A 72,089-nucleotide genomic window follows, 5' to 3' on the forward strand; every position below is an offset into this window, starting at 1 on the left:
CCATAATATTCAACCCATAATCCCCATGTAGAAAATAATTATACCCATATTCTTAGGAGAAACTAGTCAAATATGGTCCTTAGCATGTGTATCTGCACTCATCGACTCATAATCCCCATGTAGAAAAATAACTGTTTTAATATTTTTTACAGAAACTGGTCAAATGTGTTTATAGGCATGTTTAACCATGATATTTCACCCCATGCAGAAAAATATTTATGCCCATAACCTTTTCAGAAATAGGTCAAATATGGTTCTTGCCATGTGTATCCACAATAATACACCCATAATCCCCATGTAGAAAAAAAAAAGCTGTTTTCATATTTTTATTAGAAAGGGGTCCCCACAAATAGAGCTTTCTTTCAGTGGCATTTAATTGTCTGTGTGGTTTTTATTTGTTGCGCTATAAACAAAAAAAGACCAACAATTCTGAAAAAAAAAAAAACATTTTTGACTTTTTGCTGTTAAACATGTCCAGTAAAAAAATCTAATTTCGTCATAAATTTAGGCCAAGATGTATTCTTCTACATTTCTTTGGTGAAAATAACCCAAATCTGTATTTATTATTTAGTTTGTAGGAAAGCTATAGAGTTCACAAACTATGGGATATATCTGAAAATCGATCAGTCCTGAAGAACTGACAGCCAATTTAATTTCTTTAGGCCCAAAAATGTCAGAACAGTACAGATATCCCCCAAATGACCCCTTTTTGCAAAGTAGACAGTCTGACGTATTGCACAAGAGGCATGGTGAGTTTTTAGAAGTTGTAATTTTTTTGTCATAATTTTTTGGAAAATGAAGAAATTAAAAAAAATATTTTCACAATTTTTTTACACACTGTCATCAGTGCAGTAGAACATCATCATATAACTGGTGTTGCGGTGATCAGAGATACTGACTGGTGACAGTACAAAAAAAAAAAGATTTTTTCGTTTTTTTTTAATTACATCTTTTTCTCTTTTTTTAAGATTTTGTTTTCATATTACACTATGACCAAAGTAGTATTATGTTACCATAGTAACATTGTACTACTTTGGGGAAGTGATCAGTATTTTTATTTATTCATTTATTTATTTTTACACAATTTGATTGCTTATAGCAAAGAATTTCTTTGCTAGAAGCAAGTGTAGCGCTCACCCCCGAAGGAGACGCTGGAATTAACAGGCACTTCTGTCCTTACTTCAGTGATGAACCATATATATTGGATCCACAGCACACCAGTACACCTTGTGTGAAGTTTTAGAACAGGTTTAATAAGACAGGAAAAACTCTGCAAATAGACTGCAAATTAACTTGGAAAATAGCAGTTAAATGCATTGAATACACAAACCTTCTAGAATTGCCACAATAACATCAATAAACACAATATTCATGTATATACCGGTACAGCTATAGATCAGAATTAACCCCCTGCAACTATAGCAGCAATATGTCCCCAGCTAAACTGACATCTCTTTAGGCTCAGTCCTAAATTCACTTGTATGCTGTAGGATTGTAACACTGTGTGAGTCTATGAGTTGCACAGGCCTGTGTTAGTGAATCGGTGGAGCGCTCTTAAGGACTGACATGTCACTGGTTAGCAGTTGCTCACCACATCCAAGAAGAACAGTCTCCAGGGGTTAACTCCTTGAAGGGATGATGAATGGGGCTCTGTCTCTCTGCTAGTTTTTTCCTGTTGTCAATCGTCGGTGCTGCAAAATCTCTGAGGTACCTCACCTGGGATGGTCACACGCCTACTCTGCAATTTCCAACACTCTGACCTCTCTCTGCAGTGGGAGATGTCGTTGCTTTCGGTAACTGTCAATATGGCAGTCATATGAAACATGACACTACCCATTCACAAAAATAAAAGTGCAGTGTGAAAAAAGACAGGAGACAGTCTGTGACAAGTCCTTTATTAAAAGAAGAAAAATAAAAGAATGTCCCCAGAAGTAGATCCAACATCAATCACTATGCCAGCCACCACCGCTACCCACAAAAAGAAAAAAAAAAGGCTCTGCTCCTGACGCTGGCTCCCGGCTGTCTGATTGTTCCACTGGACTGAGAGTTCTTAAATATGTAAGGGGCAGGGCCACCCAGGGACATCATGTGTATGACACTGCCCCTTGTGTCATCATCAGCTGGGGCATGCTTGGTCAATGATGTCACAAGGAGGTGGGGCCACCCCTTACATATTTAAGAACTGTCAAGCCAGCGGAGCAGTCAGACGGTCAGGAGCCAGTGTTGGGAGCGAAGCCTTCCTTTTCCTTCCTTCAACGGGAAGCGGCGGCAGCAGGCATCGTGATTGATGTTGGATCTACTTCTAGGGACATTCTTTTATTTTTCTTCTTGTAATAAAGAACTTGTCAAAGACTGTCTCCTGTCTTTTTTCACTCTACACTTTTTTTTTGTACCCCATACTAATTCACATGGGGGGGCCAGGTTCTGGGGGCCCCCTTGCTAAAGGGGTTTGCAGAGTCTAATAAGCCCCCTGCCTACAGACCCCACAACCACAGGCCAGGGTTGAGGGAAGAGGCCCTTATCCCCATCAACATAGGGACAAGGTGCTTTGGTAGGGGGACCCGCACAAAGCACCCCCCCATGTTGAGTGCATGTGCCCTGGTATGGTTCAGGGGGGGCGCTTGCTCATCCCCCCCCTTTCCTGACCTTCCGGGCTATATGTTGTATGCTGATTCGATGTGGGTGTCCTTATACCACTTTTCCTTAAACTTATTCTTGAGAATAGAACTCTGTTCAATATAGTCTTGTTTAAGAGTGCATGTGCATTTTAATGTGCAAAACTGTCTGTAGGGAACGCTTTTTAACCACTGTGGATGATGGTTACTGTTCACATGTAGAGAGGAATTCCCAGCGGTGGGTTTGAAATTAGTTTTTGAGCAAATCATGCCCTCAATATTGGACCTTAAAGCGGAGCTCCACCCAAAAGGGGAAGTTTTAAGGACTGCTGCCCCGCTCCCAATTAAGGATTGGCACCTTTGGGGGGGTGGGGGGGAGCGAATTTGACAGGTACCCACTCCCACTTCCAGTCCGATTGCCTAGGCAATCGAAAGCGGAAGGTGTCCTCCCTCCCTCCCTTCCTGTAGACTTTTGGGACACATGACAGGTCCCAGAAGACTACAGGACCATTCGTGAAGCACAGCACTACTCACGCATGCGCAGTGGGTACCCGTCTGTGAAACCACAAGCAGTCACAGCCGGGTGCCCACACTGAAGATGGCAGCCTCTAGAGTACAGGACGGCCGGTGAAACGGACTGCGGGTGACACACCGCAGGACCCAGGGACAGGTAAGTGGCTGCTTTTTAAAAGTCAGCAGCTACAGTTTTTGTAGCTGCTGACTTTTATTTTTTGATAGGGTGAGTGAAACTCTGCTTTAATTCCAGGTCTAAAAAGACCAGATAGTTCCCATCTATTACATGGGTAAAGGAAATTCCATATGGATTTTTGCAACAATCTGATGTAAGTGTCTGAGTTTGGCGAGTGCCAGGAGAACAGTACTTGCCTGACTGCATTGTACCAAGAGTAAAGTTTAGTGGAGAAAAGATTATGGTGTGGGGTTGTTTTTCAGGGGTTGGACTTGGCCCCTTAGTTTCAGTGAAGGGAACACTTAAGGCTTCAGCATACCAAGACATTTTGGACAACTTCATGCTCCCAACTTTGTGGGAACAGTTTGGGGACGGCCCCTTCCTGTTTCCACATGACTGCTCACCAGTGCACAAAGCAAGGTCCATAAAGACATGGATGAGGGAGTTTTGGGTGGAGGAACTTGATTGGCCTGAACAGAGTCCTGACGTCAACCCAATAGAACACCTTTGCATAGAGCAGATACTGTGAGCCAGGCCTTCTCGTCCAACATCAGTGCCTGCCCTCACAAATGCACTTCTGGAAGAATGGTCAAACATTCCCATAGACACACTCCTAAACCTTGTGGACAGCCTTCCCAGAAGAGTTGAAGCTATTATAGCTGCAAAGGGTGGGCCAACTCAATATTGAACCCTACGGACTAAGACTGGGATGCCATTAAAGTTCATGTGCGTGTAAAGATAGGCGTCCCAATACTTTTGGCAATATAGTGTTGGCATATGTGTTGCAACATACCAGTCCTCAGATGAGGTGGCTGTATTCGTTTCTTTTTTCAGATTTTTTCACCCAGCAATCCTGCAGATAACATGTTTCCTGTCCATTTGTGGTTATAATAGTTTCTTCACAGTATCTCTGGTGGTGGTTGTCACACAGGCTGGACTTCAAACATCCACCTTTGTTCAGTTCCAGTACATAGGGGATTGATGAGACTAGTAGTTTACACAAGAAATATAAAGATGTTTGTGCTGTCCTTTCAGCTCACAGAAAGTTACACACTACGAGATCAACAAGTATCTGCTGTACTTGCTGAATATGTTCTCAGAAAAAAAACTAATGAAGCCAGCATCACTGGTAAGCTGCAATATAGTACTTTTTTTGGTTTAAATATGACTGCTTATGTTATTGCAGTCAGATCAATAGGAAAAAGCGATTCTATAGGTTCATTTTTTGGGGGGTGGAAATAACAAACATGTTATACTTACCTACTGTGTGCAGTGGTTTTGCACAGAGCAGCCCAGATCCTCCTCTTCTCGGATCCCCTGCAGGCTTTCCTGGTGGCCCCTCCCTCCTGTTGGGTGCCCCCACAGCAAGCAGCTTGCTATTGGGGCACCCGCTGCTCCGTGTGTCCATTCCCAAACAGAACCTTGGCTTGGCTCTATCTCTCCTCATTGACTGACTGGCTGTGATTGACAGCAGTGTGACCTGGGGGTAAGGTAGTTCTCTCCTTGACGTGTGAACAGTGACACTAGGTCTGATCAGTAACATTCCTATGTTATAAATTGTATGCCTTGTACATTCCTATGAACTGACGACTGTTGTAAAATTTACACCTGACTGACATGAAGTGGGTACCAAACAAGTTAAAAATATAAGTCAGTCCTGGCCAATTAGAACAGTCCTGGAGTTTTTGCATCATATTACTGTTTGCAATTGCTGATCATTTGGCCTACTTTGTCATTTGCTCCCACCCCCTCATCTATAAAGCCAGCTGTAAGTAAATATTTCTGCATTTTTGGGTTTTGGTCTGATAAGGTATTCATCTCATATTCAGGAGCACACCCAATACTTGCACAAATGAAGATGTACTTTATCATTGGGTTGGCTGTTCTTATCGAGTATGCAGGTAAGTCGCTGCAAATTGCAATTAATAAGTCAATACTAAACAATTCCTACACTAGTACTGTATTTTGAATATTACAGCTTGACTTTCTGTATCTGTACAGATAATTTAGTTTCAGTATATTCCTCACCCATACAGAATCATTTTAATATTCAATACAAACTTGTGTATTTCCAGCTTTGCTGAACCTGTGCAGAATGTATTGAATTTCACCCTATTAAAGCACCACTACAGCTATAGAATCTAGAACTAATTGGCACTCTTTTGTTCCCATGATCCAATTCAGTAGTTACAGCAGTGGGTCTCTTCTTTATGTAAATTGGGTGCAAGAGGTGGATGCAATGGGCACACTAGGCCTGTGCTATAGGTGGCAAAGTAAAGAGGGGCCTTTCCCTGTATAATTATCAAGCAGAATGTTTCCATTATCAGAGGAAAATGCATCCTCTACCTAAAGGTAATTTTACATGGATTTATACTATTACACATTGTCACAATATTCTAAAATAGGGATCAGTCATTTGCTAAAAAATATTGTGTGTAAAAGAGGTGATATTAGCAGAGGGATGTTGGTTTGGACACGTAAGGTTGTGTGCCTACAGACTGTAATGTAATGGTTATGTAGTGATGCAAATGACCAGCGATACTCTCACTCATTATTTGTATTGCCAACATTTCCTCAGTTCCTTTATGTTCGAATTCCAGCCGATGGGATGTTTTATTAAAAGAGCACCTGGCAAAGTAAATGTTCCCTTATCATAGCGAATAAATGGAAACTGCATTCCAGGGGCGGACTGACCATTTGGAAACTCGGGCGCTGCCCGAGGGCCCGGGGTCAGTAGGGGGCCCCATGAGATGCCCCTGGTACCTTTTTCATAGGCTTTTTTGAGTTTGGGCAAGGACACAGGGGCCCCATGATCCCCTATTGCCCAGGGGCCCCATGAGTTGTCATTCCGCCCCTGCTGCATTCATGCCAACCATCCTACTCTGTGTAAGGAAAACCTGGTATTTTCCTTCCTTTACACATGATTGGGTATTCAGTTTGCTTTATTCACTAAGCTACATGAACATCACTTCTCTAAGTAGACATTCTCTATACCTTAATAAATGACCACAAAAGAACTATTTTTGGAATAAGGGGGGTGGGGGGTTAGTCCTCCAGTGGGCAAGCACTAGTCTGCATCTTTCAGGTTTATTAAGGTTTTCTTCTTATTCTGTTAATTTTTGCCTTTCAGAATAAGGCCAGCACTGAAAATGTTAGGCATTTTTGAGCTCTATTAATTAACTCATGAAGAAATGCTTAAAGTGGAAGTTCAATCAAAAGCTATCTATACTTAAGTCTACTCCCACCCCTATTGTAAGCCTATTCTATCCAAAGGAAAGATGTGCATTTATTTATTTATTTATTACAGGTACTTATACAGTGCTGTCAATGTATACAACATTTTACATATCTATTATACATTCACATTGGTCCCTGCCCTCAAGGAGCTTACAATCTAAGGTCCCTAACTCACATTCATATACATGCTAGGGGCAATTTTAGACAAGAGTCAGTTAACTTACCAGTATGTTTTTGGCATGTGGCAGGAAACTGGAATACCCAGAGGAAACCCACGCAGGCACGAGGAGAACATGCAAACTCCAGGCAGGTACTTACCTACTTACCTGAGGGCACTCCAGTCCAGTCACATGATTGGGTCCTAGCGCAGCCAACAACAAATGCCTCATAGTAAGCCTATGGTTGACATTAACACCCAGGCTCTGCAGCTGTTGTGTGCGATCTCTCTTCTTCACTGAGGTCGACACTGAGACTCGATCATGTGAGGGGCCCGGAACAACTTCAGCATAAGTAGTATACAGATCTATCCTTTACAGGGTACATAGAATAGGCTTAGAATGAGAGTGGAAGTAGATTTAAGTATAGCTAGTGTGTGACTGAGCTTCCACTTTAAGCTGGCCATACACTGATTTCAGCTGTTCCTGATGAAGCATCAAAATTCAATCAGTGGATGGCCCTTTCAGCCACCTCCTGCCTGACATCCCTCGATTGGAAAATTGAAGGAACTGGGCAGAAAATTGACAGCGGAACAGCAGCTGCATCCACCCAGATGCAGCTGCTGCCCAGATATTTTGACAGCTGGTGGAACGGGCAGTCAAAGTACTATAATGACAGCAGGAGCTTCATCCATGTGTGGATGGAGACATCTGTCAGATGCTTTTTGTTCAGCCTGCAGGTCGGCTTTAAAGTATGGAAGAAAGTGTGGGAGATATTTTTTTCATGCAAAAGGCCTGAAAGGCAGATTGAATACAAAATAGAACACACCAGGATTCCTAAAGCTCAGGGTCAGAAATTACCAAATAAAGATAGTGACCCAATTATAAATAATGCTGACTCACATAGATATATGTATGTGGTGTCCTCGGGACCCTAATCATAAATGAGAAAATAAAGAGAAGCCAAAAGGGGGTCCAAATGAGGACAGACTGCAGCCTTGAAAACCAAATGATAGACAAAAATAATTTAATTTGCAGTAAAAAAAGTACAAATATCACAAAGACATGTATGGCATGGTACGCCAAAATATACAAAAATTACACAGGAAAGTACCTCACCACCACCCAGGGGGAAGGAAGTCAAGAGCAGAATGGCAAGATCAACCTGGACAGCACTAGGCATGCAAAAAGTCCCATAAAGAAGTGATGAATAGTAGACCTGTGATGAATAGAATAGTCTCAAAACTTGAACAAGACAGTGAAGATGACAAGCAGGTGGTGATATAGATGGCTCAAGAAGGTATGGTGAGTACCAAGGACAGGATTCATGTATAAATCACATAAGCATGTAAACATACACGAAAAGTGCATAGTAATAAATCTAGATAAACATTATCCTTGATGCAACCATCAAAAATAATTGGTATAATCCCTAGTATCAGGGTAAAAAGCTGAAAGTCATTCTTCAGATATCAAGTGATGTTTGAAAGTATGACAGATCTCTCATCAAAAATAAATTAAATTATTTTTGTCTATCATTTGGTTTTCAAGGCTGCAGTCTGTCCTCATTTGGATCCCCTTTTGGCCTCTGGGTCCTTTACCCCCTGGTCTTTTCTCTTTATTTATTTACAAATATACAAAGTGTGTGTGTCAGTGTATATATGTACTTATATATGTATAGTTTATTGTATACATCACTTTACAATACAGCCTTTGACTCTTCCTTCTTTTTTTCCCTTTTCTAGGTGCTCAGTGCATAGATCTTGCAGACCGTAAGTGCACTACATGTTTTACAAAGACAGGAGAACTGCATGATAAGCCTTAACATTAAATGAATCAATATTACATACAGTATTACACAGATTTATAGATGATGAAATCTGACTGCTGTTCATAGCCAGACTGTGAAGAATCAGCATCATCACTTATTCATCAACTCAGTCACTTAAGGGTTAAAGTACAAATACTCAACACAAACACAATAATATTTCTGCTGAAAAATCACACCTCCTCCACTCTGGAGATCACTAGATTGCTACACCTTCTCTCCAGATGTCTCAAATATACATATGAAAAAAACAGCATTTTCACATCAGCATTCATTGTTTATCACAATTCCAATTTCAGTTCCAAAGATTAGCGATCCTGAAGGTCTAAGGCCTGGCTCACACCTATGCTTTTTGCAGGAACACACTACAGTCCATTTAACATGGTTTCCTATGGGACACGTTCACATCTATGCGTTTTCAGCTACTGCATTTTTGGAAAGGGTCCGGTTCAATAGACTTCAATGGAGACACTGCAGAAAAGTATTTAGTGCATTTCTGATGCATTTTTGATTTGTTTTGTGTTCTTTAATCTGCCCAACAACAAATTGGCAAAAAAAGCACAAAAAATGCATGAAAAACGCATGAAAACACGTGTGCAAAAATGCAAAATACATCTCAAAAGTACCGCGGAAACGGATGAAATGCAAACTGCATAGGGTGTGAACCAAGCCTTACACAACCACATCAAACAGTGTCATAACCCAGAAAAGGAACAACCATAAATCAATGCTAAAGCCTAAGTCACCGGTCACACCTCTGCGATTTAAAATTGCATGATTTGTGTGTAATTTCAGTGTGATTTGAGGTGTGATTTCTGAAGACTTTATTGCTACTTGTGAAGATTTTCAACGATTTCTTGCAATTTGCAGTGCAATTTCCATTATATTATATGTATGTGAAATCGCAACAAAACTGCAGAAAAAGCAATGTAAAAACTACTTTAGAAATCAAGCTGCAGAAAATCGCACGTTAAGACATTGACATTCATAAGATGCAATTTCAGGTGTGATTTCAATTCTCAAATCGCACCAGTGTGACCGGCACTGAAGCTAGCCCTACACTGATCAAAATTTGGCCTGTTCAGTATTGATCAGTGTGCGTCTGTCTCTACTCAACAAAATTCCAAGGAACATGTTGGAAAATTTTTTATTGATCAGCAGCTACAGCCAATCAGCTGCAGATCTGTGTATTCTGACAGTGGCGGGTGCTGCTGTCACAGCACAATGTCCCAGCAGGGAGAATTGCTCCATCCATCCATTTGTGTACATGGAGGAATATGTTTTGTTTTTTTTTCATTCAGTCCATTAGCTCACCGAAAAAAAAAAAGTAAGGCCAGCTTTTAAAACATTTGACACAAAGTCTCCTTTGCATTACAGATATGTCCACATAAATCTCTTTTGCTTCTTTTTGCCCGAAGGGATACAGTGTATAATTTCTTTAACATATGCACCAATCCTGCATGTCACAAGTACACTGTCTATAAGAGTACATTCAGACAGCTGAAGAGCAGTGGTCAGGGTCAGCCGCCAGCAAGAATCAGTAGATTTTCCAGTGGTTGTAAACACTGCCCTCACACTGGATGCGAACAGCTGCAGCTGTCAGATTTTGACTGTACAAATCAATGGCTGGTGTCTCTGCTGTTCACATGTTACCACTAATCTGAGGGGGCGGGAAGGGGTTAAAGCAATAATAGGATTAGGATCAGTGGCCAGGGGCTTAAAGTGATGCTGTCAGAACATGATCCCAGGTAAAGAATTAGATGCCTGTAATAAAATTGGCTCTGCCTTTCTGACAGCCCAATTTTTAAAGACAGAATTAAAACGTCCGTAAGTTCATTTTAGGGGATAGGTTATGTATTAAGTTGAGGGTGAGGGTCAGGTTAAGTGTGAATCCAAGTGTTAGTGATATGTGAAAGGGGATATCAGTGAAATGAAAGTGTATGTACACCTAAAGGTAAAAAAAAAAAAGTTGTCTATGTAAAATAGACAGTGTTATAGATTTAGAGGTTCTACAGTCTGAAAAAAATGAAAAGTAAGCAGTTACACACCCCAGTGTGTGTGTGCAAATCGTGCTGTGCTTTGTGAATGGTCCAGCAGTTTCCTTGGACCTGTGATGTGTCCCAGGAGGTCGCAGACAGTGGGGGGAGGTGAATTTCTGTTGGGATTGCCTAGGCAATTCCAACAGAAGTGGGAGCGCGTACCTTACAAAACTTTGTACCGCTCCTGAAAAAAAAACAAAACTCTGACAGAGGAGGATATAAAGTTGAACTTCCCTTTATAGGTCAAGTTCAGCTTTAGGATTCATTCTCAGCTCTGTGATCTACACACCAAAGTGTCTGCACAAAGTGTTGGGTGCCTAAAAGTGGTGGAATATATATATATATATATATATATATATATATATACACATAGACACCCAGACCAAGTCTGGCAGCATTGGTGTGCGTCAGTTTCCTGGACAATAACGCTAGGACTCATTTTTCTAAGTGACAGCGGATCTGACAGCCAGGAACACACACAATTGCGCATTCCTAGTTCTCAGTTGGGAGCGTTCTCATGGTAAAGGGACATTTTACATTAGGACTTATAAAGTCATTGCAGTCACCAAAGGAATTAATACGATTGTTGAACAAAAGATTTTTCTACTGATTGCAAAAGTTTATGGTCAGTTTTATAAATACTGTTGCCGGTTGTAGTGATATTGCAGATGTTTTTGTGCCATGTGATCTGATCTGAAAATTGTCTAATTACAAAAGCTCCTGGTTTCTAACATCTTTTTGTTCTCTTCTCAGCCAACTACCAGAATATGACTTATTGTGACTCTGTCCCATGTTATGGGGACTGTTATTCTGAAAATGGATGTGCATGTACTGATTATACGCTCTGTATTCCAAATGTAAATACAACATGCCCTAATCCTCTCCTCTGCTGTCCAGGGAAGCTATACTACAGCACTAATCTATCCTGTTGCACACGTAAGTATTTTCATATCAGTTTAAAGTGTACTTTCTGAGTCTGATCATTGTAGGATGTCATTTTAAACAGATATTTTCCTGCTGTGTCTTCTCAGCTACTCCTCTCTGTGAGTTAGGATGTGCCACAGATGAAGAATGCACGCCATCAGGAGAGTGTCAATGTAATAACACCGCATACCCTGATCTGAGTAAGACTTCGTTCATTTTCTTTCCTTTGCAATGTCATCCCAGTCATTTCCCCATACAGAGAATGCACAGTATGTGTTTGGTGGGCATATTAGGAGTTTGTTCTTGCAGTGTATACATTGGGAGTCACATTCCCTAAGACATTGACAATATTACATGCTTTGCTCTGTCATGTGTTCAGTAGTGTATTTAGATTTTGTGCTGCCCTAGGCAACACAAAAATGTTGCGCCCCCCCCCCCTCCCCAATGAGAGAGCGAGAGAGTTCAATAAGTGTGTGTATGTATATATGATTCTCTCTCTCCCTTTCTTTCTGTTCTCTCTCTCTTCCCCCCTCTTCCCTTTCTCTTTCTCCCCTCCTCTCTCCCTCCCCCCTCTCCGTCCCTCTATCTGTTTCTTTCTCTCTTCCTCCCTCTCTCTCCCTCCCCCTCTCTCTCTCCCCCCTCTCTTTCTCTCTCTCTCCCTTCCCCCCGCCCTCTTCCTCCCTCTCTCTCCCCCTTCCCCCCTCTCTCTTTCTCTCCCCCCCCTCTCTTTCTTCCCTCTCTCTCTGTATCCCCCCTCTCTCTTTATCCCCCTCTTCCCTCCCCTCTCTTCCCTCTCCTTCCCTCTCTCATTCTCTCTCTCTTCCTCCCTCTCTCTCCCTTCCTCCCTCTATTTCTTCCCCCACTCTCTTTATTCCCCCCTCTCTCTCTCTTTATCCCCCTCTTCCCTCCCTCCCTCTCTCTTTCCTCCCTCTCTCTCCCCCGTTCCCTCCTTCTCTCTCTCCCCTCTTCCCTCCCTCTCTTCCTTCCCTCTCCTTCTCCCTCTCTCTCTCTTTATCCCCCTCTTCCCTCCCTCTCTCTCCCCTCCCTCTCTTCCTTCCTTCCCTCCCTCTCTCTTTCCTCCCTCTCTTCCTTCCTTCTCTCTCTCTTTCTTCCCTCTCCTTCTCTTCCCCCTCTCTCTTTATCCCCCTCTTCCCTCCCTCTCTCTCTTTCCTCCCTCTCTCTCACCTCCCTTTTTCCTCCCTCTCTTCCTTCTCTCTCTCTCTTCCCTCTCCTTCTCTCTCTCTCTTCCCTCTTTCTTCTCTCTCTCCTTCTCCCTCTCTTCCCTCTCTCCTCCCTCTCTCTCTTCCCTTTCTTTCTCTTCCCCCCTCTTCCTCAGATCGTATGGGACCACACACACACACCCCCACCCCTCTCCAAGGGCTGTTGATCTCCGTGCAGCAGGAAGGGAGGGGAGGTGTGTGCAGTCCCATATGATCTGTCAGTGATCAGCATTAGTGTAATCTTCTAGATGGATGGCAGGAGGGAGAGCCCACAGAAGACAACACAGCTCACTCCATGCTCTTCTCTTCCTGCTCCAGGCATTTCCCTGGTCCTGGCTCATCAGCTGCTGCAGGGAGAGGTGCACAATCATTGCTCTGCAACTGCCCTCCCCCACATCGATCTCCCTGCTGTCCGCCGCTGCTCAAAAGGTCCCTTCTTGGGGGGGGCGGTGCCAACCCCCTAAAAGTTGCCGCCCTAGGCAAACGCCTTCTTTGCCTCACGGTAGATACGCCCCTGCATGTGTTTGTTATTTTATTATATATGGAAAACGTGTAGATTAGTCATTAGATGGAGCACTTAGTGGCTTCGTACTATTATGGGATTGTAGCCGGCATGTCTGAAATGAATGAAATCAACACAAACAGCACTGGAGGTTAATTGGCCGCGGCCTCTTTATTACTGCTATAAAATATATGATACCTTACATCACTTTATTAACCACTTGCCCTCCTGAGGATTTACCCCCCTTAATGACCAGGCCTCTTTTTGCTACTCGGCGCTGCACTAATTCAACTGATAATTGCGTGGTCATGCAACACTGCACCCAAACAAAATTTATGTCCTTTTTTTCACACAAATAGAGCTTTCTTTCGGTGGTATTTGATCACCTGTGCGCTTTTTATTTTTCACGCAATAAACAAAAAAAGACCAAAAATTTTGAAGAAAAACTATATTTTTTACTTTCAGCTATAAAAAGTATATAGTAAACTCAAAGTTAGTTATAAATTTAGGCCAAAATGTATTCTGCTACATGTTTTTGGTGAAAAAAATCCCAATAAGTGTATATTGATTGCTTTTTGTGAACGTTATAGCGTCTACAAACTATGGTATAGATACTGTAATTTACGCCATTTTTTTCTATACAGCGCTGTGCTAGTTTAACGGACAATTGCGCGGTCATGCAATACGGTACATAAATAAAATTTATGTCCTTTTTTTCACACAAATAGAGCTTTCTTTTGGTGGTATTTGATCGCCTGTGCATTTTTTATTTTTTGCACTGACAATTTTGAGAAAAAAAAAACAATATTTTGTACTTTTTGCTATAAAACATGTCCAGCCAAAATGCATTCTGCGACACGTCTTTGCTAAAACAAAACCCAATACGTGTAAATTAATTGGTTTACGTGAAAGTTATAGCGTCTACAAATGGCGGGAAAGATACTCGGATTTTTAATTTTTTTTTATACTAATAATGGCGGTGTTCAGCGACTTATGGCGGCGATCAGTGACTTATGACGGCGATCAGCGACTTATGGCAGGACTGCGGCGGACATTCTGACACTGGGGGGGAACTGACTTGGGGTCACTGACATCCCCAGTGACACCAATACAGTGATCAGTGCAAAAAAAAAACACTGACACTGTACTAATGGCACTGAGGAGGAAGGGATTAACTTTTTTTTTGCACTGAAAGGGTTAACTGAGTGATGGGAGTGTTTTACTAGGGGGCGGGGGGGGGGGTGTACTGCATGGAGACAGCCTGATTGGGACAGAGAAACTCTTTTCTCTTTGTCAGCTTGTCAGGTACTGTCAGGGAACTGACAGAAAGCAGAGCTACTGCAGCTGTGCTCTCTGTCACTGATTGCCGCTAATCGCCGGGACACTGCTGATAATAACCGGCTGTGACCCGGCAACTGACACCCGCGGCTGAGATCGGCGGTGAAGGTAGGGCGGCGGCGCGCCTCGAGCGCACCCCCTACCTGTTTTGAAACAGCACGTTTTAAAACGTGCTTTTGCCCAGCCATGGGCAGTTAGTGGTTAATAACCATTTATACTTACTATCAATAACATCAACCATTGACAACAACCCAGACACTACGACTCGGGGTGAAAATATATCCAAAGACAATGAAATCAACTGCCCCACTTTGTAGAAAGGTGACCAAACCACGTAATAATATGGCCGTGACAAGGGAGGGGGGAGGCTAACTGTCACACAGGGGTCTAAGGACTGGCTCAGAGCCCCTCACGGAGCCCCTTTTTATAGAGATTTAAGCCCCTTCTGAAGGTTCCAAAAGATCAGATGACCCTAGGTTAAAAGTCATGTGACCTTCCAGAATGATCCCCAGGGTCAGCTGACCTCTCCTATCTCCGGGCAGATCGCACCTGTGCCACCTGACAGGGAATGTTGCCGGGCAGATTTCCCACAGCTGGACCAGGTGTGATCGGACCCCCCAGGTGCCTGAGGAGAAATAAGGGGAAGGGGGGCCTTGAAACTGCCCCACCTCAGCTGTCACAATCCCATGAGTGTGGGGGGGGGCCTTAAAACAGGCTCCCCATTACTTCCAGTAGCTGCTTAACTGCCTATCGCCCGCCATATAGTAATATGACAGGCGCAAGGCAGTTTTCTCTTTCTGCAAGGACGTCATATGACGTCGTCCCATTCTAACCGCGCATGCGTGGCTCCGGGAGCGTGCAGCTCGGTGATCGGCACTGCGCTGTGTCCCTAGGACACAGCAGATCATCGATCAATGGAAAGAGTCGAAGATGTCACCTCGGTAATGTGATCAGCTGTGTCCAATCACAGCTGATCGCATGTAAATAGGGAAATACCGGTTATCTGCATTTCTCTCCTCATGAGCTGTCACGCTGACAGCTCGAGAAGAGAGGAGAGCCGGTAATCGGCATTCCTCAGAGGGGACATGTACACTGATCATCAGGGCACTGATGATCAGTTTGCCCTGATGATCAGTGTATCCCCAGCAGTGCCACCTGTCAGTGTTCATCAGTGCCAGCTGTCAGTGCTCATCCATGCCACCTGCCAGTGCCCATCAGTGCCACATCAATGCCACATTTCAGTGCCTACCAGTGCACATCAATGCCACATATCAGTGCCCATCTGAGCTGCCTTTCAGTGTCACCCACCAGTGCCAGTCAGTGCCACCTATCAATGAAAGTCAGTGCCACCTATCAGTGCCTGTCAGTGCTGCCTAGCAGTGCCGCCTAACAGTGTCAGTCAGGGCCGTCTATCAGTGCCATATATGAGTGCTGCCTTTCAGTGCCCATCAGTGATGCCTGTCAATGCCCATCAGTGCCACCTACCAGTGCATTCTCATCAGTGCCACCTATCAATGTCCATCAGTGCAGCCTATCAGTGCCCATCACTGCAGCCTCATTAGCTCACATCAGTGAAAAAGAAAAACCACTTATTTACAAAATTTTATATCAAAAACTAAGAAAAAACTTTTTTTTTTCCAAATTTTCAGTGGTTTTTGGTTTGTTTAAGAAAAAATAAAAAACCTAGAGGTGATTAAATAACACCAAAATAAAGCTCTATCTGTCACAAAAAAATTATACAAATTTCATATGGGTACAGTGTTGCATGACCGCGCAATTGTCATTCAAAGTGTGACAGTGCTGAAAGCTGGAAATTGGCCTGGGCAGGAAGGGGGTATAAGTGCCCTGTAGGCAAGTGGTTAAAGTACACTTTCCATGACAATAAGTGCCCTGTATGGAAGTGTTGAAAGTACACATTCCATGACAATATTATGGGGACTGACATTAGTGACCACTTTCACAATGCTAGTTTCTGAATCACTGACCTGGAACAAGAATGCAGCAAATTACAATTGGAGAAAAGTCGGAGATCCTGATACCTATACAGTATTGGTTCCTGGTTGGTGACTGAAGACAAAGCATCAGTGTGACAGCCAAAAACCAGGAACACCAAATTTTATGGTAATGAAAACGGAAGATATGAGAGTATTAAAAATTACTTTTGAAATCACATGGCATTTTAGTAGTTGAGTTTGTATCCAATTTAAAGCCAAACTCCATGCAGATGTAAAATACACAAATTAACAAGCCATTTGTGTTCGGGACCGGCATGTTTCACCCTCTTTATTACCAGATAATTTTTCCGCATTGAGCACTGTGATACTTTGACTGACAATTATTAACCACTCCCAGTCTGGCCCTTGTACATAAACGGCTGGACGGGAGCAGTGCAGGAGCAGGTTGCCGTTCATAAATGGCGTCTGCTTTTTCTGGCTCTGGAAGCGTGCGGCACCGTGATCCGTTGTCCACTGTGTCCAAAGGACACAGCAGAACACCATTCGCTGTACGGGACCTCTGTGTGAGGTCCCGATCATGTGATCACTGATTGGCCAATCAGTGATCACATGAATTGCTTACTACGTGTGAAATCTGTGAATGCTCACAGAGGTCACATGGTACAAGGCTATTCACAACAGCCTTGTACCATGTGACAAGCTGTGACCAATCACAGCTCCCACAGTATTTCTCAATGGCTGCAACAATGCAGCCAGAGTGAAGGAGACATGATAATTTTTACAGCCTTTATGGGTGTAAAAGCAATCAGTGTAAAAAAAAAACATAAACAATAATATAAAAAAATCAAATAAAAATGTAAAAACATTTTTTAAAACTTATAATTTTTGGTTATAAACTAATTTGCATTATTTTTTTTACTAAAAAGATAACCGAAAACAGTTTGGCCAAGATTTATGAAGAAAGATTATTTTCAAAATTTATAAGAAAAACACTTTTTTTTCAAAATGTTTGGACTTTTTCATTTATATAGCAAAAAAAAATAAAAATCCCAGTGGTGAATAAATACCACCAAAAAAAGTTTTATATGTCTAAAAAAAATACCAAAAAAATTCATATGCGTACAGTGTTGCATGACCGCGCAATTGTCATTCAAAGTGTGTTAGCACTGAAAGCTGAAAATTGGCCTGGACAGGAAGGGGGTAAAAGTGTCCGGACTTGAAGTAGTTAAGTCATGCAGCACTGTGTCCAAATGAATTTTATATGATATTTGTGAGACAGATATCGGGGAATTCAAAATAACTCTAATGACACATTTCTGGCTGTAGTTCCCTTTAGAATTCAGATTATATTCGGATAATACATTGCTTGTTTAATCATTTTTTTTATACTGGAAAAAAAGCTAAAAGATCTCCGTATTTATTACTGTTTATACAGCTTGACTGAATTACAGTAATAAATAACGAGGGTTCAGCTCTCAATATCTCTCTTCCAGACTCACCATGAACTCTTTAAAGTGTTACTAAACCCACAACAGTAAACTTAATGTATATATGCGGTAAGGCATGCTTGTTATACTCCCTGTGGAACCTATGGGGTTAATCCCCTGCATTGTGTAAAAAGGTTGTCTGATCCTGTCTTCCCCGATCCTCTCCTTCTTCTATTGTCCCCAATCTGCTCATAATACAGAGCTCTAGGAGACACTCTGCACATGCTCAGTTTGGTGTGTATTTCTGGAGAGTTTTTTTTCTTGGGAGAGTGCATGTGATCAATACAGGGCCAATCAGCACTGTCCAGACAGAGGGTCAGGGGTCGTGCACCCTTATAGGACAGTCAGAGGAGAATGGAAACTCCTCCTACAGCTTTAACCAGTGCTCTGCTGAACACTGATAGAAGTCGCATGACTGCTATATACTGCTGATGAGAAAAGGTATTTAGCAGTTTATATTTACTAAACTAATTGCATTTCCATGTTGTATGTACTGTGGGAGACCAGATATAGTGAATGCAGGGTCCTGGGTTTAGTAACACTTTAAAATGTTGAGCTTTAGGAATTCTTTCTGTTTGTTATTTGTTAGGGAACTGGGCCATATGGGTAAAAGTGTCTGTAAGCAGTAACAAATAGTAAGATGAGTGGATCTATGTACATGTGCAAAAGAACAGTTCTTGTATGCATTGCCCACTGATTGATTTATATGTACTCTTTTGTTGAATTTTCCCAGCACGTAATGATTTTCACCCTACGGTTGTCTGTGAAAACAGTGCAATGACAGTCTCAATGAAGCAATGTGAGCTAGAAGCACTTGGTTACGACCCTTCCACAATTCATGTGAGGGATCCATCAGTGGGCTGCAATTACATTTATGTTAATGACATGGTCAATGGCTTCAGAGTGACATATTTTATGGTCCAAGCAACATCCACTTGGTGTGGAAACACATTGACGGTAACACACTATTCATTTATTCATTCATTTATTTTAGCAGCTCTTTCGGCTTGTATGTATTGTTTACAACAGGAAATATATGGAAAACGTCACTCTTAGCATTTTGCTTCAGATTTTCCTGGAAAGATTGCCTAAAGCCCAACTCCAGCCAAAAAGTTTCATTTCATTTAGGGCCAGTTCACACCTGATTCACACAGGGCCTCAGTCTGTGTTCCTGTGCCATTCCTCTGTGACTCAGTGCGGTGTGATTTTCAGCCCATTCATTTGAATGGACTGAACTTACACTGGATCGCACCAACAGTAATGCATGTATCACTTTTCCCAAATGCACTGCACTGGATCGCATAACACTGCAATACCATCTGATCTGGTGCAGGTAAACGCACTGTGTTTGGAATCTGCATTTGGGATGCCATTAGGATTATATGGACACTCACAGCAGAGTGTATTTTGAATGCAGTGTGGGAAACGCACATTAAAGGGTTTCTCATTTTGGTGTGAATGTGCCCTTAGGCCTGCGTTTTTCAGAGCATTTTCAATTCTGCAGAAATGCACAACAGTCCACTTAACATGGTTTCCTATGGGTTACATTCACATCTGTGCATTTTGTAAAAGTGTGTTTTTTGGAAAGGATCAGGGACATTTTTTTCCCACAGCAGTTTTGTTTTTGGTTCCATAGACTTCAATGGAAATGCAGCAAAAAATGCATCAAAAACACAGTGCTTGCATTTTGTATGCGTTTTGGTTTCTCCTGAAAGACAACAGACATCTCCCAAAAACACTGAATGCAAAACCCATCAAAAACGCATTTAAAACACGTCAAGAACACGTGTGAAAAAAATCTGCATAGGTGTGAACCGGGTCTCAAGATAGAACAGGGAAGAGTTAGGGACCATGTCAGTATATTTTTTTTTTGCTACCTATGTCCTTGTTGGAGAGATTTCTTTTGTAGGCATCACAGTGCTAAGAAGTGCAAGAAGATCTTTCAATGGAGTCACTGAGAGAAATCTTACCTCTTCCTCATTCTATAAAGGAAATTGGGCTAGTGGTAAACTTTAACGGATATCTGTACTTTTAGTACATTTATCCTTATAATACAGATCCCCTCTACCCTAGAAAGCTCCTTGAGGCCTGGTTCACACCAATGCGTTTTTAGTGCTTTTTGCAGAAATGCACTACAGTCACATCTATGCTTTTTTCAGCCGCTGTATTTTTGGAAACGGTCAGGGACTTTTTTAAATGCAAAATGTTGCATTTTTGGTTCAATAGATTTCAGTGGAGATGCTGCAGAAAATGTATGTAGTGTGTATTTTGACGCGTTTTGCATTTTTAATCTGCCCAGTAACAATTTGGCCCCCTCAAAAATGCAAAACGCATCAAAACCATTGCAAAAGCACTGTAAAATGGGCAAAACGCAAACTACATTGGTGTGAACCAGGTCTAATTTTTTCACTTACCAATCTATGATTCATGAAGATCTTATCTTTGGGGCCACTGGATGCTACATAGTCTCTTCACAAACCTCCTCTCCCCCTCCCCCCCAGCAGGTCCATGCAAGGCAGAAGACTTTCCATTTTTTTGCTAGGGGAAGCCTGTTGATTGTTGGGCTCAACGATTGACAGGCTTCATTTCCATTAGGCAGAGTGAAGTGGCCCCTCTATATTTCAAAGCTGTTTTTTCATTGCTAATTACTTGACAGTGACAGAACAAATGTATGAAGTAAAAGGTCTAACTTGTTTCTGTTTGCTTACAACACATTGATGGTATTCCCTTCTTTCCACAGTACGATCAATCCTATGTCAATATATCCAACACCGTGTACATTGGAGTCCTGGATACAGAAATCATCAGATTCAATAATGTCAGCTTTAACTTTAGCTGTGTGTATAAACGGGATATGATAACAAGTCTGAAACTGCCTGGAAATATAACCTATCAGTAAGAAATAATATCACACTAACTATATAAGCGTTTTGCTTATGTAAAGACACTAACATAATGTTTCGTTCTCCTTCATTAACCTCTCATTTCCATTAATGGGTTTATGATATTTATAACATTATAACATGAATACTATTTATACTGTATATGGCTTAGATTTTTGTGGATCCAGGAGCATGATATTGTGTACTATATGGTGTTAGTACAGGCCTAGCCTTAGATTTTTTTTTTATCATGTTCAAGTGCATGCTAAGTAATCAGTAAATGCATAGCTCCCAACTGTCCTTGATTTTAAGGGACTGTCTCTGATTTGGAACAAAGTCAATGTTTTGCCTCTCCTTCCTCCTCATTTGTCCCTCATTTTGGCCTGATCTCCTGATCTATATAGTTGTATATAAAATTCCCTATTTATCTATCAAAGAGTGTTTTACAGTGTAAAACCTTTCATCCAATTTCTAAGTTGCTGAATTTGTATATTTCAAAAGCCAATATAATGAGTAGTAGTGGTAAAAAAAAAAGCACTTGTGGGTTTAACCAATCATTCTCCTTTAATGGGGGCATGGCTGGGGGTGTATCCTATGTCTACATACTTTTGCTAATAGGTGTCCCTCATTCCCATCTCAGAACGTTGGGAAGTATGGTAAATATAATACACTAAGGGATTTACACTCACCGACCACTTTATTAGGTACACCTGTTCAATTGCTTGGTAACATAAATTGCTAATCAGCCAATCACATGGCAGCAATGCATTTAGGTATCTAGATGTGGTGAATATGACTTGCTGAAGTTCAAACCAAGCTTTAGAATGGGGAAGAAAGGGGATTTAAGTGACTTTGAACATGGCATGGTTGTTGGTGCCAGATGGGCTAGTCTGAGTATTTCAAAAACTGCTGATCTACTGGGATTTTCATGCACAACCATCTTTAGGGTTTAAAGAGAATGGTCCGAAAAAGAGAAAATATCCAGTGAGCGGCAGTTGTGTGGATGAAAATGCCATGCTGGTGTCAGAGGTCAGAGGAGATTGGGCAGACTGGTTGCTGTGACATTCAGATGGTAGGGTCAGAATTTGGCATAAACAACATGAATGCATGGATCCATCCTGCCTTGTATCAACAGTTCAGGCTGGTGGTGGTGGTGTAATGGTGTGGGGGGAGATTTTCTTGGCACTAGCAAGGTGTACCTAATAAAGTGGCTGGTGAGTGTATTATCCATCACAGGGATCACAGTTCTCTCTCTGACAATGCTTTCATCTGCTTTTCTCTCCAGAATGGCATCTTTGTTCAGTCATCACCCAGGGTCTGCACTTACTCCCTGGCTTGGGATAATACAATCAGAAAATGATGTGTCATAATCAGCAGAAGACTGTTGGCTGGGTTAGGGGGCTTGGACACTCATAGTGTAGGATCAAAGGAAAGCATAGACATGACCATAACTGAAAGCCAAAAGATAATCAAAGCAGATGCTGAAAGTCAAACACCCAGCCCAGTGCAGCATTCCTGGGATTTGAAAAATGTGCCACTCCTCTTTTTTCCCTAGAGATGCTGGAATGGATCAGAGCAGTTTTGATTGGTCAGCACTGTCATGTGACTGCATTGGCCATTCAGGACCCCTCTGATGCATCCCTAGGTAAAGAAGATGAAGAACAGCACATTTTTCGAACCCCCAGATTGTTGCACCAGGCTGCATTGATGGTGAAACTGAATCACCCACAGAGGTCAGTGCAGCGGGGACCAGGGAAGGGGGAGGGTTTAGGGTGTTAGTTCACCTTTTCATTTTTTCTGTAAAGGTGAACTTACATTTTAAGGGCACTGTCAACATTTGTATTGCTCTCTGTGACCCCAGTGATGAGATTTCCCTATACGTCCTGTCCTGGTGACAGGGTGTCCCAGGAACAAAATGCAGAACAAAAACATTCTGGGGAAGGTTAGAATCTGTGTCAGATTTTATTGCTGTATGTGTCTTCCTGTCTCAATGACACCTTTACTTCTTGTCTCAGTAGCAGAGTGATAGAAAGTGAGGGGAAATCTCTCAATAAGTTATGCTCACTGCATTTTGTTTATTTTGGTGTTTTTTTGGAGGACACACATCTGGTTATGGGCACAAATAACTGTTTTTACCTCTTAAACTCGATATATACTGTATAATACATATACTACACCTGGTATATATGCAATATATTTACAGTACACAGTATACGGTATATACACGGTCTATATACATATATATATATATATATACACAAGCACAAAACACGCTACATACTTTCAAACCAGATCATTTACTGCCATGCCAGCTTCACACTTCTGCACTGTGGTTTGGCCACAGAGCAGTGTACCCTAGATTTTCGTGTTATTAACAGTGCGGATTGGCCACAGAAACCAGCTTAAGCTTTTTCTTGCTTTGTGTTACTAAACCCACAACAGTAAAATCAGTCTGTATATACATTAAAGCATGATTGTTATACTCACTGTGGAATCTAAGGGGATTAATCCTCCACGTTGTGTAAAAAGGCTGTTTGATCCTGTCTTCTCTGATCCTCCTCTTCTTCTACTGTCCCCAATCCATCTGCTGATAGTACAGAGCTCTAGGAGACACTTTACACATGCTCAGTTTGGTGTGTATTGCTAGAGAGTTTTTTCTTTGCATGTGCATGTGATCAGCACAGGGCCAGTCAGCACTGTACAAACAGAGGGTCAGGGGTCATGCAGCCTCATAGGACAGAGCACAACGAAAATTCCTCATCAAGATTTAACTAGCGGTGTGCTGAACACTGATAGAAGTCACAAGACTGCTCTAACTGCTGATGAGAAAAGGTATTTAGTGGTTTCTATTTACTAAAATAATTGCATTTCCATGTTCTGTGTTCTGTGGGAGACCAAATATAGTGAATGCAGGGTCCTGGGTTTAGTTACACTTTAATGCATTAAAATGTAATGATTTTTGTAGGCAGACATGGTTTTGAAGGCTATTGCTACTTCTCAGGAAATAAATTGTGATTTAACTTGTTACTGTGTACCTAGATTGTGAGCTCGAAAGAGCAGGGCCCTTGACCCCCTCGTGTTTTGTTACTGTATTGTCTCATGTTCTGTCCCCCACTATAATGTACAGCGCTGAGCAAACCTTTTAGCGCTATATAAATACTGTATAATAATAATAATACTGGTTTTGTTACCTAAAAATGTGTTTTGTTTTCTCAGAACAGTATACCTGTCTGGAGCCAATGGAACTGGAATGTATCCTGTTACCATGGCTGCTTATAAAGATTCAACATTTACAATAGCATATCAAAATGAAGAAGAAGTGACTATTGGAACAATGATCTATGTGGGAATATTTGTGACAGGAGCTGATGGAAAGATATATGTTCTCCGGATAGAGACATGTGTTGCAAGTCCAACAGATAATCGTAATGATGTAAATAGTGTTTATCTTATAAAAAATGGGTAAGTCTACATTTCTTATACAGCCTTAGAGATGAAAGAAAATGTAAAGACCTAGAACTTCACATAGCACAGAGTGCGAAATACAACAGAAGCACAGTTAAAACTTAGGAATGAAATAACCTTGCAAACATCTTCCTGATTTAGCTGCAACGAAAAATGTCTACGAAAAATGGCCGTTTTTTGTGGATTTTCCAGCATGACCAATAAAAAGAAACAAAAAGATCCACGAAAAGCAGTAATATATGTACCCCCGACGTGGCACCATCCCAGCATATGTGTAGAACAGAAAGCAGAAAACTGGAATGTACAGTTGTATCCGGTCAAACTGGGTGGTCCTGTTCTATCTCCAATGAAAATGGGACTTTGTGTGCGTCAGCCACCAGAAGGATAAATCTGTAATATTGCGAGCAACAGTATTATAAAATATATATATTTTTATTGGTTCATCATTAAAAAACAAAGTCACACTTCACATTTTAAAACCAAATGATCTTTGAAGATGATATCAGCATGTGGTTACATTCACATAGCAGTAAGATGCACAATAAGTGTATAGGATCAATGCGTTTCACTGCATTTGCTTCCTCAGGATCCACTCTTTAGATGAACCACTATAACAATAAAATTGTTATATATCATCTTCAAAGATCATTTGGTTTAAAAATGTGAAGTGTGACTTTGTTTTTTAATGATAAACCAATTAAAGTACATACATTTTTTAGTACTGTTGTTCTATGTGATATTACAGATTTATCCTCCGGGTGGCTGACACATACAAAGTCCCATTTACACTGGAGATAGAACAGGACCACCCAGTTTGACCGGATACAACTGTACACTCCAGTTTTCTGTTTTCTGTTCTAGACATATGCTGGGATGGTGCCACGCCGGGGGTACATATATTAAATTCCAGACCCATCTTCCATCTTATAGATACAATAATTTTTGACCTTCACTGCAGAACCGTTTTAGCATGTCCCATTATTGTGTTGTGGTGTCATCCATTCTAAATGAATTCTGCACTTGCAGAAGCAATTGCATTTCAGCATACTGCATGCACAGTAACACATCGGTGCATTGTGTTGCCAGAAAAAAGACCAGGTCCTATTTTATGTGCTGGTGCATTGTGTTGCCAAAACAAAGGCCAGAGGTGCACTGGCAGCCCATTGGAAATAAATGGACTTTCTTAACGCAACATGTGCTAATATGCCGGTAGTAACGTCGGGACAAAGTCTTCCAGGATGAATATGGCGAACTGTGACCAATCCCCTCCTGATGTGCGCACTTCATCATTTTCTTCAGCTAGGAACCCACTCTTAGCTGCTACAGCGCCTATCTTACCATCCATTTGCAGTTCCCCAGTCTGCTAATGAGATTTCACGTGGGCCTGGAAGTGCGCTGTCATGATGTGGGACCTGTTGTGTGTTTTCCCTTGGTCTCCTTATGCTTGGTCTTGTGAATAGTGTCAGACCAGCTGGAGGCAAAACACAAGCCAAGGCACCAAGGGCATTGCTATGATTGTGAAAGACTTGAGGTACTGGACAGTTCAGCTAGAGGCAAGGTGTGGTGCACCTATGCAAGGAACTGACGGTGGGACCACCTTGTACTAACAGAGGGAAGGGTTTAAAGGGGTATAGTTAAATAGGACCTCCGCCTGTATGCTATATTATATATATAGTACCCTAATAAAGTGCCCCATGTTTGTATATTTCCTTTAAGTCAAATGTGGCAAACTCTATCAAAGGCAAAGAAATTAAATGGTTCAATAAAATCATTGCTGACTTTCTTGAGGTGATTGTAGCTGTATTAGTTCACTTGTGACAGAAACAATTGAGTATTGTCCGTGATACTTTTTTATTTCACTAACAAACAATTTTCAGGACAAGCTGCTTGGACCCTGAAGTAGGGGACATACCCCGAAAGGTTGTCCTGAAAGTTGTATGTTAGTGCAAATAAAAAAAGTATCACGGACAGTACTCAATTGTATCATTGCTGATTTACAATCAAGGCAAAAATCAAAGCCTAATTATGAAAAGTAATATTTCATTTTCCTAAGTCATGCTAAAACCTGCCAGTTTGGTCAGCAGTGTAACCAAAAAATTCTTGTATGTTTTTTCTTCTTTACAGCTGCCCCCAGGGACCTGTTTCCACAACTGTGTTACAAAATAGAAATGCATTAGAAGCAGCTTTCAGCATAAGCTCATTTCAGTTTCAAAATCAGGCCAATGTATACCTTTTCTGTGATGTACGTTTGTGTGACAACACCACTGAAACATGTTCTGGGGTAAGTGATAAATACCTTTTCTCTGAAAAGAGGCTGGGAGTGTTTGGCAGCAATGAAGCATTTCTCAAGGTGTCCATAGGCATTACATGACAGTTTAGATTGTCTACTGGCTAGGAGCAACATGCCATACACTGTGGTTGATTTGCCTTCCCATTGAGGTACCATTCATGTTAAGAAATCCAGCAGTTGCCACCTATGACTGTGGGTTGTCAGATCTTCACTAGCTGTGAAGATGCCTATTACTGTCCATGGCCACCTGAAAGTGATTTTTTTCATGACAGAAGTACAGGGTTGCCATTGCTGGCCTCCTTCTGTAGCTGCCTGGCTATATCTGATTAAAGCAGTATTGAAATGTAATATATTGCAGCTTACCAATGCTTAGATATGTTGGCTGCATTAATTTTCTTTTTTTAGGGTTTCTCCCCCTCTGTTTTCACCTGGTGATCTGGTCAGTAACACACCTCCTGTATTAGAGTGCCCCCACTCTGGATGAAGGAGCACAATGGGCAACTTTGGACAACAGCATTCTCGGTCTCGGGGAAGGGGAGTGTTAGATTTACTAGCAGTTTTAAATACACTAACAAATTGAAGCCTGCCAGGGTTCCGGATATGACCAGAGGTGTGTGGACCGACACAGGGAAACACAGACTTCAGGTATAGCGTGTAAAACAATATAATTTATTAAGGGCAACACAAACATAAACGCAGTGCAACAAACCAAACCCAAAACTAACACAAATACATACAACAAGGTGCAACAAACCCAAACCTTAACTGATATATATATATATATATATATAAATATGGAGCACAACGTAGTCAGGCGGGCCGGGTCGGTAGCTAAGGGGCAGACAAGGTACAAGGAGTAGGCAGAAGATTGGTCAGGAATAGCCGAGGTCGGTGCAGGCAGAGTTCAAGCAGAGTCAGGATCAGGCAGGAAGCAGACAGGATGTAAGTACAGGGGCTCATGGGAACAATACACCAAGGCCCTGACTGCAGGCCTGGCCATTCCTTAAATACACCTCCTGCAATCAGCCTCAGGTGATGGCTTGATTGCAGGAGGGGGTTCTGGCTGCAGAGAGCACCCACTGGCCAGCCCTGGTACTGCAGCCCACAAGGCAGGTGAGTCCCACCACCATTGGCGAGTCCATTCCTGACAAGGAGCCCCCCTCAACGAGCAGCCGCAGGACGCTCCAAACAGTCCCTAATGGCACATCGGGCATGTGCAGCAGGCAGAGGCACATCGGGCTGGGCAGCAGGCAGAAGCACATCAGGCTGGGCACCGGGACATCAGGCGGAGCAGCAGGCACCGGGCCATCAGGCGAGGCAGCAGGCACCGGGCCATCAGGCGAGGCAGCGGGCACCGAGGCATCAAGCTCGACAGCGGGCACCGAGTCATCTGACACGACAGCGGACACCGAGTCAGCTGGCACGACAGTGGGCACCGAGTCATCTGGCACGTCAGCGGACACCGAGTCATCAAACTCGACAGTGGGCACCGGGTCACCTGGCAGGACAGCGGGCACCGGGTCACCTGGCAGGACAGCGGGCAGCAGGTCACCTAGCAGGACATCGGGCACCGAGTCATCAGATAGGACAGACAAGACAGCGGGCACCGGGGCGTCAGGCTGGACCACGGGCTCCGGGGCGCCAGGCTGGATCGGGTCATCTGGCTGGATCGGGTCATCAGGCTGGTTCAGGTCATCTGGTTGGATGGGGTCATCCGCCTGGATCGGGTCATCCGGCTGGATCAGGTCATCAGGCCGGGTAGGAACATCAGGCTGGGTAGCGTACACTGGGTCATCAGGCATCTGGGCATCAGGCTGAACAGCGGGCACCAGGCTGGACAACGGAAGGCGGGTTCTCAGACCGCAGGCTGACCGGTTTGGATACTGGCAGGATGGTACTGGTTGGAAAGAATTTTTGCTTCTTCTTGGTTTTAGTTACTGGAGCACTGTAAATAAACGCAGGTCTGTAAAAGGAGGGAGCAGCTTCTACAGATGATTTCTTTACAGGGTTAAAGGCAGGATAGGTGCAGTGAGTGGGAACAGGGTACTGACATGTGGTAGATAGCAGGGTATACTGGGCTGTCACTGGGGGTGCTGTGGGAAATGGAGGAAGAGAGCTTTGAGCAGAAGAATGATTAGAAGCAGGACTGGGTTGTTGCAAGCTGACTGCGGCTGGGTGTAACTAATCTGACCATGTCTGTAGTACTGGTTGAAAGATAGCTCAGCTTACACAAAGCCTGTCTGACCAAAGACTGCACTGCGTTTATACAATCCATTAGCACCTGTGGTGAACATGCTGAATAATGCTCCAAGAAGTAATCCAATAACCATACCAGTGACTCTACTTGGTCTGTACTAAATGGCGGTAAAAAGTCATCCTTGTTTTCAGGGGTACTACATGAAGCCAACTCAGCACAAGCCTGAATCAATAGTTGCACCTCAGAGAACTCCGTGCCCTGATCTACTAGGAAATGAGCGATCCATATGCATTCTAGCAGCTGATCCCTGGTATACTCCTTCTGATAGGCATAATCTCTGTCATCTAAGACTAGCAGAGACAAATACACAACCTCCTCAGGATGCATCCTTCCCACAACAACAAGCCAAGATGGCTTCCCTGTGCAGCCACTTCTGGTCAGGACTGGCCTTGGTGTAATGTCAGGGCTCCGGGTATGACCAGAGGTGTGTGGACCAACACAGGGAAACACAGACTTCAGGTATAGCGTGTACAACAATATAATTTATTAAGGGCAACACAAACATAAACGCAGTGCAACAAACCAAACCCAAAACTAACACAAATACGTACAACAAGGTGCAACAATCCCAAACCTTACCTGATATATATATATAAATATGGAGAACAACGTAGTCAGGCGGGCCGGGTCGGTAGCTAACGGGCAGACAAGGTACAAGGAGTAGGCAGAAGATTGGTCAGGAGTAGCCGAGGTCGGTGCAGGCAGGCAGAGTTCAGTATCAAGCAGAGTCAGGATCAGGCAGGAAGCAGCCAGGATGCAGGTACTCATGGGAACAATACACCAAGGCCCTGACTGCAGGCCTGGCCATTCCTTAAATACACCTCCTGCAATCAGCCTCAGGTGATGGCTTGATTGCAGGAGTGAGCTTCTGGCTGCTGAGAGCACCCGCTGGCCAGGCCTGGTACTGCAGCCCACAAGGCAGGTGAGTCCCACCACCATTGGCGATTCCAGTCCTGACAAGGCGATACTCTGGCTAATACTTGATCAGCAGTTACAGCAAACAGTTTTGTTACTTTTGGGATAAAGGCTTTACATGAATAAATGAAAGCTGATCATTGTAATCACCCTTGCCAGTGGAAGATGCTTTGTCTCATCCCTGTAACTGATACTTCTGCGGGAGCACATGTTCTTTTGAAAAACAACAGACTTATTGGCCAGCTCACCGGACGAAAATAAAAGAAAGCCTAAAAAAGAAAACAAATCACATCTAAGAATTGATAAGCTGCAATATAATAAATGTTTGCTTTTGGGTTTATTACTGCTTTAAGTAATTTTAAATAAACATACATGCTGTAAATGAGTGTCAGAAAAGTGTCAAAACTTGTTGCAGGTTAGCGACTCAGGGAGCATTGCAGCCAAAGCATCAGGATGACAGCCAGGGAACTAGCATTCTCAGAGAGTTTTGCAATGGCATCCTCCATAATCTCACATGAAAGATTTTCTTTAAAGAACAGTATTCTTGTATAACTTAAAACCCCACTCTGGACTGCTGTTACATTTCCCATGTAGTGGGGTCCCCCATGCAGTGAAAGATGGACATGGGTTAAATGCTCATTTGACTAGGGGGGCAGGAATAGGTCATACTTACCTTATTTTTCACTCCCACAGGCTTCTTTCTCCTCATTCAATGCTGCTTCACTTCACTGCCCGGCCAGTTGCAGCTCTATGACCTGATCATGCAGCGAGAATGGAATATTTGTATTTTCCCCCCTAGCTAAACAAGCATTTATCCATGTAGTGCATGGGGGACCCTGCATGGGTACATTTAACAGCAGCCTGGAGTTGGGCTTTAACTCTGAAAGCCCCTTTCTTTCCCTTTATGCTACTAGACATCCTTTACATACCTCAGATTAGCAGATCACCTGGACTTGGAGTCATGGTCTATGTTGTCCTCCTTCAAGCCGGTTAGGAAATGTACAGCTGTATCTTCATAGGCTGCTTTAGTTGTCAAGCATTTTCATGCAGATGACAGCCAGAGTTTCATTTCATTTTGTTCATGAGACAGGAATCTTATTCTTCATGTCCTAGTTTGTAAATCCATACAGTATTATATGAGGGTTCTTCAAAAATGTTTCCGCACTTTTTAAACTCTATTACATATACAAAAGTGCGGAAACCTTTTGAAGACCTCTCTTATAATGACCTATATAATGACCTATGGAGTGCGTAAATATACATGAATGGAAGCCCTGAAACAATATACAGAATGTGGATCCTGTAATTGCAAAAAGGGAAAGGGACCTATCTGGGTTCAATAAGCAGGGGTCTGCTTCTAGTCAGCAAACTTTAACTTTAACTTATAGAGTCTATATAGTAAGCCAACAAAACACTGCTTTTAAAGTCTCTTGCACACAGTAATTAAAGAATATGAAAACCCAATATTTCATATTCCTGATATGTGCCTGCTGTACCATGTACTTGTATGAAAAAGTATCCAGTCCCTCTGCTTTCCTATTAAAAACTGACCAAATTAGGCATGAGAGCAAAGCGCGGTCAGTTCGTTAGCTGTGTTGAGAGCTCAGCCTTCTCTCGTCCAATGATCAGACTTATCCTGACAAACTGTCTCCTGCACAGCCACTCACTGGGAAGATCAGTGTACTGCTTTTTCTCTTCCCCCAGATCTTATGCAGCTGAGAACAGAGGGAATGTGATCACTTATTTTAGAAAAAGGGGGAAAAGATATTTATAATGTTTGTTTTTTATCTATACACAAATGTTTTGCCTTTCATTTCTATTTTAAAGAATATGTTCACCTTTGGGAACATGTTACATGTTCCTACTGCTGCAGCTTCTCCTCTATTCTAGTGACTGCAAACCAGGGATCTTCTCCCTGAACTTGCTGTCACATGTTTTAAAAAAAACACGCCCTTGTGTGGATCTGTTCTGTGAGCGGGGTGATGGAATTCTATGAATGGGAGAAGTACTGACAGTCTTCATGGCTGTCGGCTTGTAGTTCTCAATGAAGTACCAGGGTGCTGTTGAGTGAATTAGGAAGTTCATTGTTTCATCCTGTCATTGTGTAAATGCCTGTATGTATGAAGTAAGAGCAGACAGCTTACACTGACAGCCTACAGCAGTCCTGCATTGCATCCGTGATCTACTGAGTGCTGGTGAAATGCTTTGCAGGCTCCTAGTAAAAACACAATAAATGCAGTTTTTTTTCTGCAAAAAGATGTGCATGTTTTTGTTTTTTTTACAAAGGTGATCTTATCCTTTAAACTGAATGGGTTGTTTTACAAGGTGAGGGTTTACAATCACTTTACGTACATCATATGGGCATACAGTGTAAATACATCTTTTGTTGTGGTGCTCAAGAGCCACAGCTACAGCGTATTTTTGCCTACAGGAATGCATTACAAAACCTGCCATGTGCGTAGCTGCCGGCACAAGCATGTACTCACGCACACGTATGGATGTATTTTTTATCCAATCTTAAAATGTAAAGTTTTGAAAATCATGCCTATATGCATGTGTGAATAGATGCTGGTGCTAGCAGTTACTTGTGCCATGCTATTTTTATATAATAAAAATCTAGAATCTCTATGTGATTTCCTATGATCAGACATGTCAGCCAATCTAACAGCTTATGTTTTTTTTGCTTTCCACAGTGCGATGGTTCTAAATCCTACAACACAGCTACAAATGAAGTCAAGATAGGCCTAAACTTGGCAGGTATGGCACAATAATTATCATATACATATGTACAGAAATGTTTCCTATTTGTTTAGATATTATCACATGACATAGTCTTTTAGTACACACCGGAGCAATTTCAAGTGTGATTTGCAAATTGAAATCAAACGTGAAATCACATCTAATGAATGTGAATGTCAGTGTCTTAACCTGTGCGTTTTGCTGCAGTGCGATTTCTAAAGTAGTTCTTGCATTACTTTTTCTGCAGTTTTGTCGTGATTTCACATACATAGAATATAATAGAAATTGCACTGCAAACTGCAAATTGCTGAAATTGTTGAAAATCTTCACAAGTAGCAATAAAGTCTTCAGAAATTGCACTAAAATTGCACACAAATTTTACGATTTTAAATGTGTGTGACCGGTGACTTAATTTATTAATCCTATTTTTATATTCTCTGCACATAATTGGGTGGTTGTCAGCAAGAGTGAAAATAACATCTGTAGTAAATTGACCCCACAGTGTCTTCACCAATGTCCATCTTTCAGCACTCAATAGGTGTTAGGTATCAATGAGTTCTTATTAAGAATTTTAGTTACGTTGCTTCAGCAACCTATCACAATCAGACTTGCTCTACAGGTTTGAATCAGTTTGGGGCTGTAGGAAAATAATTCCACTTCTTATGTTATATTCACACATCTGTGTGCTTGATGCGGTATGTTTTAAGCACAATTTACTTGCGCTTTGATGCGTTTGATATGTGTTACCATTCATTCCAATGGAAGGTGCTTATTTCTCAGGAAACCACAACATGCAGCAAAAAGGACTTTACTTTGCACTCCCTACCCACACAGTAGTAAAAAGCATAGGCACGAATGTGTCCCTTATAAGAAGACATTGATACGTAAAGCCCAGAGAATTTTCCACTGTTCATGCTTGTATAAGCTAACACATTGATCTTAGTATTTGGCGTTCTTCATCTTTGTCTTTCTTTATGTGTGATTCATCACCATTGTCTGTCTCATTTCTCCATGTGGTGGACATATTACACATCCTGACTACGGGCTCATTTACACTGGAACGCAGTACGGGAAACCCACGTTCCTGGCACACATTGTGGGTGTGTGATCTGCTGCGGGTGTCAATATAACCCTAATGACATCCCAAATGTGGAATGTTTGCCTACAACAGATTGCATGGTACTGCAGTACCATATGATTTGGTACAGTGTGTTTCTGAAAAGTAGTGTATGCACTACTTTTGGTTTGATCCAGTGCGATCACAACAGGCTAAGTCTCACAAGAATCACACAGGAATGAGGACTGTGGTCCTGTGCGATTCAGGTGTGAACCGGCCCTAAATAAGACATTTTTGCTCTTGATGGTATGAACCTATGTTTTGTTCAAACACCCAATTATGCTGCAAGGGTGGTATCCAGGACTTTTCCACAGTGTTGTAGGCCAATTGCAAAAGTATTCACACCCTAAATAGAGTAATACATCTTCCCTGTTTATGAGAATAATACAGTTGTTGTTCTGTTGCCCTTAAAGTGGTTCTAAAGGCTAATAGTTTTGACCTTAATGCATTCCCTGCTTTAAAAAACACCCCACTACCTGCCCCCCTCCCTTTCCATTCCTGAACACTTACCTGCCTCCTCTCACGATCCAGTACTGTTCTGTCTGCATATCTTCTCCCTTCACTTTCGCTTCTCACAGGAGACTCAGGCAGCAGAGGGAGCTATTGGCTCCTGCTGTTGCCACCCAAATCATGGGAGGAGGGAGTGTATGGGGGGGGGGGGGGGGGGGTGGCCGAGCCATGCTGTGTGAGTCTATTTAACTCCATTGACTTTGCCTGAATTAGTATACCACTTATTGGTTTTGACATTGAAAAACATTAATAATTTCTTTGTCATTCCATTAATTACTGCTTTGTATTTGATGCAGGTAATTTTGACTATGTGGGAAGTGCTGGAAAACATACAGGTAAGATTTATAGATGATGAATATATATACTATAATATACTGTAGAAGAATTAGCTAATAGTTTAGAAGTCTGGTAAAGCTGTCCCTGCAGCTCATCTTCAGCAAAGAATCCTTTAGTAAATATGTTGATGTTGCCCAATTTAGTTAAGTATCATCTAAATTCTCAGATAAAATGATAGAAGAGGCAGTGGATCTACTTTTATTCCATGAATCCTTTTTCAGTCCTTACATTTTGGTTATCATTTTAATATGAAATATCTTGCTATTCCATGTATACAAAACCAACTTAAAGATCAATAGTTGCTATCATGCATTTGCTAGGTCATGGCTTCTAAACTAGGGTTCCCCAGGAGATTGCTAGGGGTTCCTTGAGCAATGAGCAATTTCTGTCTCCCAGATAAGTTCCCACTGACATCATTGATCTTTTTAGCTATCTGTAAGGGGTAATTCATCCCAGTGACCACAAGTGTAAGGAGCATTCTTCTCACTGACCATCACACTAATGTATCAGGAGTTATAGATATAGTAATTTCTAGCTGAGGTTCCCTGAGACCGGAAAAGCTTTTTAAGGTTTCCTCTGCGTTGAACAGGTTGAGAAAGGGGGGGGGGATAAGGGGAGAGAAAAGGGTAGTGGGATAAAAACGCTCTATAGGAATAAGAAAGAGGAAGGAAAGGAGGATGAAGGAGACGGTAGGAAAAGAGTAAGATGGAAGAAATCCAATATATAACCTACAATGTAAAAGGGTTAAGCTGTCCAGGAAAGAGATTCAGGTTATTTAAAGAACTGCAACATAGAAAATCCTCAGTGGTATTTTTGCAGGAAACACACTTAGAGATAGAGTCGAAGGTTAGACTGAGGACTAGATATTTTCCAACATGGTTCTATGCGGATTCACCAACTAAAAGAGCAAAAAGAGTTGCTATAGGATTTGCAAAGAATATAAGGTTCGAACTGGAGGAGAGATTAACGGATCTGGAGGGAAGGTTTTTATTTTTGAGAGGTAAACTACAGGGAATTGAGTGTACAATAGCAAACATATACAGTCCAAATAAGAGGCCGGAGAGGTTTATGAAAGAAGTGTTGAAGAGATTGATGGATTTTAAAAGTGGGTGTATGATAGTAGCGAGAGACTTAAACATCTGTATGGACCCGCGGATGGACACCACTTCCTCTGTGAGGAGGGAGGAAAGTAAATCCTTGAGAATGTTAAAGAAATTGATGCATGAGTGTCAGCTGGTGGACATCTGGAGAATCAGGAATATGAAGGAGAGAGATTATACTTTCTTTTCGCACGTTTATGAGATTTATTCTAGACTAGATTATATATTAGTAGAACATCGAATGATAGAGTTGGTGGTAGAAGTAAAAATTCAGGAAGTACCCTGTCGGATCATGCCCCAGTTGCAATGAAGTTAAGATGGGGTAGAGAAGGGAGAGAAGGTTATGTATGGCGGTTGAATGAGGCACTTCTCATGGAGGAAGAGATTGGTCGAAGAATTGAGAGGGAAATTGAATGGTTTTTTGAAGAGAATGAAACAGAGGATGTGTCGGTTGCAACGGTGTGGGAAGCACATAAAGTTTATATCAGAGGTCTACTCATTGCAATGGGAGTAAAAAAGAAAAAAAAAGGAGAGAAAAGATAAATAGATTATTAAATGAAATACATGATCTTGAACAGGTGCATAAAAGGGAAAGATCTAAGGAGATAATGCAGATGTTAACAAAGAAGAAAGAAGAATTAGAGAATGTAATGGAGGAGGAAAAAAGAAGAATCTTTAATAAAATAACAAGTGAAAGGTATAGATGGGGAGACAGGCCGGGAAAGTATTTAATGAGAACTTTAAGAAAGAAGAAAAATAGAAATTATATTGAGAAAATAAGAAATCCCAAGGGGGAATTTGTACACTCAACCAAGGATATTGCTAGAACATTTAAAGAGTATTATAATGAGCTGTATAATATTATACCTCAAGATACGTTTAAGAAAATGGAAACAGTAAATAGAGGGAAAAGAAAGACATACCTAGAGGAGGCAGGCCTACCGAAATTAAGAGAAACACAACTGAACTCTTTAGAGGCAGAAATAACTTCAGAGGAAATAAAAATAGCATTAGAAAGCATGGCGGGAGGGAAAAGCCCAGGTCCAGATGGCTACACGGCCAAATACTATAAAAAATATAAAGAGCTTTTAATACCCAAAATGAAGATTTATATGAATGCCTTGGGGAATGGGATGGAGATGAGGGGAGAGTCTTTACAGGCGAATATAGTATTGATACAGAAGGAAGATAAAGACCCCTCGCAATGTGCGAGTTATCGTCCAATAGCGCTGCTGAATGTAGACACTAAAATATATGCAAAGGTTCTGGCAAACAGACTGAAAGAGCTGATGCCGGAGTGGATACATGGAGACCAGGTGGGGTTTGTCTCGGGAAGAGAGGGTGGAGATAATGCTTTGAGATCACTGTTGCTTATACAGGAGGGCAAAAAAGGGAAAACCCCAATGATACTGATGTCGATAGATGCTGAGAAGGCATTTGACAGAGTGAGTTGGGGTTTTATGATGGACACTTTGGAAGCGTTAGGAATGGGAGATAGAATGAGAGGGTGGATTGGAGAGTTATACAGAGGACCTACCGCTACCATAATGGTAAATGGAGGAAGATCAGAGTATTTTAAAATGTCAAATGGTACAAGACAGGGATGTCCATTGTCTCCATTGCTATATGTGTTATCACTGGAGCCCTTACTGTCCAGAATTAGGAAGAACATAGACATAAAAGGAATAAAGATAGGTGAAAGAGAACACAAAGTAGTGGCTTATGCGGACGACTTGATGTTTTATGTTGGAAACCCTAGAACATCATTACCAAATTTAATGAAAGCATTGAGGGAGTACGGGGACCTGTCGAACCTGAAAATTAACCCGACAAAGACCGAAATCTTAAACATAAATCTCAAAAATAGCGAAAAAGAAAAACTACAAGAGGAATTCCCTTTCCTTTGGAGAGACAAAGAATTAAAATATCTAGGAATAAAACTATCAGCCTCAAATAAGAACCTTTATAAAGCCAATTATATAATGTTATTAAATGAAATGAAGGAGGAGTTAAGAAGAGTGGGAAATGGAAACCCATCGTGGATAGGTCGCATAAACTTGATAAAGATGGTAATTGTCCCCAAAGTATTATATAAATTTCAAATGATCCCAATCAAACACCCAGAGGCATATTTTAAAGAACTGAGGAAAATGATAATAAAATGTATATGGAGGAATAAAAAGCCTAGAATAGGTTATGAAACGTTGACTAGAAGTAAAGAAAAAGCAGGATTGGGGGTACCAGATTTTAGGAGATATTACAAAGCGGGGATTATCGCAAGAATCTTCGACTGGATTCATAATCCGGAGAAAAGTTGGGTTAAAATTGAGAAAGCACTGAGTGGAATAAGTTTGAGTAATAGTATATGGGTGCCTGCACAATACAGAGAATTAGAGGAGAGCACAAGCACGTACACTCTTAATGTTCTAAAAGAATGGGATTTATTACACAGACAAAAGGGGTGGGTTTTTAATTCACAATTAATACCACTTAGGAACACAAAATATTTCATTCCGGGTAAAGATAGCATAGCAGGGAAATGGATTATAAAACAGGAGGCGCAATTGAGAGATATAATGGTAGGAGAGGAAATTGGGTCATATAAGGATATGGAGGAAAGAAAGGGTGAAGTCTTTAATAAGATGGATAGATTAAGATATTACCAACTGAAGAATTTTTTTGAAAGCCTTCCAAAGCCTATAAGAACTAGAAAAGACTGGAATCCATTTGAGAGAATTTTTGGGTCACGGGGAAATGGTAGACATGGAACGGCAAAAATACACAAGATATTAATGGAACTTGACACAGACACAAAATTAATGCACATAGAGAAATGGGAAAGAGATATGGGAAGAAAAATAGAGGAGGAGGAGAAGAAGAAGATGTTCACATTAATTCACGAAAATATTAGTATGAGAGAAGTGGAAATAAACTATAAGTGTTTGAATAGATGGCACATTACCCCCTACTTGGAGCACAAGAAGAATACAGAAATTTCACAGATGTGTTGGAGAGGTTGTGGAGAGGTGGGCACGTGGTATCATATGTGGTGGGAATGTCCAGAAATACAGGTGTTCTGGCGAAGGATAGTTTACTTGATAGGGAAGATCACTAAAATCAATATAGGATTAGATCCAGAATTATGCCTCCTCCATATCTCAGAACTCCCAGTGAAAGTTTATAAGAGTTCAGGGATATGGTATTACTTAACTGCAGCAAAAAGCCTGATACCCAGGTACTGGAAGAAAAGAGAAGTGCCAACTGAGGAAGACTGGAAGGGTAGAGTAAATCAGATATCCGGGACAGAAAGATTGTACTATACGCACGAGGACAAGCTGGAGATGTATAATAAAAAATGGAAAGGATGGGGAGAATATAAAGAAATGGTGAAATAGATGAAGAGATAATGTCCCTGGTAGTCGGTTTAGAATTGGATTCAGGAACAACAGAATTATATGGAGTAAATGAGAGAAGAGAGAATGCGGAGCGTGGGAGGGTAAGGGAAGGAGGGGAGGGGAGGGGGGGATGGTAAGAAAAGAATGTCATATATAGGAATAAATTATATAAGGAGAAAATATGTTTTTGATAAATATTTTAATAGAAATGTTGAAATGACTTGTATATGAAGTGAAAAACTAATAAATATTTATAACAAAAAAAAAAAAGAAAAGGTTGAGAAAGGCTGATATGGAGTCTGTATTTACTAAAGCAAATGAAAAACAGCAGGGGAAAGGTTAAGAAAGGCTGGGTTAGATGTACGCTTTTCCTTGTTTAGTCAGGAAGGACGAGCAAAATCATTCATGCAATTATATTGGCCGAAGAGGCCAAACTGTTTCATATATTAGTCCAATTGCAATATTCCCAATGCACACGTTCCTGAAGATGGCTGTTCAGTGTTGGTGGGTGCTGCAGTGACCACCGGCTAGGAACCATAGACACTCAATGTGAAGAAATGTAAAATGCTTTCCAATTCACCCAATTAAAATAAAAAACGTTGAAAAAAAACAGAGAAATGTTGTAGTCTAGTAGTTGTAGTCTACAAAACGTCAAAGAAAACCAGAGAAAAATGTTGTAATCTAGATGTTATAGTCTATTGGTGACCTCCTGAAATTTCTATTTTTTTTTGGCTACCATGATAATCCTCTGACTTCACAGAGCCAGTCAGTCAGTGAGCCACAACAAGTATGTTTCAACTCAATATTAAAGCCAGAGGATCAGCAGGGCTGCCAGAAACTAGCATTTTCAGATGGAAGGCAGCATTGTTGGCTCCTATTTTTCTGTCAATGTCATTCCATAGAGGTATAAGTAATTGTTAATAGCCCAAGCAGTGTGTGTACCTTCCCAGTCGGCTGTTTTGAACCCTGTTTGGGGAATGGTGGACACTGAGAAATCATTGGATTTTACTTTGATAGAGATCTGTTCGTGGAAACACATTGATTTTGTTATGACTGTGACCAAACAAGGACATGAGGGGAAATTTCGCAATGGGGACACCTGTTCTGGTGGCAACTTCTAGGGGACTTTCCCTCACTTTTTCTCACTGCTCTAAATAATGATTAAGTGGAGGAACCCCTACCAATAGGTCTAAAGTACAATTATATATTTATCCAAAAATTCCCCCAGCCCCCTCTATAATCCCCTTATAAATACAATCTGATATGTTACACACAAGCTGCCCAAGGAGGTTTGTATTTACCTCTTCCAGTGGCACCTGCGCCATCTGCTTCCTGGCCAGTGAAATCTAGTGGCGGGCTGCCTGTGCTTGCACACTAATGTCCCATAGACTTTGCTGCTCCTGCAGCATGGGTACAGCCTATTCAAGTCTATGGGACCTATTGTACATAGATTCCCACAGTCTTCAAAAAATTAGATAAAGATTATAGTATGGTTGTGTTGTATTCTCTCCAATAAAGAAGTCATGCATGAATACTAAAGAGACATACAGTTTTAGACATGAAAGCATTTTCCATGTTTTTAGTACCTTAAAATTATTATTTTTTTCTCTAGCTGCATCCTGGGCTCTGCTGGCTGGAATTCAACTAGCTTTTGTGTTTATCAAGTTCTTCTAACAAGATCTGAAATCACCTCTTTGTGGTCAGCCATGGCATATATACTTGTGATATCTTATATTTGTGCCACGCATATATCTAAATATACTGTACGCAATCTACTGAGTGCATAAAAAAACATGTAACTTAAATATATACTTACGTATATATTTACTTGTAAATATACTTTAATAAATCTTAAGGCAAATAAACCTGAATATTTATTTTCTGCATTGGACTGAAATGTCAGACTCTGCGTTGTATTTATGTTCCTTGTATGCTATATCTTTCTTTAAAGCAGAACTTCACTCTCTCGGTCATTTGATTATTTGTAATCCTTATGATGCTTGCATTAGTAAATAAATGGAAGGCATACTATATTTACTTGGTCTAAACTTTTGATTTTACATTTCTTCAGTTACAGGTGAAACTCGAAAAATTAGAATATCGTGCAAAAGTTCATTTATTTCAGTAATGCAACTTAAAAGGTGAAACTAATATATGAGATAGTAATGCTGTGAACCTCCTGCGCTCACAAGTGTTCAACACTAAACCGGAACAGGAGAAGCTGCTAACATTAAATCATATACCAGTGATTACCATAAACATATAAAAAAAAAAATGTAGCGCTACTCACACAATTAATAAGTGAATGTGAATATACCAAACAAATATATCAATAAGTGACAATAACGGATGAACTATTAGTCCAGTGATTTTCATGCAAAAGCAATTATATGTGAACACAAACGTGATGGTGATAATAGTTCAAAACAATTCGTGCAGATTGGTCATAACTAGAGATAAGCGAATTATTCAAAAATTCGATTCGACTGATTCGGCGAATTAGTGAAAAAATTTCGATTCGAGTAGAATATATTCGCTGCGAATTTAACTTATAAAAGGGTGTTTCTAGGCTTCAGAGAGCCTTTATATTAGTGCAGAACACTGTACCTTTAATTTAAATGCCCTTGGAGTCTGCTGGGGAAGAGAAATAATACTGTCAGTCAGTATGACATGCAGATGAGTGCCGTCGATCTTAGAATCACCGCACACTTCACTCATTTGGGCAGTCACGGGGCCAAAACCAGAGTGTGGAGCCACAGTGTGGCGGTGGAGGCAGCAGCAATGGGAGGCCATACAGCACCCTATGACAAAATGGAACCCACCAGCAGTGTGAGGAGACCTGAAAGTGGCACATGGCAGAGTGTGGCGATGGAGACAGCAGCAATGGGAGGCCGTACAGGGACCCATGACACACTCTGGACCTGGCAGCAGCATGAGGAGGCGGTACAGGGGCCCATGACAGATTACGGGCCTGGCAGCAGCATGAGGAGTTGGTACGGGGGCCCATGGCAGATTACGGGCCTGGCAGCAGCAATGGGAGGCCGTACAGGGACCCATGACACACTCTGGACCTGGCAGCAGCATGAGGAGGCGGTACAGGGGCCCATGACAGATTACGGGCCTGGAAGCAGCATGAGGAGTCGGTACGGGGGCCCATGACACACTCTGGACCTGGCAGCAGCATGAGGAGGCGGTACAGGGGCGCATGACAGATTACGAGCCTGGCAGCAGCAACTTGGACAGGAGGACGTTCAGCTTCTGCACCGTCGGGTGCGTGCTCGCAAACTGTTGTCTCTTGGAAACGGATTCCAAGAAAGACTGCTGACGGAATCCGTGAAGAGGAGTAGCAGGAGAAGGAGCATCTGAACGAGCGGAATATGCCAACAAGCGACAACAGGGGCCCATGACAGATTACGGGCCTGGCAGCAGCATGAGGAGTCGGTACGGGGGACCATGGCAGATTACGGGCCTGGCAGCAGCAATGGGAGGCCATACAGCACCCTATGACAAAATGGAAACCCACCAGCAGTGTGAGGAGACCTGAAAGTGGCACATGGCAGAGTGTGGCGATGGAGACAGCAGCAATGGGAGGCGGTACAGGGACCCATGAGACACTGTGGACCTGGCAGCAGCATGAGGAGGCGGTACAGGGGCCCATGGCAGATTAAGGCCTGGAAGCAGCAATGGGAGGCCCGTAATCTGCCAGCACCCTATGACAAAATGGAACCCTGGGCTGGGGCAGGCAGAACCGCCGTATCTTTATCACGGTTTTCCCAGGCCACCGAATGGCGACGCTGCATATGCTGACGCAACGCTGAAGTCCCAACATGGGCCCCCTGGCCACGCTTGACTTTCTGGCCACATAGTCGACATACGGCTACGTTTACTTCCTCGGGCGGCTTGACGAAAAATTGCCACACCGCCGAGTAGGAAACTTTGCCCCCGCTACTCCTCACTGGCTGACTGCTACTTCCTCTGTGCACACTGGCACCACTACTGGCCGTGGTGGTAGGCTGCAGTGGAGCTGGTGCTCTACTCCGTGGCCGTTTGCCTCCACTGACACTGCTGCGACCCTGCTGCCTCCTGGCAGCAGCAATGGGGAGGAGGAGGCGGTACAGGGGCCCATGGCAGATTAGGGGCCTGGCAGCAGCAATGGGAGGCCCGTAATCTGCCAGCACCCTATGACAAAAAATGGAACACACCAGCAGTGTGAGGAGACCTGAAAGTGGCACATGGCAGAGTGTGGCGATGGAGACAGCAGCAATGGGAGGCTGTACAGGGACCCATGAGAGACTCTGGACCTGGCAGCAGCATGAGGAGGCGGTACGGGGGCCCATGGCAGATTACAGGCCTGGCAGCAGCAATGGGAGGCCCGTAATCTGCCAGCACCCTATGACAAAAAATGGAACACACCAGCAGTGTGAGGAGACCTGAAAGTGGCACATGGCAGAGTGTGGCGATGGAGACAGCAGCAATGGGAGGCCGTACAGGGACCCATGAGAGACTCTGGACCTGGCAGCAGCATGAGAAGGCGGTACGGGGGCCCATGGCAGATTACGGGCCTGGCAGCAGCAATGGGAGGCCCGTAATCTGCCAGAACCCTATGACAAATAATGGAACACACCAGCAGTGTGAGGAGACCTGAAAGTGGCACATGGCAGAGTGTGGCGATGGAGACAGCAGCAATGGGAGGCCGTACAGGGACCCATGAGACACTGTGGACCTGGCAGCAGCATGAGGAGGCGGTACAGGGGCCCATGGCAGATTAGGGGCCTGGCAGCAGCAATGGGAGGCCCGTAATCTGCCAGCACTCTATGACAAAATGGAACACACCAGCAGTGTGAGGAGACCTGAAAGTGGCACATGGCATGACACACTGTGGATCTGGCAGCAGCATGAGGAGGCGGTACAGGGGCCCATGGCAGATTAGGGGCCTAACAGCAGCAGCAATGGGAGGCCCGTAATCTGCCAGCACCCTATGACAAAAAATGGAACACACCAGCAGTGTGAGGAGACCTGAAAGTGGCACATGGCAGAGTGTGGCGATGGAGACAGCAGCAATGGGAGGCCGTACAGGGACCCATGAGAGACTCTGGACCTGGCAGCAGCATGAGGAGGCGGTAAAGGGGCCCACGGCAGATTACGGGCCTGGCAGCAGCAATGGGAGGCCCGTAATCTGCCAGCACCCTATGACAAAAAATGGAACACACCAGCAGTGTGAGGAGACCTGAAAGTGGCACATGGCAGAGTGTGGTCGATGGAGACAGCAGCAATGGGAGGCCGTACAGGGACCCATGAGAGACTCTGGACCTGGCAGCAGCATGAGGAGGCGGTACAGGGGCCCACGGCAGATTACGGGCCTGCCAGCAGCAATGGGAGGCCCGTAATCTGCCAGCACCCTATGACAAAAAATGGAACACACCAGCAGTGTGAGGAGACCTGAAAGTGGCACATGGCAGAGTGTGGCGATGGAGACAGCAGCAATGGGAGGCCGTACAGGGACCCATGAGAGACTCTGGACCTGGCAGCAGCATGAGAAGGCGGTACGGGGGCCCATGGCAGATTACGGGCCTGGCAGCAGCAATGGGAGGCCCGTAATCTGCCAGAACCCTATGACAAATAATGGAACACACCAGCAGTGTGAGGAGACCTGAAAGTGGCACATGGCAGAGTGTGGCGATGGAGACAGCAGCAATGGGAGGCCGTACAGGGACCCATGAGACACTGTGGACCTGGCAGCAGCATGAGGAGGCGGTACAGGGGCCCATGGCAGATTAGGGGCCTGGCAGCAGCAATGGGAGGCCCGTAATCTGCCAGCACTCTATGACAAAATGGAACACACCAGCAGTGTGAGGAGACCTGAAAGTGGCACATGGCATGACACACTGTGGACCTGGCAGCAGCATGAGGAGGCGGTACAGGGGCCCATGGCAGATTAGGGGCCTAACAGCAGCAGCAATGGGAGGCCCGTAATCTGCCAGCACCCTATGACAAAAAATGGAACACACCAGCAGTGTGAGGAGACCTGAAAGTGGCACATGGCAGAGTGTGGCGATGGAGACAGCAGCAATGGGAGGCCGTACAGGGACCCATGAGAGACTCTGGACCTGGCAGCAGCATGAGGAGGCAGTAAAGGGGCCCACGGCAGATTACGGGCCTGGCAGCAGCAATGGGAGGCCCGTAATCTGCCAGCACCCTATGACAAAAAATGGAACACACCAGCAGTGTGAGGAGACCTGAAAGTGGCACATGGCAGAGTGTGGTCGATGGAGACAGCAGCAATGGGAGGCCGTACAGGGACCCATGAGAGACTCTGGACCTGGCAGCAGCATGAGGAGGCGGTACAGGGGCCCACGGCAGATTACGGGCCTGGCAGCAGCAATGGGAGGCCCGTAATCTGCCAGCACCCTATGACAAAAAATGGAACACACCAGCAGTGTGAGGAGACCTGAAAGTGGCACATGGCAGAGTGTGGCGATGGAGACAGCAGCAATGGGAGGCCGTACAGGGACCCATGAGACACTCTGGACCTGGCAGCAGCATGAGGAGGCGGTACAGGGGCCCATGGCAGATTACGGGCCTGGCAGCAGCAATGGGAGGCCCGTAATCTGCCAGCACCCTATGACAAAAAATGGAACACACCAGCAGTGTGTGAGGAGACCTGAAAGTGGCACATGGCAGAGTGTGGCGATGGAGACAGCAGCAATGGGAGGCCGTACAGGGACCCATGAGAGACTCTGGACCTGGCAGCAGCATGAGGAGGTGGTACAGGGGCCCATGGCAGATTACAGGCCTGGCAGCAGCAATGGGAGGCCCGTAATCTGCCAGCACCCTATGACAAAAAATGGAACACACCAGCAGTGTGAGGAGACCTGAAAGTGGCACATGGCAGAGTGTGGCGATGGAGACAGCAGCAATGGGAGGCCGTACAGGGACCCATGAGACACTCTGGACCTGGCAGCAGCATGAGGAGGCGGTACAGGGGCCCATGGCAGATTACGGGCCTGGCAGCAGCAATGGGAGCCCTGTAATCTGCCAGCACCCTATGACAAAAAATGGAACACACCAGCAGTGTGTGAGGAGACCTGAAAGTGGAACATGGCAGAGTGTGGCGATGGAGACAGCAGCAATGGGAGGCCGTACAGGGACCCATGAGACACTCTGGACCTGGCAGCAGCATGATGAGGCGATACGGGGGCCCATGGCAGATTACGGGCCTGGCAGCAGCAATGGGAGGCCCGTAATCTGCCAGCACCCTATGACAAAAAATGGAACACACCAGCAGTGTGAGGAGACCTGAAAGTGGCACATGGCAGAGTGTGGCGATGGAGACAGCAGCAATGGGAGGCCGTACAGGGACCCATGAGAGACTCTGGACCTGGCAGCAGCATGAGGAGGCGGTACAGGGGCCCATGGCAGATTACAGGCCTGGCAGCAGCAATGGGAGGCCCGTAATCTGCCAGCACCCTATGAGAAAAAATGGAACACACCAGCAGTGTGAGGAGACCTGAAAGTGGCACATGGCAGAGTGTGGCGATGGAGACAGCAGCAATGGGAGGCCGTACAGGGACCCATGAGAGACTCTGGACCTGGCAGCAGCATGAGGAGGCGGTACAGGGGCCCACGGCAGATTACGGGCCTGGCAGCAGCAATGGGAGGCCCGTAATCTGCCAGCACCCTATGACAAAAAATGGAACACACCAGCAGTGTGAGGAGACCTGAAAGTGGCACATGGCAGAGTGTGGCGATGGAGACAGCAGCAATGGGAGGCCGTACAGGGACCCATGAGACACTCTGGACCTGGCAGCAGCACGAGGAGGCGGTACAGGGGCCCACGGCAGATTACGGGCCTGGCAGCAGCAATGGGAGGCCCGTAATCTGCCAGCACCCTATGACAAAAAATGGAACACACCAGCAGTGTGTGAGGAGACCTGAAAGTGGCACATGGCAGAGTGTGGCGATGGAGACAGCAGCAATGGGAGGCCGTACAGGGACCCATGAGACACTCTGGACCTGGCAGCAGCATGAGGAGGCGGTACAGGGGCCCACGGCAGATTACGGGCCTGGCAGCAGCAATGGGAGGCCCGTAATCTGCCAGCACCCTATGACAAAAAATGGAACACACCAGCAGTGTGAGGAGACCTGAAAGTGGCACATGGCAGAGTGTGGCGATGGAGACAGCAGCAATGGGAGGCCGTACAGGGACCCATGAGAGACTCTGGACCTGGCAGCAGCATGAGGAGGCGGTACGGGGGCCCATGGCAGATTACAGGCCTGGCAGCAGCAATGGGAGGCCCGTAATCTGCCAGCACCCTATGACAAAAAATGGAACACACAAGCAGTGTGTGAGGAGACCTGAAAGTGGCACATGGCAGAGTGTGGCGATGGAGACAGCAGCAATGGGAGGCCGTACAGGAACCCATGAGAGACTCTGGACCTGGCAGCAGCATGAGGAGGCGGTACAGGGGCCCACGGCAGATTACGGGCCTGGCAGCAGCAATGGGAGGCCCGTAATCTGCCAGCACCCTATGACAAAAAATGGAACACACCAGCAGTGTGTGAGGAGACCTGAAAGTGGCACATGGCAGAGTGTGGCGATGGAGACAGCAGCAATGGGGGGCCGTACAGGGACCCATGAGAGACTCTGGACCTGGCAGCAGCATGAGGAGGCGGTACAGGGGCCCACGGCAGATTTCGGGCCTGGCAGCAGCAATGGGAGGCCCGTAATCTGCCAGCACCCTATGACAAAAAATGGAACACACCAGCAGTGTGTGAGGAGACCTGAAAGTGGCACATGGCAGAGTGTGGCGATGGAGACAGCAGCAATGGGAGGCCGTACAGGGACCCATGAGAGACTCTGGACCTGGCAGCAGCATGAGGAGGCGGTACAGGGGCCCACGGCAGATTACGGGCCTGGCAGCAGCAATGGGAGGCCCGTAATCTGCCAGCACCCTATGACAAAAAATGGAACACACCAGCAGTGTGTGAGGAGACCTGAAAGTGGCACATGGCAGAGTGTGGCGATGGAGACAGCAGCAATGGGAGGCCGTACAGGGACCCATGAGAGACTCTGGACCTGGCAGCAGCATGAGGAGGCGGTACAGGGGCCCACGGCAGATTACGGGCCTGGCAGCAGCAATGGGAGGCCCGTAATCTGCCAGCACCCTATGACAAAAAATGGAACACACCAGCAGTGTGAGGAGACCTGAAAGTGGCACATGGCAGAGTGTGGCGATGGAGACAGCAGCAATGGGAGGCCGTACAGGGACCCATGAGACACTCTGGACCTGGCAGCAGCATGAGGAGGCGGTACAGGGGCCCATGGCAGATTAGGGGCCTGGCAGCAGCAATGGGAGGCCCGTAATCTGCCAGCACTCTATGACAAAATGGAACACACCAGCAGTGTGAGGAGACCTGAAAGTGGCACATGGCATGACACACTGTGGACCTGGCAGCAGCATGAGGAGGCGGTACAGGGGCCCATGGCAGATTAGGGGCCTGGCAGCAGCTATGGGAGGCCCGTAATCTGCCAGCACCCTATGACAAAAAATGGAACACACCAGCAGTGTGTGAGGAGACCTGAAAGTGGCACATGGCAGAGTGTGGCGATGGAGACAGCAGCAATGGGAGGCCGTACAGGGACCCATGAGAGACTCTGGACCTGGCAGCAGCATGAGGAGGCGGTACAGGGGCCCACGGCAGATTACGGGCCTGGCAGCAGCAATGGGAGGCCCGAAATCTGCCAGCACCCTATGACAAAAAATGGAACACACCAGCAGTGTGAGGAGACCTGAAAGTGGCACATGTTTGGGGCATGATTCATGGCGGATTTAGTCAGTTGTGTCAGGAACTGGTGGTTTGAAATCCAGACTAATCCACGCCTGATTCATTTTCACAAACGTGAGTCTCTCCACACTTTGGGTGGACAGTCGTGTCCTCCGCGGAGTTACAATACCTCCTGCCGCACTAAACACGCGCTCAGATGCCACGCTACTGGCCGGGCATGACAGCCTTTCAAGGGCAAATTCAGCTAGTTGGGGCCAAAGGTCAAGTTTCGTTGCCCAGTAGTCAAGGGGATTTTCTACCTCGGTTGGCAGGGTGCTGTCCAAGTAGGCCCAAGCCTGTTGTTTGAGGTCCTGCTCCAGGTCCACCTGATGCTGCTGCTGCTGCGGCTGGTTAGTAGTTTCCTCACTGCGCTGGTGAAGAAAGCTACTCATCATCGACTGCAGACTGAGGCAGCCGCTGCTGGTGGAGCTGCCACTGCTCCTACCACCCCACCCCTCCCCTGCTGCCATGGCAGCGGAACGCGAGCGCATAGGGCCCACAGTGTCTGAGGATGGACGTTGGCGCACAAAGGCAGAGACCAACTGACTACATAGGTGGTTTTTATAGTACGTTATTTTGGCCTCCCTCTCAGCAGGTGTGAAAAAGGCCACCATTTTTGTACGGTAGCGAGGGTCCAACAAGGTGGACAGCCAAAAGTCATCCCTCTGTCTGATGGTTATTATTCGGCTGTCGCTACGCAAGCAAGCGAGCATGCTAGGGGCCATTTGTGCCAAGGAATGCGAGGGACTCCCTGCCTCCATCTCCACAGCATACTGCCACGGTGCGTCTGGGTCCTCTGTCTCCTCCTCCTCTACCAGATGCTCCTGCTCCTCCACTCCTGTCCGCTGAGTGGAAAAACCACCCATTTCACTCAATAATTCCTGAGCACAAATGTCCTCCTCTACCTCCTCCTCTTCTTCCTGTCCTGCCCCCACAGGGGTCATGTGGCGTTGAGATCTGTGCGCCACGTCTACCGCAGCCTGACCAGCCATTGTTAACAGCATTTGTTCCAGGACGTGCAACAGAGGAATGACGTCGTTCATCCCATAGTCCTGCCGACTCACGAATAGCGTGGCCTCCTCAAAGGGCCTGAGCAAGCGGCTGGTGTCACGCATGAGCTGCCAATGGCTGACATCGAAGTTACACAGGGGAGTACCTTTATCCGCTTGTAACATCAGGAAATCGGTGATGGCCTTTCGCTGTTCGTAAAGGCGGTCTAACATGTGTAGGGTTGAATTCCACCTTGTTGCAACGTCGCAGATCAGGCGATGCTGTGGAATTCCGTTCTGCCGCTGCAGCTCAAGGAGGGTGTGCTTTGCGGTGTAGGAATGGCTGAAATGCATGCAAAGTTTACGTGACATTTTAAGGATGTCTTGCAGTGGGATGGTGGATTTTAGGAACCGCTTGACAACCAGATTGAACACGTGAGCCATGCATGGCGCATGGCACAACCTTCCTTGACGCAGAGCAGACACCATGTTCTTTCCGTTGTCGGTCAACATGGTTCCGATTTTCAGTTTGCGCGGAGACAGCCATCTGTCGATTTCTCTGTTCATTACACTGAGAAGTTCCTCCCCTGTGTGACTACGTTCGCCAAGGCATACCAGGTGCAGCACAGCGTGACACCGTTGCGCCCTGCACATGTGATATGCCGGTCGGGTAATGGGACTTGGCACGGGGGTGGCGGCTGAGAAGAGGTGGTAGAGGTGGACATCTTTTGTGGACCAAGGACGTGCAAACGTGGAGGCAAAAGCAGCGTGACCTGTCCAAGTTGCTGGTGCGGCTGTGCCGGCACCACGTTCACCCAGTGGGCCGTAAATGACATGTACTGTCCCTGACCGTAGTTACAGCTCCACACGTCGGCGCTGCCGTGCACTTTGGCAGAGACCGACATGCTCAAAGACTGGCCCACCATCTCTTCTACATGTGAATGCAGGGCTGGCACTGCTTTTCTGGCGAAGAAATGACGGCTTGGCACTCTCCACCGCGGCGCGGCACAAGCCATCATTTCTCGGAAAGGTGCTGAGTCCACCACTTGGAAAGGGAGGGACTGCAGCACCAGCAACTTGGACAGGAGGACGTTCAGCTTTTGCACCGTCGGGTGCGTGCTCGCAAACTGTTGTCTCTTGGAAACGGATTCCAAGAAAGACTGCTGACGGAATCCGTGAAGAGGAGTAGCAGGAGAAGGAGCATCTGAACGAGCGGAAGATGCCAACGAGCGACAACTCCCCTCAGCAGAGGTGTTGGAGCCTTGACTGGCTGATAGAGGGCGATTGACGTCGGGTGACGGAGCAAGTAACGGAGCGGGTGATGGAGCGGGGGCTGGGGCAGGCAGAACCGCCGTATCTTTATCACGGTTTTCCCAGGCCACCAAATGGCGACGCTGCATATGCTGACGCAACGCTATAGTCCCAACATGGGCCCCCTGGCCACGCTTGACTTTCTGGCCACATAGTCGACATACGGCTACGTTTACTTCCTCGGGCGGCTTGACGAAAAATTGCCACACCGCCGAGTAGGAAACTTTGCCCCCGATACTCCTCACTGGCTGACTGCTACTTCCTCCGTGCACACCGGCACCACTACTGGCCGTGGTGGTAGGCTGCAGTGGAGCTGGTGCTCTACTCCGTGGCCGTTTGCCTCCACTGACACTGCTGCGACCCTGCTGCCTCCTGGGCAACCCACCGACTGTTTTGCTCGCTGCCAAGCTGCCACCCTCTTCTCCTGATGATGCGGAAGCAATAGCCTGATGACGACGAGGCTGTCAAGTGCGATCAGCCTCATCATCATCAATTAGGGTCTCCGCCTCACTACTAGCCCCCTCGGCTGCGTGTGGGTCAGGAGACAGACCTGTCTCTAGACCGGCTACCGAGCCACTCTCCTCGCCACTACTTCTTCGCCTGGCTGCTGAAGAGGCGGATGTCTACCCCCGTTCCTGACCGCCCTCTGTTAGCTCTTCCTCACTGTACAGTGGGGCTGAGCCCACAGCATGCGATACTTCGCTTGGTGAGGGAACACCAAAGGTTAGGGGCAGGTCGAGGACACGTGATTTCAGTGGGCTTGCTCCCGGGCCATGCCAACTAACGGTTGTGTCTGACGTACCCACCGACCGTTGGCTGTAGGTGTCAGAGGTGACCTGGGAAGAGGAAGACGACCGAGCCAACCAATCGATGACGGCAGGGTTGTCGGTGGAGACACGACCGCTGGATGACACCGGGAGCAATGGCCTCTGGCTGCGACTAGTGCTGCCTCGACCCCTTCCTCTGCTGCCACGTCTGCTCGCTCCTAAAACATTGCCTCCTCTGCCACTCCTCTGCATGTTGTCTGACATACTCTTTAATTCAACGATTATGTGTCCCTGAGTAACAATTCTGTGTCCCTGAGTAACAATTCTGTGTCTGTCCCTGAGTAACAATTCTGTGTCCCTGAGTAACAATTCTGTGTCCCTCAGTAACACTTCTGTGTCCCTCAGTAACAATTCTGTGTCCCTCAGTAACAATTCTGTGTCTGTCCCTGAGTAACAATTCTGTGTCTGTCCCTGAGTAACAATTCTGTGTCCCTCAGTAACAATTCTGTGTCCCTCAGTAACAATTCTGTGGCCCTAAGTAACGTTTCTGTGGCCCTAAGTAACGTTTCTGTGGCCCTAAGTAACGATTCTGTGGCCCTAAGTAACGTTTCTGTGGCCCTAAGTAACGTTTCTGTGGCCCTAAGTAACGATTCTGTGGCCCTATGTAACGTTTCTGTGGCCCTAAGTAACGATTCTGTGGCCCTAAGTAACGTTTCTGTGGCCCTAAGTAACGTTTCTGTGTCCCTAAGTAACGTTTCTGTGTCCCTAAGTAACGATTCTGTGGCCCTAAGTAACGTTTCTGTGGCCCTAAGTAACGTTTCTCTGGCCCTAAGTAACGTTTCTGTGTCCCTAAGTAACGTTTCTGTGGCCCTAAGTAACGTTTCTGTGGCCCTAAGTAACGATTCTGTGGCCCTAAGTAACGTTTCTGTGGCCCTAAGTAACGTTTCTGTGTCCCTAAGTAACGTTTCTGTGTCCCTAAGTAACGATTCTGTGGCCCTAAGTAACGTTTCTGTGGCCCTAAGTAACGTTTCTCTGGCCCTAAGTAACGTTTCTATGTCCCTAAGTAACGTTTCTCTGGCCCTAAGTAACGTTTCTGTGTCCCTAACTCTCTCCCTCAATACAGACAGCTCTGCCTCTCTTGAATGACTGGAGGCAAATGGAGAATTCTAAAATGGCCGCCATTTATAGCTCGACCATTACACAGTGCTGGCTGGCTGGCTGCTGATTGGCTAATGCGATCACATGTCATGAATGAATGCATTATGGGTCAGCGCGCCTTGTCTGCGCGCCTTCCCAGACATCCCCACTCCGTCGCCGCACATGTCGCCGCCATTTTAGGAAAAATTTCGATTCGCGCATCCGAAGTCGGATTCGTCGCGAAATTTTCCTAATATTCGAAACGAATTCCACTTCGCCTACTTCGATTCGCTCATCTCTAGTCATAACCAATAAACTTAATAATAATAGCCTAAAACATGTGAGAACATATATATCTTTCTCTACAAATCAATTCAGTGTAAATAATATAAAACCACACATGTATCCAGTATAGTGAAACCACAACGTAGAAAACTTAATCAGTGCTCTTTAGAGTCCAAACAATGCTGGTGGTAATATTTTGATGACACTCAATCATGCAGGTATTTGTGTGCAAGTGGGTATGACAATCCGACCACCGTCTGGATAAGCCTCTCACCTCACCACTTCGACTCTTGCGGGTCACAGCGCTTTAATGGATCCTTCCCACGGATCCTCCAAGCCTGCAATCACTGCAAATGGTCGCTCCTTATCGCACCCAAATACCTCATGGATCAATACTCCACTGATAGCTCCTCTCCAGGTAAAGTCAAATGTAGCACCAGTCTCTCAAATAAGACATAAAATAGATCCCCCATAGTGTAGTAAATTTAATAATAAAGTAGGGACAATCATAAAGTTCATTAACTCACATATCAAGTAGTAATGTCCAGCAGTTCACAAACCCCATGCTTTCGGATGGGGGAACGAATGTATGGGTGTACAACAGGGTGTACAGGTGTACCAAGATGGCTGCTACACCAGAGGTGCGTCACTACGTCAAGCTGACGTGTTGCGTCACAATGCCATGTGACTTCCTCATTATAGTACAGTACTGTAAAGTATGTGTTTCCTATTTTCAGTCCAAAATGTGTGTAGCACACAGTTCTATAATCCATACATCTTTTCAAATTACCTTAGCAACATTTAAACATAAAATATGTTCCATAATTTCAATTCATTCATGTATATCAAATGATTTTTATTTTAAAACATACATATAACAATGTAAAGCCTGTCTCAGTTTTTCTATATGTACCTTAGAAAAACTTATCTCTAGCTTAATTAACAACAGATGTTCTGACTAATTAGTGACTCTGTTGTAACAAAGGTTTAACCCTTTCACTTCTGAAAGTACATAGTGTGTGATTGCAAATGTTCATGTGAAAACTGATCTCATCTTGATATGGTAAACATATTGGCCTTGATTCACTAAGATGTGAGTGTATTAGCAGAGACTGACCATTCAGGCAGACTCCGGTCAATCAATCAGTCTTCTGACCAGCGTCTAGCAAGCTCATTAACGAGCGTCTACTTTGCCATTAGTGAATGTGGTATCCTGTCTGGCACATTTTTAGGTGCAATACCGGATATATTCGCTAGATGGCGCACAAGCACAGGCTTTATTAACATTGGCGTTTTTTCTGATAGCAAAAGAGAATTTTTAGAATGTAATAAAGAGTACAGCTGTATTAGAATTTTCTATTTTTTTTTTTTGCTGTTTCTCCAAAATGATCAGGAAAGTAATGCATTTACTAATGAATGTCATACATTCTATTTTCAAATGTTAAACATTTTCACACTTATATCTCAAATAATTTATATACTTCTAATTTCCCAATATAGTTATATATCTTCATTCTCTTTAATTACATAACTATTCTATGTTAAAGACAAGTGCAGCGCTATAAATGCATGTGATCAATAATGAACGCATGTAAAAACCAAAAAGTGCAAAGAATTGCAATAATGATGTAAACTGGTAAATCGTGCTAAAATAAGTTCATATAATCATTCCTGAATAATGGAATGTCCTTCGTGTGAGAGTACCAACTCAGAGAGTGCCTATGAATGGCACGTGTGGTCTCTCCGTGACGGACAGTAGTGCATGAACTCGTGAAAGGTAAACCACCCTTGGGACTGGTCTACACTCACCAGAACAAAAGTATTAATGTGCATGGGTTATACATATCGCACATCTGGGGGTGCAGCGGTATGCTGGCAGCTATGGGTTAGTCATCCAGCTCCATCCATCCATCCATCAGGGTGGGTGCCCAAATGGTCCTGGGGAGGAATTAGCTCAGCCACAGGAGCCAGAAAGGTGCTCAATAGTGTAGTACACTGTCACAGGGGTGGATGACCTTTCACGAGTTCATGCACTACTGTTCGTGGTTATATTTATCTTGTGTAATACCATTTTACTAGTCTATATCATTTGACCAGCGCTCGCTTTATCATTTTTAAACAATGTAACTATTCTACATTATAACTCAAACTGTGTCTCCCACAGTGGTTTAGTGGTTAGAGCTCAGAACTTACAGCACTTGGGTCATGGGTTCTAATCCCAGTCTTGGCAACATCCCAAAAAAATGGAGATCAATTTTCTGGGTTGTGGCAGGAATATTGATCAATCAATTATGATTTTGCCTAATGACTAGAAAGTGGATGAATGTTACTTGCGTACTGTTCTTCTGCCAATTAGGTCATGTGCAAGTTTCATGCCGTGTATATTTCATTGTAACTTTTTTCTCTTTTAAATCTGTCTCCTTATACAACTTGACCCCCTCCCCCACCCCATCATCACCTGTCCCATATGCAAATCTATGGATCACCGCCCCACTCTTTAACTATCTATTTACTGATCAAGTGAATGTGTCTCATTTTCTATCAGCTACAGCTCAGATCTCACATTATTATACAATTGCTGATTGTATCTCACCACTAGTCTGATTGAATTCACAATTCCTGGTCAGTCCTGTTCCCTGACCTCTAATAACCTTTAGGGCCAGTTCACACTACATGTGTTTCAGTTGCTTTTTCAGCATCACAAACGCACAGAAAGAAGGTTATATGGTTGTCAATGTCATAGTTCACATCAGCGCTTGCATTTTCAATGCATTGCAGGTGCTGTAAACAAAGTTGACCACGCTGCATTGTTTCTGCACAGAACTGTACTGGAACACATTGAAACGTCCTTGAATGTACTAAAACGCACATGTCCCTAACTACATTGAATACAAAGAAAATAGAAAAAAATAAGTGGAAGGGATACAAAAATGCAATGTAAACATGTCCAAAACGCATCCAAAATGTACTGGAACACACTAAACATGCATGCCAAAAGGGCATGAAAAAAACCCATCAGGAACACATCTAGACTGTTTCTATAGTGTGAACCAGCCCTTAGGACTTGTTCACACCATTGGTGGTGCAGAAACGCATGCAAGAACACACATTTTCCAGCACAGCAAAGAAATGCAATGCCCTATGTAGATGTGCGCAGGTACCATGATGAAAACGTTGTTGCACCTACACACGTCTATTAAAAACAGCCCCATTCACAGCCACAAATACGCATGGCACCACACTACTGTGCGGTTAGGTGCGACACACTTGGAAAATAACATAAAAATAAGTCAACATGGCTAAAACATATCTTGAAAATATGGGGACTCTGATATCCGGCGACAGTCCGTTCACGAACGAGAAGCAATTCTGCACCCTAAAACCAACATAGAGGAAAGGGATGGTCAAATTGCTGTGCTGCTTCCAAACCACCTCTGGCATGCCAGGGTCATTATGCAGGTCCTCGATGCCAGTTCTTGCCTGCGGCCACAAAATATCCACTGGCCACAAGTGAAGGTGAGTGGAGGACGTGAAGATGGATTTCTACCAGCTTCAACCGCAAGCAGTACCACTCCTGAAAAATGAGAGCAAATAATCATTGACACGTCATCATGACAGTCAATTCTCAGTGCAGGCTATCTAGAGTGTCTTTCCTTTTTAACCATTTCAAGAGTTCAAGGAAACATTCTTGGAGCATCTACTGTGTTTGGAAAGGCCAAAGGTCCCCCCCTCCCCCAGGCACACTAATGCTTATGCAGGCCATAGACGGGGAGAAAAACAGCCGATTTTTCTTTTAAAAAATGAAAAATCGGTTGTTCAAGCGGCCGACGTTACCAGCAATGGTAAAAAAAAAAAATCGGCCGATTTTCATCCCGTCTACAGCCGGCAAAAAGTGTCCCTGCAGAGAGCTCCGCTATTTCTTTGACAGTTCTTTGACATTTATAGCGGTTGCAACAATGTATTTGTATCCATTTCGGATACAGATGTTTTTATTCGGAAACAAATAGATACAATGTTGCAACCGCTGTAAATGTCAAGGAACTGTCAAAGAAATAGCGGAGCTCTCTGCAGGGACACTTTTTGCCATACTGGAATTCCTCTCATTTTTCATCCCTCTTCTTCCTCTTCTTCTTCTTCTTCTTCATCATCATCCTCTTCTTCTTCATCATCATCATCCTCTTCTTCTTCTTCATCATCATCCTCTTCTTCATCATCCTCTTCTTCTTCATCATCTTCATCATCATCATCCTCTTCTTCTTCATCATCATCCTCTTCTTCCTCTTCATCATCTTCTTCATCATCATCCTCTTCTTCCTCTTCATCATCATCCTCTTCTTCATCATCTTCTTCTTCTTCATCATCATCATCCTCTGCATCATCATCCTCTTCTTCATCATCATCCTCTTCTTCATCACCATCCTCTTCTTCTTCTTCTTCTTCATCATCATCATCCTCTTCTTCTTCTTCTTCATCATCATCCTCTTCTTCATCATCCTCATCTTCTTCTTCATCATCCTCATCTTCTTCTTCATCATCATCATCATCATCCTCTTCTTCATCATCATCCTCTTCTTCCTCTTCATCATCTTCTTCTTCATCATCATCATCCTCTTCTTCATCATCTTCATCATCATCATCCTCTTCTTCTTTTTCTTCTTTTTGTCTTCCTCTTGCAGGTCACTGCTCATGTGCAGATTTTTTATCAGTAAAAAAATCGGCCGATTTGCCCATCATTGCCGCGAAAATCGGCCGATCGGCAAATTCGGCCGTTTTTTTCCAACTTTACCGAAAAAAAAAATCTGCCAAAATACCGAAAAGCGGCCGAACAAATAGCCCACTAACGATCCGAAAATCGGCCGATTTTCGACCCATCTATGGCCTGCATAAGATATGGTGTGGCCCTAGGGTCAATGTGTGTTTAGAATACTTCCAAAATGCACATACAAAAACACTCCATCCAAATGCATGTTGCATTTCTATAGCATGTTAAACAGAAGAAAATGCACTTCCATAATGTTAACATGCGCAAGTAAAAATAGACAAAATCCACATCCTTTTATTCTGGCTTCACATACATGCATTGTGGTCTAACACCGCACTCCTGGGCAAATCACATGCAATTTGTGTGCGTTGCAATTAGAGACAAACATTTTGCACACCTCAAATTGCACCGCATCCGGGCCAAAAATGTGCAGGACCCTTTTTCAGGGTATGCACATGGGTGTGAATAGGCATGCCATCCAATTTGGCAAATCGCAATACGCTTTGTGTACCAATATTGGTGTGTTGGTAACTTCACCTAGAAAGCCGCAGCAGGTGGCATGAAGGGGTTGCGGTTGTGATGCGGTGCAGCGCTTGCACAGAAAACACTGCAAATTTCACATGGCATCTGTGTGAAACCAGAATGTGCCAATATGTGGCTTGACAAAGCACAGTGGTCAGTGCAGATTATTTTCAATCCATGTTTTTTTACACTTTTCATTCACTGGTTTAACTCAGGTGATCGTTAATCACAATTATCTCCGGCGATCACATGCAGCCCCTCAACCATCTACACATATCTCTGGAAATCTATACAGATCTCCTAGAAAAAATGTCTCCTCTCTTCTTCGGAAAACAATTGTCCTCCACCTCATAAACAGGGGGACAGAGAAGACTTCTCCTTGATAACTAAAATCAGATGAATTATCTGTGCTTAATAAACATACACCAATACTGCAAATGCATTGTACTGTCAAAGGCATTGCACACTAACGCATTGCACACTAGAAATGTCAAATGCGTTAGTGTGTACAGTGCATGAGTGTAAAATGCTTTAGTGCACACTGCAGTGTACAACGCATTGCACACTGTAATACACTGTACAATGTAATACCGTGTACACCCACACATTGTAGACTGTAATGCACTGTACTCTGTCATGCAGGATGGAGCAACGCATTGCACACTGTAATACACTGTACAAAGTAATACCGTGTACACCCACACATTGTAGACTGTAATGCACTGTACACTGTCATGCAGGCTGGAGCTACGCATTGCACACTGTGATACCGTGTACACCCACACATTGTAGACTGTAATGCACTGTACTCTGTCATGCAGGATGGAGCAACGCATTGCACACTGTGATACCGTGTACACCCACACATTGTAGACTGTAATGCACTGTACACTGTCATGCAGGCTGGAGCTACGCATTGCACACTGTGATACGCTGTCCACTGTCATGCAGAATCCAGCAACACATTGCACACTGTGATACCGTGTACACCAACACATTGTAGAATGTAATGCATTATACGCAGTATACATGTCCAGATATTCAAAGATTAGCCATGAAGGCCTAGCTGGTTACCTATTTGGCGACCGCAGATAGCCGAATAACGCTACACTGCATCCAGGCAGCTCTGGGAGGGTGTCATATGACATCCTGGCAGAACGCGCTCTCCGTGATTGCTGTGTCCTAAGGACACAGCTGATCACGTGATGTGGTAAAGACCAATCACAGCGGCTTTTTACCATGTGATCAGCCATGTCCAATGACACGCTGATCACCGGGAAATGCATTTGCCGGGTCTTGGCTGCACTTTCATCACGCTGTCAGAATGTGTGGAAAGTACTGCCGAGAACCAGCAGTTATCAAAGCAGGGGTCGGCCCCGATGATCAGTGCCCACCAGTGCCACCCAACAGTTCCGCCCACCTGTGGCCAGCAGTGCCGCCTCATCAACGCACATCAGTGTTGCTAAATTACCAGTTTACCAAATGTTATAATATAAACAGACTTTTATTCATTATGAGCTATTTTGTGGTTTATCGAGCAAAAAGTAAAACTCACAGCAGCAAGTCAATACCACCCAAAGAAAGCTCTATTTGTCTGAAAAAACTGATACAAATTTAAGATGGGTACAATGTGGCATGACCGCACAATTGTCATTCAAAGGGTAACAGTGCAGAAAGATGAACATTGGCCAGGACAGGAAGGGGGTATGAGTACCCAGTAGGCAAGTGGTTAATATCATTGACCCATCAATACCCAGGAGCTAATGTACAGATAAGTAGCATGTGCACCAAGTGAGATTCTGCTAGGCCCCACCCACAAAATTGCAATTACCTGTCCCTCACATGTTATAAACATATTTGCAATGGCCACACTTACTTTACATATAAGGATCATCTCCTCAGTTGAAAACTGTGCTCTCGCCATGTCCAAATGCCAATAAAGTTATCAAAATTTTCAACCAACACAAAACCTCCAACCACTTGTCATCCACTTACACTCCCCACAACCACTTCCGGGTGCGCGCGCACCAGATGACAGACTTCCAGGAGGATAGCTGCTCGTGCGCCATAGGGGACACCTGTTTGGCGTTTATTTGTGCACGATCGCGCATATCTATGCACGATCGCTCATTTCTATGCACGGCTATGATAGCTTTCGCGAATGTGTGTTTCTTAGTGATTTTTTTCTTTTTAAACCTTGGCTAATATATATTTGTTGCCAAAGGCCAAAAATCAACATACAGTGGGGACTATTTTATTACTGTAAATCAGATTGTAGAAAACCTGTAGCTGGCTGCACAGTGAATGTGACATTCATTAGTACATAACAATATTGTGGTGCAAGCAGGTTTTTTATTTTTTTGTTTGGTTTTGAAAAAGCCAGTTTGCACACACTTGCATATTCACGCTCTTACAAGCTACATTTGAGCAGATTATATAAGTATACAAAGTAACTATTAAGGTTGTTCATATATTGAACATAAAATAAACACAAAAACATCGGTCAAACATTTATTGATCAAATATATCTTCATTTATTTGGTCAGCAGGAACAAGTAGGTACAGTCAATATCTTGGTGAGTCACAAAAATAGGATTGATGTGGCAAAAATAAAACACTCCTGCTCATAAGAGCTTACAATCTAAAGATACTTCTAATGAACTGTATGTGCTCAGGTTATAGCAGGAAACAAAGGGAAAGATGAATCAAGTAACATTTTCGTGCACATAAGGTTTACTTACACAATCATTTAGTATAAAGATCCATTCACAAAAAAAGTCTACAGATCAAAATATCAAGAAAACAAGACATATGTGAAAAACCCCTCCCACCTCTACAAATCCCCTCCCACCTCTACAAATCCCCTACACATACATTTGTCAGCAGGTTTGTAAGAAAAATGCATTTGAGTCTAAATAAGCAAGCAAAATTAAAACATGAGCAGATTTTAAACAAAACGATTGACATGTGTGAGGCTTTCAATGCAAAGAGAAAAAACACAATCATTGTGCAATAACACACAAACACACTTTACAAGGCCAAAAATATGCAAACATTTCCAGCCCACTTCCAAACACAGCCTGAGTGGTGTCTGGGGCAATTCAGCACAAAATCTCTTCCTCCCCTGAAGGGAAATGTATGTCTTTTAGGTCTGTCATTTTGTTTTTCCCACTCCATTTTATATTCCATGTTGATTAATTGTTTTGTATTATAACCAGAATGAGTTAATGAAAATATGCTATGTCAGTTATGTATTACAGAACTATACTCACAAAATTCTTCTATCTTTTATCTTAGCTTAGCCTTGGTAGAGACGGTGAAAGTATCCAACTATTTCTTTGTATTAACAAGCACCTGTTTCTGTTATGATACAATTAAATGTCAAATATTTCTGTTCCATGAGAAAATAATTGTTTGTTACTTATAACTAATTACAATGCCTGAGAAAGATCATGTTCACAGCCTTGAAAAGTATCTAGCCAGATTCTATTGTATGTAGCAGATAAGTTTTTATGTAATATTATAGACATTCCTTAAATTTTGCTTCTCATCATTATTCAGGATTGACGTAAATGCTTGTATTCCCACTTGCATGCTATATTGTACTATATAAGAGAGCTTTCGTTGTGGAATAAATTAGAAGTTTTTGGTTACTTACAAGACGGTCTCATGTGTGATTACTTGTAACCAATGCTTCTCCAGGCCTGAGGAGACAGAATGAGTGACAGAGAACTTAGACCAGGGGTCTAAGGGTCAATAGAACCAACATCCCCCAAACCACTACAAGCAAGGACTTAGTCACAAACCACCCGGCCTAGTAACAGGCCAAATCACTCCCTACTGCACATCTTTATATAAGCTAGGTTGTATTTGGAGCGTGCCAAACAAGGCCCCACACCCAATGAAGCCACACCCACCACTGACCTTAAGTTGGTCAGTGAAAGTGTTTTCACCTGATGAATCCGCTTCCTACCTGCATTAACCCTTGGTATACAGGCCCCACAAATCAGAAAGAAATATACAGTGAAATGTACGTGTGCAGCATACAACAGAACATTGAGCAGGGATGTGAAAGGGAACCCCAATTGGAACCTTTATTGCTACTATGGTCACAATTCCCTCCAGATTCTCGCATGAGTTAAGACAGTCACATGACCACATCTTGTATGCAATACTGAAAATGACAAATCGATTTGACTAGTATGGTGAATTTCCCATCAATTGGTAAAACACTCCAGAAATCAAACATCACCAAACATTACACTCTGGGCAAAGCTGATTTACAAATCATGCAACCATTTCAATGCAATTTTCAAGACATCTGACACAGATCTCTATGCAAATTGCCACTAAAGTAGTACATGTACTACTATAGAAATCAGTGTTTGAAACGCACCCATATGGTCACTCTAATAGCAGACAATAGGGTGCGACTTTGCAGACGATTTACAACTTGCATGTTGTGCAAATCACATGCCAAGTCCCACTCAATGTGCACGCTATTGGAGCGTTCATATTGTTGTGGTTCAAACTTGGTAGGAGCCGCAAGTAATAATAGAGTAATGAATACACTACTTTTCATGCAATTTGCTGAGAGATCGATGTCGAATGTCTTGCAAATTGCACTTGAAATCACCATGTACCCCGACTTTGAAATCATGCAACTTCTATGCAAGTCACATGATGTGACTGTGGTGTCAATAACACCACTTAGAAATCTGCTTTAATGTGACCGAGTAGCCCCCAGTAACATTGTTTGCGATTGCCATGCAATTGGCATGACAGGCGACTTGCAAATCGTAGACCAAGTCGCACCCTATTGGCCACTGTAGGCTCTGTTCACATCCAATTGGATTGTGAACTCGTGCAACTTCACTGTAAGTTGGACAATTGCCGCATCGGATTAGATGTGACAGTGGTGTTGGCCCCCAGTAACATTGGGTGCAATTTGCCATGCAAAGAGCAAGCTGCTGGCCATGCCAATCACATGACAAGTCACATCCAGGGTGTGCAATTTCAGGTGCGATTTGTGCATTGACATCGTACCTGATATTGGATATAATGAATGTGAGTGTATTAACATACACCATTTGTTGCAGCGAGAGTTCAAAGGTATTTGAGAATTGGCCATTTATTAGCAATTTAACACCTAGACTCAAATAGAAATCGCAATGCTACACACAATTGAAAACACAACTAGTTAGTAATTCTCTAGAAAACACAGTAAAATTGGCAACTTAAAGAGTAATTTTCAATTGCATATAGTGTGAGCGAAGCAGGAAAATCAACAAAGGAAATAAATCTTTGAAGGCGTGCGGTACCTGCCTGCTGGGATAAGGGTCTGCTATGCATTTGGGGGAAAAATGCACGCCAGGATTTGTGACAAGTTTGATGTGTGGATTCACCAACCAAGTCTTTTCTCTCTCGTTCACTCTTCTGAATGTCTCTCTTTATCACTCTTCAGTATGTATCTCTTGCTCACTCTTCTTTGTCTCACTGGCTCGCTCTTCTCTCTCGCTCACTCTTCTGAATGTCTCTCTTTATCACTCTTCATATGTATCTCTCGCTCACTCTTCTTCCTCTCTGTCAGCTCTTTGCTTGCCAAATCCTTCACAAAAGTGGGTGGAGTGTAAACCATCATTATCAAATCTATTAGTGATTCAGGCCCTTATCTTTTCCCATTGTATGACATTCACATAAGGTGCAGCTTTGAAGGTGTTTCAACAGACAAGGCCTCATTCTAATTCACATTTTAGGGATCATTTAGACAGAAAGCAAAGATGTTGCCAGAATATGTATGTGAAGACAGCCACACACGGAGATCATGCTACTACCTCGCCGGGGTTGGGATTCAAACCTACAACCCTAGAGTTATGAGGCAGTAGTGCTAACCACTAATCCACGGAGCTACATTGCTAACCCAGCCTGTATTTCTGTGCTGTGAATCAATCCTAGGTCCCTGGGCATGGTCAGTATAACTAGCCAGATATCTCCAATGTGACACAAATGTTGTGCTATGTTGCCAATTCAGATGTATGTTGGTTCTATGTATCCCAATACAAAGGATTGCAATACTAATACAGGCGTACCTCGGTTTACCAACGCCTCAGGGAACGTCATATTTGGGGTACAAATGTCAAACCATTTCAGTTAATTGGTCTGTTTACAAATGTTTGAATAATTTGGTATGGGCATGTGGCCTGGTATGGTTCAGGAGAGGGGGAGGCGCTCGCTCGTCGTCGTCCCCCCCTTTCCTGACCTGCCGGGCTGCATGCTCGGATAAGTATGTGTTATGGATTTAGGGGGGTACCCCATGCTGTTTTTTATTTAATTTCAGCGTGGAGTTACCCCTTAACATCCATACGAGACCCGAAGGGCTTAGTATGGATGGGAGGGGGGACCCCACGCCAGTTATTTAAAGAACTGTTTATAAATCACTGCAATACTTTGACATTCAACTGTCAGTGGGGAAATCCGCCGACAGCTGAAACATGAGCGCTGCATTGGTTTTCATTACTAAAATGCTGCATGAGTTGATAACATAACTCATGCGGGATTGTAGGAGCGACAGCCATGTGTTAATGTTTCATCTGTCAGCGGGGTTCCCCACTGACAGCTGAATGTAAAATAATTCCCTTTATTGCATAAATAATAAAAAAAAAAGCGTGGGGTCCCCCCTCCCATCTGTACCAAGCCCTTCGGATCTGGTATGGATATTAAGGGGGAACTCCACGCTGGAATTAAAAAATAAACCAGCGTGGGTCCCCCTCAATATCCATACCAGACCCTTATCCGAGCATGCAGCCCGGCAGGTCAGGAAAGGGGGGGGACGAGCGAGCGCCCCCCCCCTCCTGAACCATACCAGGCAACATGCCCTCAACATGGGGGGGTGCTTTGGGGCAGGGGGGCTCCCCCCCCAAAGCACCTTGTCCCCATGTTGATGAGGACAAGGGCCTCTTCCCCACAACCCTGGCCGGTGGTTGTGGGGGTCTGCGGGCGGGGGGCTTATCAGAATCTGGAAGCCCCCTTTAACAAGGGGGCCCCCAGATCCCGGTCCCCCCCCCCTACGTGAATGATTCTGCGGTACACGGTCCGCAGACTTATTCACAAAAAAACTAAGTGTGGTGTAAAAAAAACACAGTACAGGGTCTTTGACAAGTCCTTTATTAAAACAATGTCCCCCGAAGTAGATCCAACGTCAATCGCGGCGGCAGGGACCCGAAAAAAAAAAAAGTTCCTCTCCCGTCCGAGGCTTCCAGCCTTGTGAAGAAGAGGCTAGCTGACATTTCTTATATAGATATGGGGCGGGCCAGCCGGGGACATCATCTGAGTGACCCGCCCCATGTCACATGCTTGCTCTTCCCGTCTGGCCCCGCCCCATAGCTATATAAGAAATGTCAGACTGTCTCCTGCATTCAGCTAGTTAGCCTCAGTGGAGAGACAGGGTGACATTTCTCAAATAGGTAAGGGGCGGGGATGATGTCCCCGGCTGGCCCCGCCCCATACCTATATAAGAAATGTCAGCTAGCCTCTTCTTCACTAGGCTGGAAGCCTCGGACGGGAGCGGAACTTTTTTTTTTTTTCTTTTTTCGGGTCCCTGCCGCCGCCGCGATTGACGTTGGATCTACTTCGGGGGACATTGCTCTAATAAAGGACTTGTCAAAGACCCTGTACTGTGTTTTTTTTACACCACACTTAGTTTTTTTGTGAATGAGTCTGCGGACCGTGTATCTGGGGGCCCCCTTGTTAAAGGGGGCTTCCAGATTCTGATAAGCCCCCCGCCCGCAGACCCCCACAACCACCGGCCAGGGTTGTGGGGAAGAGGCCCTTGTCCTCATCAACACGGGGACAAGGTGCTTTGGGGGGGGGGAGCCCCCCTGCCCCAAAGCACCCCCCCATGTTGAGGGCATGTGGCCTGGTATGGTTCAGGAGGGGGGGGTGCTCACTCGTCCCCCCCCCCTTCCCTGACCTGCCGGGCTGCATGCTCGGATAAGGGTCTGGTATGGATATTGAGGGGACCCATGCTGTTTTTTTTTTTAAATTTCGACGTGGAGTTCCCCCTTAATATCCATACCAGATCCAAAGGGCTTGGTATGGATGGGAGGGGGGACCCCACGCTTTTTTTTATTATTATTTATGCTATAAAGGGAATTATTTTACATTCAGCTGTCAGTGGGGAACCCCGCTGACAGCTGAAACATTAACACATGGCTGTCGCTTCTAAAATCCCGCATGAGTTATGTTATCAACTCATGCGGCGTTTTAGTAGTGAAAACCAATGCAGCGCTCATGTTTCAGCTGTCGGCGGAGTTCCCCACTGACAGTTGAATGTCAAAGTATTGCGGGGAATTAGAAACTGTTTTTTAAATAACTGGCGTGGGGTCCCCCCTCCCATCTGTACCAAGCCCTTCGGATCTGGTATGGATATTAAGGGGGAACTCCACGCTGAAATTAAAAATAAAAACAGCGTGGGTCCCCCTCAATATCCATACCGACCCTTATCCGAGCATGCAGCCCGGCAGGTCAGGAAAGGGGGGGGACGAGCGAGCGCCCCCCCCTCCTGAACCATACCAGGCCACATGCCCTCAACATGGGGGGGTGCTTTGGGGCAGGGGGGGCTCCCCCCCCAAAGCACCTTGTCCCCATGTTGATGAGGACAAGGGCCTCTTCCCCACAACCCTGGCCGGTGGTTGTGGGGGTCTGCGGGCGGGGGGCTTATCAGAATCTGGAACACGGTCCGCAGACTCATTCACAAAAAAACTAAGTGTGGTGTAAAAAAAACACAGTACAGGGTCTTTGACAAGTCCTTTATTAAAACAATGTCCCCCGAAGTAGATCCAACGTCAATCGCGGCGGCGGCGGCGACTCGAAAAAAGGAAAAAAAAAAAAGGTTCCGCTCCCGTCCGAGGCTTCCAGCCTAGTGAAGAAAAGCCTAGCTGACATTTCTTATATAGGTATGGGGCGGGGCCAGCCGGGAACAGCAAGCATGTGACATGGGGCGGGTCACTGGGATGATGTCCCCGGCTGGCCCCGCCCATACCTATATAAGAAATGTCAGCTAGGCTTTTCTTCACTAGGCTGGAAGCCTTGGACGGGAGCGGAACCTTTTTTTTTTTTTTCCTTTTTTCGGGTCGCCGCCGCCGCCGCGATTGACGTTGGATCTACTTCGGGGGACATTGTTTTAATAAAGGACTTGTCAAAGACCCTGTACTGTGTTTTTTTTACACCACACTTAGTTTTTTTGTGAATGAGTCTGCGGACCGTGTACCGCAGAATCATTCACGTAGGGGGGGGGCGGGATCTGGGGGCCCCCTTGTTAAAGGGGGCTTCCAGATTCTGATAAGCCCCCCGCCCGCAGACCCCCACAACCACCGGCCAGGGTTGTGGGGAAGAGGCCCTTGTCCTCATCAACATGGGGACAAGGTGCTTTGGGGGGGGAGCCCCCCTGCCCCAAAGCACTCCCCCCATGTTGAGGGCATGTGGCCTGGTATGGTTCAGGAGGGGGGGGGCGCTCGCTCGTCCCCCCCTTTCCTGACCTGCCGGGCTGCATGCTCGGATAAAGGTCTGGTATGGATATTGAGGGGGACCCACGCTGTTTTTTTTTTAAATTTCAGCATGCAGTTCCCCCTTAATATCCATACCAGACCTGAAGGGCTTGGTATGGATGAGAGGGGGGACCCACGCTGTTTTTTTTTTTTTTTTTATTGCGGACCTTTATTTTTACATTCAGCTTTCAAAATAAATATTATCTAGACCTTCAAAATAAGTAAAATCATAACAGAAATAATTATAAAGGATAAGAAACAAAAATAGAATCACTGGAACTAAGGAAATCTAATTAAATTACATGAAGATATGCCGAGTGCTGTTTATTAAACACAATAGACGCGACCGAGTGCCGGCTGTCAGAGGAATCCACAGTAAGATTCACTATTAGTCAGTGGCTAAAAAGCAAACGCCCATGGCAGAGGTCTAAAAGGTGTTCTGCACATGCTCAGTTCTATCTGCCAAAGACACTGCACGGGCATCTAGATTTTTACTGTGTCGATTTCCTTGAAAAAAACTATTTTTAACACATTCTTAATTTTTTTGGAAATAGCAGATATTGTTTAAAGTGAAGTCCTGATATTTGGCAAAGCAAATTTCTAAGTGAACATGTCTCTACAGTGAGTTTTCATGGTGTTAGACGTGCTTCTTAGCAAGTCTGCTTTTGTGAGTCTGATTCCGGGCATGTGTCTTTTTGTGAATTAGATTGGGCGTCTGCTTATGGGCTCTGCTCAATAGTGAATTAGGTTGCAGGGTAAAAAATGGATGGACGCCCATGAAAATTGGGCTTAAGCCCATAAATATGCGCCCACGCCCAATAGTGAATCAAGGCCATCATGTCAAAATAAAATGTACACACAAAAAAACAATATATCTGATGAATGAATTATTTCATCAGTAGTCAAAAGTCAATTGTTTTATAAGTTCTTCCTCTATGAGATGCCTTGAGAATTCTTGTCTTCTTCTTCTAGCACTCTGTAAAGTTAAAATAACTTTATTGAACATAAAAAGACAACACAAACTATAATGAGTGAAATTCTTGTTGCAAAGCTTCTTCCAGAATAGATTTCCTTCTTGGAAAATGTACTATCATCTGAAAGGTTTAGAAATATTTGAGTTTTCTTCTTTTAACAGGTACTCTTAGATCATTTCCTGTAACAGAAATGCAGTAGCATTATTTTGGCATTGATAATTTTACATTGATTAATCCTCTTACATTTATCTGCTAATATTACATATCACAACCACAAACATTTCTAGTCATGACATGGAAGACATATTTTAATTATAACATTTCTTATTGACTTGTAGTGTTCTATTTTTCCTAAAATGGCTTAAATTCTTTTACAAATGTTCTGTGAATTTAAATATAACAGGACGCTACATCTCCTTTATTGGTCAAGATTCAAAACCTTGGATCAAAACCAAAGAAAGGTTTTGTATCAACCCAGAGATGACAAAGGACTATGCCTTTGTTCTTATCTCTATAAAATTGGAAATATGCGTAACTGTTTTCTGTGTTGACTTACTTCTTGTAGTATAAGACTGTTCTGCAGTAATACATACTGGTTCAAAACTTTTCTCAGTTCTTATGCTGAAAACTTCTCATCTACAGCTGTACAAACATGTGTTGGTATGTTTTCCTGAAAATGTCTTTTTGTTACATCTATCTGAATGTGTTTGGATGACAGTGTTTCGTACCATATAGGATCATTTTCACAATAATTTTCTGTTGAACCATCTTCCTCTAGGAGTTTCAGTGATGAATCAGGTGTCTGTAATATGATCTTACTAGATCTCACAATGTTTTCAGCTAACTTGACTGCAAAGAAAACACTTAACAATTTTTTCATATGTGCATCAAAGTTTTTCTCCATATTTGTCAAAGTTCTTGAGAAGAAACCTATTATTTTCTGATTACCTTCTTTTAATTGAGACAAAGTTGCTGAGATTGCATTATTGGAAACATTGGTTTCAAATACAAAAGGAATTTTACTACAAAACTCAACAGTACTTAATGTAGTAGCATTCTGCAGATCCCTTTCAATAGTTCAAAGGCTTCTTTCTCAGTTCGATTCCATTGATCAAACAAACCATCTTTTTGTCTCAAACGATCAAATAATGATCTAGACTTTCCTGCAAAATTGGGTATAAAATCTTTACAATGATTTACTTCACTCAAAAACTGATGCAAAGCATTGTGATTTGTTGGAATTGGGTAAGCAGAAATAGTTCTAACTTTTCCTTGCAATAACTGTCTCTGTCCATGACTAATTTGCATATGAAGGAATTCCACCTGTCTTTTCATCAACTGAACTTTCTCTGTATTCAATTTCAATCCTCCTGATTGTAACAATGTAAATATTTCAGACAAAAGAGTGATATGTTCAGTTATATTTTGTGTAGACAAGCGAAGCTTGCCTACATGCTGGACAATACATTCTGGCCTAGAGAATTTAGATAATATTTTTCACAAATACTCATGAACAATTCCATCACTCACATGCAAGCCTGGGACTAGCCTCGTGCATGTATACATTTCTTTGCTGAAGCTAAAGGCAAGTTTATATTGACAACTCTTAGCTAATGGTACTGAAAAATGGCTATTGGTGATTTCAAGTACAGAGAATATTTTGGCCTTGGCATCCAGATGTGACATTATGTTAAAATCAGGAACAATAGATTTGTTATTTGTGATGCATTTGTTCAATGTCCTGAAATCAACTGATAAAGAATATGAATTATCAGCTTTCTTGATAGGCCAAATACAATTATTCACTACTGATTGTACTTTCTTTAAAATTCCTTGCTGTAAAAACTCCTCTATAATGGAAGAAATTGGATTAATTGATTCTAATGGCAATTTGTATTGAGGTTGAGGCTTAGGGTCTCTACCTTCAATGTCAACTTCAAAATCTTTAAGCAAACCTGCATCATTTTTGCTTTGACTCCAAAGATCTTTATGTGATCTAACCAATTGTTCCAATTCAAGATTGGTTCATGTATGTGGCCATTTATGATCTGAAGACATGTCAGCAGTTGCTGTACAAATACTTCCAACATTACTGTACATGGAAGAATCAATTACGTTGATTTGGGCCTAGATGGATCTCTGCATAACGTTGAAGTACATAAATCAATTATCAAACTGAGTTTACTAATCACATCAATACCAAGAATGCTCTGTACATCATGACAATATCAAATGTTTATGTCAGTTTTCAAAAATCCTGGAATCTCAAAAGTCACATTAGAAACTTTCCTAGCAACTGAACTACATTTTCCACTAAAATCGAGTAAATTGCATTTTGAAGTTGGCATTTACAGGTAATCTATGTTTAGTTAAACTGAGTTGAGCTCCTGAATCTACTAAAAAAATTATATTCCTGCCATTCAATACACACTGTAAATATGGCCTTCCACTTTCATCCAATAAAATTGGAGCAACAAATTCCAACAGTAAAGAAGAAGAATCTCAATTTGATCCTAATTTTAATTTCGGCAATGGCAATAAACCATTCCTATTAATGACAACAGCACTGTTTACCATACTGTTTAAGCTGTTGTTGACTCTCAGTGAACTGATCTCTTCAACTTCTAAGGTATATGGCAACTCAGACAGACTATTGTTGGAACATGGAGGAGCAGATTGTTCAGAAATTATATTTTGATCTTCTAATTCCAAAGTTTTTCTTTGTAAATCTAATTTATAATGAACACAATCTCTTTTCAAATGACCAAATCATTTACAATAGAAACAAATGGTATTTCCTGTCTGCTCTGAAACTCTCATCCTGCCTGTGACGTGTTCATCACCATAATTGGGTGTGGCTAAGCACATGGTCTCTCTCTGTTCTCCATTTTGAAAAATTAAATTTTCCTTCTTCTGATTGTTTAGTTTAAGTTGTCTTCTAACTGTATCTATAACTTTGGCTGCTTGATCTAAATAAT

At 43.9% G+C, this 72,089-nt stretch overlaps 1 protein-coding gene across 1 annotated transcript; it reads left to right on the top strand.

Moving 5' to 3' along the window:
• Positions 1 to 5,075: 5,075 nt before the first annotated feature.
• On the top strand, positions 5,076 to 41,027 carry LOC149442013 (uromodulin-like). The gene is made up of 11 exons (XM_089656633.1): positions 5,076 to 5,204; positions 8,441 to 8,467; positions 11,316 to 11,498; positions 11,594 to 11,686; positions 18,722 to 18,945; positions 20,729 to 20,883; positions 24,087 to 24,332; positions 26,460 to 26,616; positions 32,491 to 32,554; positions 34,460 to 34,498; positions 40,607 to 41,027. Exons 1-11 carry the CDS (start codon positions 5,156 to 5,158, stop codon positions 40,666 to 40,668), a joined length of 1,299 nt encoding a protein of 432 aa, XP_089512759.1. The 5' UTR covers positions 5,076 to 5,155; the 3' UTR covers positions 40,669 to 41,027.
• Positions 41,028 to 72,089: the final 31,062 nt, after the last annotated feature.

Source organism: Staurois parvus, unplaced genomic scaffold (genome assembly GCF_062004578.1).
Source record: "Staurois parvus isolate SC_StPar_1 unplaced genomic scaffold, SC_StPar_1.0 ptg000922l, whole genome shotgun sequence".
NCBI classification, from domain to species: Eukaryota; Metazoa; Chordata; class Amphibia; order Anura; family Ranidae; genus Staurois; species Staurois parvus.

Excerpts from the sequence above, each read along its gene's own strand:
- LOC149442013 (XM_089656633.1), top strand. The coding sequence starts at position 5,156 with ATGAAGATGTACTTTATCATTGGGTTGGCTGTTCTTATCGAGTATGCA. Across the intron at positions 11,499-11,593 it reads TAATCTATCCTGTTGCACAC|CTACTCCTCTCTGTGAGTTA; the intron begins GTAAGTATTTTC and ends GTGTCTTCTCAG. Across the intron at positions 24,333-26,459 it reads GTTTATCTTATAAAAAATGG|CTGCCCCCAGGGACCTGTTT; the intron begins GTAAGTCTACAT and ends TCTTCTTTACAG.